Source organism: Biomphalaria glabrata, chromosome 6 (genome assembly GCF_947242115.1).
Source record: "Biomphalaria glabrata chromosome 6, xgBioGlab47.1, whole genome shotgun sequence".
Classification (NCBI taxonomy): domain Eukaryota; kingdom Metazoa; phylum Mollusca; class Gastropoda; family Planorbidae; genus Biomphalaria; species Biomphalaria glabrata.
This window is the reverse complement of record NC_074716.1, coordinates 53,932,949-53,987,880: the sequence shown is the minus strand read 5'-3', so window position 1 is coordinate 53,987,880 and position 54,932 is coordinate 53,932,949. Positions and strand designations below refer to the sequence as shown.

At 34.0% G+C, this 54,932-nt stretch overlaps 3 long non-coding RNA genes across 7 annotated transcripts; 2 read left to right on the top strand and 1 right to left on the bottom strand.

The window, feature by feature from the left end:
• Positions 1-1,469: 1,469 nt before the first annotated feature.
• Positions 1,470-28,607, top strand: LOC129926763 (uncharacterized). Of its 5 annotated transcripts, XR_008778493.1 has the most exons (11): positions 1,470-1,796; positions 1,900-1,994; positions 2,160-2,301; positions 2,396-2,490; positions 2,715-2,902; positions 4,462-4,590; positions 5,716-5,891; positions 24,181-24,219; positions 25,117-25,393; positions 26,396-26,574; positions 26,703-28,607. It is a non-coding gene; the product is annotated as an uncharacterized LOC129926763 (long non-coding RNA). The 5 variants fall into 5 exon arrangements; XR_008778491.1 differs by having other exon boundaries at positions 1,470-1,994; positions 4,462-4,574; XR_008778490.1 differs by having other exon boundaries at positions 1,470-1,994.
• A 1,830-nt stretch (positions 28,608-30,437) lies between these two features.
• On the bottom strand, positions 30,438-44,374 carry LOC129926768 (uncharacterized). The gene is made up of 4 exons (XR_008778505.1): positions 44,037-44,374; positions 36,717-36,866; positions 35,361-35,715; positions 30,438-34,995 (listed from the first exon to the last, which is right to left on the bottom strand). It is a non-coding gene; the product is annotated as an uncharacterized LOC129926768 (long non-coding RNA).
• Positions 36,862-39,948, top strand: LOC129926776 (uncharacterized). The gene is made up of 3 exons (XR_008778514.1): positions 36,862-37,365; positions 38,967-39,057; positions 39,884-39,948. It is a non-coding gene; the product is annotated as an uncharacterized LOC129926776 (long non-coding RNA).
• Positions 44,375-54,932: the final 10,558 nt, after the last annotated feature.

Sequence of the window (54,932 nt, the reverse complement as noted above, 5' to 3'; positions counted from 1 at the left end):
TTTTTTTTTTTTAATGTTTCAGTTATGTTTTTTTTTTTTTTTTTTTTTTGCATGCAATTTGAGAATATATTTTTAATGTTTATATAACATTTAAAGAATAATTTTCTGATTTTATAGAACATTTTGTAATTAAAAATATATGCATAACAATGGTTGAATTTCATAATGCTTGATGTGCATCTCGAAATAATGAATTCAAACTTTTTTTTGTTAGCAGCCAAAGTTTCAACACAAGCTTCATATCACATTAAAAATGTTCAGAACGAGATATTAAGGTGTACAGCCTTGTGAGCGAAGTGAAGGACAGTTGACAGATTGTGTGTGGTGCCCCAGCAGTTCAACAAAGGAACAGGTGAGGGTGTTGTGATGGAAAGTAGTGAAGATAAGATGATCAATTTTTTTTTTCCAAAGACATTGCTTCAAATGCTATAATTTATGTAATTTAGACTTAAGTTTCTTTTGATGCTTGCTTAATAAAGAATAGGCAGGCAGTTGGTATATATAGATATTGAGCAGCACAGTAAGTAATAGTATAGTTTTTTTGACTTTGTACTGCATGCTAATTAAACTTGTTTTTAATATTAACATAACACTTTGTATATTTTTCTGTTATCTTAGTTTTTGGAAACTAGTTTTAAATATATGCATATTAGAAAAGCCTGATTATGATTGATGTATTATTTATGAGATAGGTAAACTCAGGTTTAGCCTTACTAACTTGATAATAAAGTCAATATCTTCAAAATAAACTCTTTCTCTTTGCAGTCATAACATCCATATTCTCATATTTTATAAATTTTCAGTTCCAAATGCAGTTTACAGCCAAGTGATCTAGAAATGGGATCTAGATTATGAGAACTATGACTAAGAGACATCTGAGAAATAAAAAGCACCTATAATCAGAATTGTAGCAAGCTTGTACCATATTTCTCTTTTTAAGGCAAGTGGTTCTTTCCAATGTTACATTTAACTACTTTAATTTAATTCATTTCTTTTCATGTATGTTAAATAAGAACCAGTATCTTACTACAGACCTATCAAAGCAAGTATATTTTTTTTCTATGTATTTGTATATTTTAATTGCATTTTTTTTTTTTTTTTTTTTTTATTGCATGCTAATTGAAAATGTTTTAAATATTTTCCTAACAATTTAAGAATATTTGTTTTCTGTTATCTCTTAGCCTTATGGTAATTAGTTTCAAATGTATACATAACAACTTTAATAAATTTTCTTCACTTTAACATTTAAAGAGCTAGATCCAATTGGGGATTATCTCATTATGAAGCTTAGTCAAAATCCCAGTATCTTCACTAAGACTTTTGAATAGCAATTTTTTATTAGATGCCATTTATTTGTTTAAATGCTCAGCTACTTGATATCTGGTTGAATTCAAATGATAATAATTGCATCTTAATGTGTAATTATACAATTATTTATTTACATTGTAGTTGTTTTTTTAATCAGTTCAAGATGTTGAGTATTGATTACCAATCAACTACTAGCCTGGGAGATAAAAGCCAAAGCTGTAAACAGACAGGTCAGGTAAATATATGAATGAAGAAATTGAAACTAGAAGTAAACATCATGGGAAGTCTAATTATAGGGCAAGTATTTTTCCTTCATATCTTATTTAACATAGTCAAACCATGCAATACTTATAGGCTTAACTATTGTTTTCATAGAAATAATGTTATTTTAAATATCATGAGATAGCAACAAATATTCCTTGGTAATCTGCTATCAGATGACAGTTATCTCTTTGGCATTTTTATGAATTAAAGCTTTCAAAGCCAAAGTAAGACTTAATTTTTTCTTTTCTTTAACTGCTAATTCTAAAATAATTTATCATTGCATGTTAAAAATAACTTGTTATACATTTTTCTGTGTTTTTGGTCAAGCTTCAGATTTGCTTAGCATATTCCTGTACTACATATCAACAAATGTTTGATGGTTTGTCTGGTTCATCTCTTAACAGTATGAAGATGGCTACACTGTGAGTACAAAGTTTTAATTTCATTCAAATCACATTTTACAAAAAAGATAATGGAAATTAAATGAATTATTTTACTATTATTATATAACAATGTTATTTTAATATCATGAGATAGTGTATTTTAAGAGAGATTCTAATTCAGTATATGATGTTTCCATATTTCAGAATCTTAACAAGCAAACATTCTGTTGCCAACAGTACCAATTTGTCATCCTATCCAAGCAACTACTATTCCTTGGTAATCTGCTATCAGATGATTACAGTTTTCTCTTTGGCATTTGTATGAATTAAAGCTTTCAAAGCCAAAGTAAGACATTTTTTTTCTTCAACAGTTAATTCTGAAACAATTTATTCAAATTTTTTAAACATTATTCTGAACTATTTTCTGTGTTTTGGTCAAGCCTTAGATTTGGTTAGCATAACCCTGAACTGCATATCAACAAATGTCTAATGGTCTGTCTGGTTCATTTCTCAAGACTATGAAGATGGCTACACAGTGAGTACAAAGTTTTATTTTCATTCACCAAACAAATTTTACAAAAGAAGAAAATATTAAAAGCTATAGGTATTTATTTTGTTAGATAACTATCTTTGTTATTTGATGCATTACTTAGCCTTGGACAATGCATCATCATAACTAATATAATATTAAAAGGCATTTATTAATTTACCACATTTAGGTCAATCAAATAAGATTATGTAATCACAAACTGTTTTCAGGGTATCAGCTATCAGCAGTGCACCCCTATGATACACAAGTCTTCATTGCCAAGTCACTCTGCCAAACAGTGTGTACACCTTTCTTGCATTGGTAGTGACCCACTTTACTGTCATGAGTCTGGATATGTCAGGCCAAGGAGATCAAGTTTGTGTCCAAGGTTACTTAGTTAATTCTCTAAGAACAATAGGTGAGTTGAATTCTAGTGTACCAGTCAAATATCTTAAAGCAAAGTAAAAAAAAATAAATTTTAAAAGCATATAAAAATCTGTTATAAAAACATAAAATGTTAGTTTTAGAGTACTAGTTTTAGAGTACTCGTTTCAGACCAAGTGATCATGGGTCAGATAGTGTCAAGCTCAACTGTTTCTATGGCCATTGGTTAACCATGGGTTGTTTGGCCAGCAAATTTTCAAACATTGCTCTAGTTTTAGGTTTATAAGCTACATGTTTTCTTCTAAAGTTAACAAATTAGGACCAAAATGTGAACTTTTAATAAGGTGGTGTAGTTGCAACCACACAAGAGCTGCTTCACATTTACTGTTTGAATGGTGCATACATTTTTATAATAACTTACCTTCTGATTTGTAAGGTTGATATTTTATTAATATATATATATATATATTATATAAAGCAGAATGTTTGGCGTATGTATGTATGTATGTATGTTCCAGTATAGAAATAAAAACTTGATAAAACTTGGCAGAAATGTTCCTTGGGTACCAACTTAGACCGTAGTGTATGTATTGTGGCCCTAAAACAAACTTAAGACCATCAAAAAAAAAAAAAAAAAGACCAGCTCTATTACAGCTATAGTATTTTATGGATCTAGGCGATGTTTACAATGTTGACATGAGAAAAGATCGAAAGGATTTAGATCTAGATCTAATTTTTAGAACTAAACTTTGCACTTATTTTTTTTTTTTTTGACACATGAAAATACAAAATATAGTTTATTTCATTATTTAATAAAATTAACCTTCAAATTTGTGTTACAAAATCATTTTTACATTAGTTCGTTATAGTCTATGCCTAGGTCTAAAACTCTTATTGAACTCTAAGATGATAAAACTTTTTTTTGCAAAGATAGTTTTATGCTTTAACACATGAACATACTAATTATAGTCCATTCATTTCATATTTTAATGAAAGTAACATTTAAATTTTTTTAATACATTCGTTCGCTGTTCGCTAAAGCTGCGTAGCCGTGTTGAGATAGGCCTATATTCATTCATGAAAAAAGTTCACGCATGCGCAGCACAGAATGACTCTATAAAAGCCAATTTTTAACTCTAGATTAGTCTAGATCTAGATCTTTGTCTACCTCAAGATCTACTTTATACTTTAACACATGAACATACAAAATTAAGTCTATTCATTTCAAATTTTAATCAAATATATGTAGGCCTACAAGCAAATGTTTTAATTTGAAAAAATGGATTTAAGTAGATTAGCTATTTTGATTTGATGGCTTCATTTATACTATTTTTACATTTACACATTCGCTTTATTTATTACATTATTATTTCGTTTAAATGTTTTAAAAACACTATATCGACAGTAATAAGCAAATAAAGACCCGCGGGTCGCTGGTAAAATATATCTAGTATATATATATATATTAATACACTTGGGCAAGGGCTATTACTGTTTCTTTTTTTTTTTTTTTTTTTTTTTTTTTTTTTTAAGATTGACATTTTTCTTTCAATTTGTAAATTTGCTTCAACATTCAAGTTTTTTTTTTTAAAGACAGACTCTACATGCTACTGATCTGGAGGTTAGTGGCTCAATCATTGTGCACTGATTCTTCACTGATGCCTTGATTCCCCACTGTCAACTTTATTGTCATAAAGTTTATCTAGGTAAATAAATATCAAGGTAATAAATATTTTTTTACACTATAACCCAAGAGCTTTTGCTTTAAGATGCATTGTTTTTACAATAGGAGCCTAATTCTGATGTATTTTTTTAGGACCCTAGCAATAGTTTCTTAAACTTTCAGACAATAAGAGCTAGTTTAGAACCGAAATACAAAACTTAAGCCAGATCTGTATAGTCTTTTGTTTTTCTAAAAATATTTTAAATAAAAGTCTAGATAGGGTAGCTTATAAGGCCTACTTGTGAAATTAGATATTTTTAAAATGTGTACTTATACTTTTGATATTTGAAGTATTTTAAAACTAGCTATATTTTTCTATTTATGTAATTTATTTATTTTGTTTGTATTATTTACTTATTTATTTATTTATTTAATTATTATTTTTAAAAAAAATTAGTTACCTCCTTTTGTTTAATTGGATAGCATTTCAAAACCTAAAAGATGGAGCTGTTGGGTTAAAAACACAAATTAATGAACTCACATTAGACTGCATTACTTCCTAAAAATTTAAAATAAGCAATTTGCTTCATTCTTCGTGGCATATTTATGTATATAGCCAAATGAAAAGTTGAATGTGATTTTCTTATTTAAAAAAATGTTCCCCTTTCAGACCTTGCGATCTATAGGAAGGATGATGTAAAGGTCATGTTTTGTGGCCCACAGTTAACCAGGGTGTCATGTGGCCAGCTCAACAACCAACCGCCTTAACTTTCCCCAACTAATGTCAGGTACCCATTAGAGTTGGGTAGAATCTTGACGTACCCAAAGGTCCCAAAATTTAAAATATCAGGATTCAAACCTGGGACATCAATTTATAAGCTAAGTGTGTTACCGCTCAGCCACTATACCTCCTATCAAAGAGAGATACATAAAAAAATTGACATTAAAATACCATGAAGTCTCATAAACCTTTTCTATTTTTCCATCACACAGTGAGATAGTATGACTATTATGTGAAAACAAAATGACCATCACTAAAAAACACATTCTTTTTAAACATTAGGTCTGAGACAGAAAAAGCTCTTCTTGAATGAAAAGAAATTTTATCAATATTGCATTTAAAGGTTATGCATTTAAATGTGATGTATTTGTTAAACAGTGCATTTTTCTTATCTCACTTATAGACTAAATGGTCAATTAAACATGAGGTCAAGGAAAAAGGATGAACATTTCAAGGCTACTGAAGGAACATTAAACGTCTCTCTCACTGTGAAAAGATTCTACCGATCTACAAATGATCAACATGTTTTATCTTAAGTTCGTCTGCCATTTCTTCAAATGGAGCCATATTAAGAATAAGGTAAGAAATATTCTTATACTTCACAGCATTTATTTTTTTGTAAAGTGATGATCCTGCATTAGTTGTATGTTGTTTGTGTATGTTACTTTAAATATCCTGCATTAGTTTTATGTTGTATGTGCATGATAATTTAAATATCCTGCATTAGTTGTATATGTATGCATGGTTCCTGTATTTGTTTTGTATATTATGATGTCAGTAATTACTTCACAAACACTTCACACACAACTTGTAAGTTCACCTGTCTAGTTAAAGAAATCTGTATTGTATTTGTTTTAGTAGTGTCTAGTTATGAAAGTAAACTGAATTTTCATTTGTTAAACTTAGTGATATACCATTTTAATTTCAGTTAAAATATGTGGATGTTCCTATTAAATTTTTCAGAAAAACTGCATTGCTCTGAAATAATTCCAACTGTATAAATGTAAATATATTTCAACAAATAATGGAATTGGATTCTTTGTCATTTGGATTAATTCAATAGTAATGTATTCTAAATATGGAATTCAAACACAAAAATGAAAAGTTGTGAATCACCATCAACTTTCACTTTGCCACTTGGAGATTGGGATGATTCAAGTTACTGGAGATTGGGATGATTAAAGTTACTATTGTAGCAACTATGTGTTAATGTGCATGGTCTTAACACCCCAGTACTTAATTGGACAAAAAAAAAAGGATCTCCAATTCACAGTGATATGTACTATTGCATAAACAAGTTGACTTGACTTCAAGTAGATCTTTAACTAAATAAACTGTTACAATTCTTCAGTGTGTGATAGTGTGAAAAAAAACATTTATGGTTTCTTGTGATTATGTGCAATATAATGACATATTAAGTTGACTTGAATACTCTTAAAATGTTTCATTTCTAAGGTGTGGAAAAATGTGCATTATATTTTCATGTTGGGAGTTAATGTGAAAACAAAAATCTACTATTCCATGTGATACAATTGCATGCAAAAAATCCTAACCCTAACCCATTCAATGAACAATCAGTATGAACGTTTCCACCAAAGGAAATGTTGCCGCTCATGATGCATCTATTTATTTGGCTCCAGATATTCAACTGATGCACATTCGCAAAACAAATGTAAAAAAAAAAGATTTAATCCATTACATGTATATAATTGTGCAGGAACATTTGGGATTGTCATTTGTATCACACTCATCTCTCATTCATTGAGACTCTACACTTAATCTGGTGATCTAGATGTATTTGCAATTCACAGTGAAATCATTCTTTGAGTGCTTAAAAAAGAAATTCATACGGATGTATAACTGTGTTAGACGTCTTCATTTATATTCCAATTGAACGTTTGTAACAATAAATATAACAAAAAATGTGTGATAATTAGCAGGTCTTTGACCTCTGCACTTAATGTGGTGATCAAAATGTGTTTGCAATTCCCAGTGAAATCATTCTTTGAGTGCTTAGAAAAGGAAATTCATACGGATGTATAACTGTGTTAGACGTCTTCATTTATATTCCGATTGAACGTTTGTAAAAATCAATAATTAAGTCACACTCAAGGAACATATGAACGTGTCCATCAAAGGAAATATCGCCGCTCGTGATGCAGCGCACACTAATCAACATTTGCACTTGCAGACCAACTAAATAGTTGCGGAGAAAACACATTTAATTGATGACATTACTATGTTTAGCTTAGGACTTTTCAAAAGCGAAGACTGGACTCTTTAGCCATCTTCGTGTTTATAGGAATGATTAATGGAGGACTTTTAAAAGCGAAGACTGGACTCCTTAGCCATCTTCGTGTTCATAGGAATGATTAACTGAGGAATTTTATAAGCGAAGACTGGACTCCTTAGCCATCTTCGTTTTCATAGGAATGATTAATGGAGGAATTTTAAAAGCGAAGTCTGGACTCCTTAGCCATCTTCGTGTTCATAGGAATGATTAATGGAGGAATTTTAAAAGTGAAGACTGGGCTCTTTAGCCATCTTCATGTTTAAAGGATGTAGTTGAGGATTTTTTTTCAAAGAAGATCGGTCTCCATGACCATCTTCGTACTTATAGGAAAGGATATTGTATTCATTTTTGAAAAATGGAGGATTTTTAGCTGAGGACTAGATGTAGTAATATTGTCATCAATTGAATTGTTGATCCAAGACGAACTTGTTGGTTAAGTCTGTGCATTTGTAGACAACCCAACAGTGCACATCCTTTTTCTTGTTTTGCATTTTTTTCACGTGCTACAATGCCTTGGACAAAGCATCATCATAACTTGGAATGTTAAAAGGCATTCAAAAAAACAACAAAGAAGAATGAGTTTGTAAAATAACCGGTTATTTTGGCTCAGTTGAATAATAGTTGGGACATAATTAGTTGAGTGCAAGCTTTGACGCTGATTCAACTCACTCGACATTAGTTGAGTGCGAAGTTTGTGAGGCTGATTCAGCCCTCAAACCGGATGCTTGTAGACCACCTTCAATAGCTTGAACACGACGTCATCAAAAATATTGTTACAGTCAGTTCATCAAAATGAAGCTGTAGGTCAACAAGCTCAAAACAGGAGTCAGTGAAAAAAGCAAGCCTGAAACTTTTTATTGGGCTCCAACTATTCAACTGATGCACGTTTGCAAAACAAGAGTTAAAAAAAAAAGGATGAAAATATAAGCCATCAGATATATGATGATTGTGCAGGAACAGTTGGGATTGTCGTTTGTATCACGCTCATCTCTACCCTATCCATTGAGACACTGTGAAGTGATGTAACCAGTGAGGTTTTGTAACAACTTTATTGAATTGTAATGAGGATATCTACAAACATTTGTGTACAAATGTGTGCTAATTAGCAGGTCTTTGACCTCTGCACTTAATGTGGTGATCAAAATGTATTTGCAATTCCCAGTAAAATCATTCTTTGAGTGCTTAGAAAAGGAAATTCATACGGATGTATAACTGTGTTAGACGTCTTCATTTATATTCCGATTGAACGTTTGTAAAAATCAATAATTAAGTCACACTCAAGGAACATATGAACGTGTCCATCAAAGGAAATATCGCCGCTCGTGATGCAGCGCACACTAATCAACATTTGCACTTGCAGACCAACTAAATAGTTGCGGAGAAAATACATTTAATTGATGACATTACTATGTTTAGCTTAGGACTTTTCAAAAGCGAAGACTGGACTCTTTAGCCATCTTCGTGTTTATAGGAATGATTAATGGAGGACTTTTAAAAGCGAAGACTGGACTCCTTAGCCATCTTCGTGTTCATAGGAATGATTAATGGAGGAATTTAAAAAGCGAAGACTGGACTCCTTAGCCATCTTTGTGTTCATAGGAATGATTAATGGAGGAATTTTAAAAGCGAAGACTGGACTCCTTAGCCATCTTTGTGTTCATAGGAATGATTAATGGAGGAATTTTAAAAGTGAAGACTGGGCTCTTTAGCCATCTTCATGTTTAAAGGATGTAGTTGAGGATTTTTTTCAAAGAAGATCGGTCTCCATGACCATCTTCGTACTTATAGGACAGGATATTGTATTCATTTTTGAAAAATGGAGGATTTTTAGCTGAGGACTAGATGTAGTAATATTGTCATCAATTGAATTGTTGATCCAAGACGAAATTGTTGGTTATGTCTGTGCATTTGTAGACAACCCAACAGTGCACATCCTTTTTCTTGTTTTGCATTTTTTTCACGTGCTACAATGCCTTGGACAAAGCATCATCATAACTTGGAATGTTAAAAGGCATTCAAAAAAACAACAAAGAAGAATGAGTTTGTAAAATAACCGGTTATTTCGGCTCAGTTGAATAATAGTTGGGACATAATTAGTTGAGTGCAAGCTTTGACGCTGATTCAACTCACTCGACATTAGTTGAGTGCGAAGTTTGTGAGGCTGATTCAGCCCTCAAACCGGATGCTTGTAGACCACCTTCAATAGCTTGAACACGACGTCATCAAAAATATTGTTACAGTCAGTTCATCAAAATGAAGCTGTAGGTCAACAAGCTCAAAACAGGAGTCAGTGAAAAAAGCAAGCCTGAAACTTTTTATTGGGCTCCAACTATTCAACTGATGCACGTTTGCAAAACAAGAGTTAAAAAAAAAAGGATGAAAATATAAGCCATCAGATATATGATGATTGTGCAGGAACAGTTGGGATTGTCGTTTGTATCACGCTCATCTCTACCCTATCCATTGAGACACTGTGAAGTGATGTAACCAGTGAGGTTTTGTAACAACTTTATTGAATTGTAATGAGGATATCTACAAACATTTGTGTACAAATGTGTGCTAATTAGCAGGTCTTTGACCTCTGCACTTAATGTGGTGATCAAAATGTATTTGCAATTCCCAGTAAAATCATTCTTTGAGTGCTTAGAAAAGGAAATTCATACGGATGTATAACTGTGTTAGACGTCTTCATTTATATTCCGATTGAACGTTTGTAAAAATCAATAATTAAGTCACACTCAAGGAACATATGAACGTGTCCATCAAAGGAAATATCGCCGCTCGTGATGCAGCGCACACTAATCAACATTTGCACTTGCAGACCAACTAAATAGTTGCGGAGAAAATACATTTAATTGATGACATTACTATGTTTAGCTTAGGACTTTTCAAAAGCGAAGACTGGACTCTTTAGCCATCTTCGTGTTTATAGGAATGATTAATGGAGGACTTTTAAAAGCGAAGACTGGACTCCTTAGCCATCTTCGTGTTCATAGGAATGATTAATGGAGGAATTTAAAAAGCGAAGACTGGACTCCTTAGCCATCTTTGTGTTCATAGGAATGATTAATGGAGGAATTTTAAAAGCGAAGACTGGACTCCTTAGCCATCTTTGTGTTCATAGGAATGATTAATGGAGGAATTTTAAAAGTGAAGACTGGGCTCTTTAGCCATCTTCATGTTTAAAGGATGTAGTTGAGGATTTTTTTCAAAGAAGATCGGTCTCCATGACCATCTTCGTACTTATAGGACAGGATATTGTATTCATTTTTGAAAAATGGAGGATTTTTAGCTGAGGACTAGATGTAGTAATATTGTCATCAATTGAATTGTTGATCCAAGACGAAATTGTTGGTTATGTCTGTGCATTTGTAGACAACCCAACAGTGCACATCCTTTTTCTTGTTTTGCATTTTTTTCACGTGCTACAATGCCTTGGACAAAGCATCATCATAACTTGGAATGTTAAAAGGCATTCAAAAAAACAACAAAGAAGAATGAGTTTGTAAAATAACCGGTTATTTCGGCTCAGTTGAATAATAGTTGGGACATAATTAGTTGAGTGCAAGCTTTGACGCTGATTCAACTCACTCGACATTAGTTGAGTGCGAAGTTTGTGAGGCTGATTCAGCCCTCAAACCGGATGCTTGTAGACCACCTTCAATAGCTTGAACACGACGTCATCAAAAATATTGTTACAGTCAGTTCATCAAAATGAAGCTGTAGGTCAACAAGCTCAAAACAGGAGTCAGTGAAAAAAGCAAGCCTGAAACTTTTTATTGGGCTCCAACTATTCAACTGATGCACGTTTGCAAAACAAGAGTTAAAAAAAAAAGGATGAAAATATAAGCCATCAGATATATGATGATTGTGCAGGAACAGTTGGGATTGTCGTTTGTATCACGCTCATCTCTACCCTATCCATTGAGACACTGTGAAGTGATGTAACCAGTGAGGTTTTGTAACAACTTTATTGAATTGTAATGAGGATATCTACAAACATTTGTGTACAAATGTGTGCTAATTAGCAGGTCTTTGACCTCTGCACTTAATGTGGTGATCAAAATGTATTTGCAATTCCCAGTAAAATCATTCTTTGAGTGCTTAGAAAAGGAAATTCATACGGATGTATAACTGTGTTAGACGTCTTCATTTATATTCCGATTGAACGTTTGTAAAAATCAATAATTAAGTCACACTCAAGGAACATATGAACGTGTCCATCAAAGGAAATATCGCCGCTCGTGATGCAGCGCACACTAATCAACATTTGCACTTGCAGACCAACTAAATAGTTGCGGAGAAAATACATTTAATTGATGACATTACTATGTTTAGCTTAGGACTTTTCAAAAGCGAAGACTGGACTCTTTAGCCATCTTCGTGTTTATAGGAATGATTAATGGAGGACTTTTAAAAGCGAAGACTGGACTCCTTAGCCATCTTCGTGTTCATAGGAATGATTAATGGAGGAATTTAAAAAGCGAAGACTGGACTCCTTAGCCATCTTTGTGTTCATAGGAATGATTAATGGAGGAATTTTAAAAGCGAAGACTGGACTCCTTAGCCATCTTTGTGTTCATAGGAATGATTAATGGAGGAATTTTAAAAGTGAAGACTGGGCTCTTTAGCCATCTTCATGTTTAAAGGATGTAGTTGAGGATTTTTTTCAAAGAAGATCGGTCTCCATGACCATCTTCGTACTTATAGGACAGGATATTGTATTCATTTTTGAAAAATGGAGGATTTTTAGCTGAGGACTAGATGTAGTAATATTGTCATCAATTGAATTGTTGATCCAAGACGAAATTGTTGGTTATGTCTGTGCATTTGTAGACAACCCAACAGTGCACATCCTTTTTCTTGTTTTGCATTTTTTTCACGTGCTACAATGCCTTGGACAAAGCATCATCATAACTTGGAATGTTAAAAGGCATTCAAAAAAACAACAAAGAAGAATGAGTTTGTAAAATAACCGGTTATTTCGGCTCAGTTGAATAATAGTTGGGACATAATTAGTTGAGTGCAAGCTTTGACGCTGATTCAACTCACTCGACATTAGTTGAGTGCGAAGTTTGTGAGGCTGATTCAGCCCTCAAACCGGATGCTTGTAGACCACCTTCAATAGCTTGAACACGACGTCATCAAAAATATTGTTACAGTCAGTTCATCAAAATGAAGCTGTAGGTCAACAAGCTCAAAACAGGAGTCAGTGAAAAAAGCAAGCCTGAAACTTTTTATTGGGCTCCAACTATTCAACTGATGCACGTTTGCAAAACAAGAGTTAAAAAAAAAAGGATGAAAATATAAGCCATCAGATATATGATGATTGTGCAGGAACAGTTGGGATTGTCGTTTGTATCACGCTCATCTCTACCCTATCCATTGAGACACTGTGAAGTGATGTAACCAGTGAGGTTTTGTAACAACTTTATTGAATTGTAATGAGGATATCTACAAACATTTGTGTACAAATGTGTGCTAATTAGCAGGTCTTTGACCTCTGCACTTAATGTGGTGATCAAAATGTATTTGCAATTCCCAGTGAAATCATTCTTTGAGTGCTTAGAAAAGGAAATTCATACGGATGTATAACTGTGTTAGACGTCTTCATTTATATTCCGATTGAACGTTTGTAAAAATCAATAATTAAGTCACACTCAAGGAACATATGAACGTGTCCATCAAAGGAAATATCGCCGCTCGTGATGCAGCGCACACTAATCAACATTTGCACTTGCAGACCAACTAAATAGTTGCGGAGAAAACACATTTAATTGATGACATTACTATGTTTAGCTTAGGACTTTTCAAAAGCGAAGACTGGACTCTTTAGCCATCTTCGTGTTTATAGGAATGATTAATGGAGGACTTTTAAAAGCGAAGACTGGACTCCTTAGCCATCTTCGTGTTCATAGGAATGATTAATGGAGGAATTTTAAAAGCGAAGACTGGACTCCTTAGCCATCTTTGTGTTCATAGGAATGATTAATGGAGGAATTTTAAAAGTGAAGACTGGGCTCTTTAGCCATCTTCATGTTTAAAGGATGTAGTTGAGGATTTTTTTTCAAAGAAGATCGGTCTCCATGACCATCTTCGTACTTATAGGACAGGATATTGTATTCATTTTTGAAAAATGGAGGATTTTTAGCTGAGGACTAGATGTAGTAATATTGTCATTAATTGAATTGTTGATCCAAGACGAAATTGTTGGTTATGTCTGTGCATTTGTAGACAACCCAACAGTGCACATCCTTTTTCTTGTTTTGCATTTTTTTCACGTGCTACAATGCCTTGGACAAAGCATCATCATAACTTGGAATGTTAAAAGGCATTCAAAAAAACAACAAAGAAGAATGAGTTTGTAAAATAACCGGTTATTTCGGCTCAGTTGAATAATAGTTGGGACATAATTAGTTGAGTGCAAGCTTTGACGCTGATTCAACTCACTCGACATTAGTTGAGTGCGAAGTTTGTGAGGCTGATTCAGCCCTCAAACCGGATGCTTGTAGACCACCTTCAATAGCTTGAACACGACGTCATCAAAAATATTGTTACAGTCAGTTCATCAAAATGAAGCTGTAGGTCAACAAGCTCAAAACAGGAGTCAGTGAAAAAAGCAAGCCTGAAACTTTTTATTGGGCTCCAACTATTCAACTGATGCACGTTTGCAAAACAAGAGTTAAAAAAAAAAGGATGAAAATATAAGCCATCAGATATATGATGATTGTGCAGGAACAGTTGGGATTGTCGTTTGTATCACGCTTATCTCTTATCCATTGAGACACTGTGAAGTGATGTAACCAGTGAGGTTTTGAACTTTATTGTACAAATGTGTGCTAATTAGCAGGTCTTTGACCTCTGCACTTAATGTGGTGATCAAAATGTATTTGCAATTCCCAGTGAAATCATTCTTTGAGTGCTTAGAAAAGGAAATTCATACGGATGTATAACTGTGTTAGACGTCTTCATTTATATTCCAATTGAACGTTTGTAACAATAAATATAACAACAAATGTGTGATAATTAGCAGGTCTTTGACCTCTGCACTTAATGTGGTGATCAAAATGTGTTTGCAATTCCCAGTGAAATCATTCTTTGAGTGCCTAAAAAGAAATTCATACGGATGTATAACTGTGTTAGACGTCTTCATTTATATTCCGACTGAACGTTTGTAACAATAAATATAACAACAAATGTGTATTAATTAGCAGGTCTTTGACCTCTGCACTTAATGTGGTTATCAAAATGTGTTTGCAATTCCCAGTGAAATCATTCTTTGAGTGCTTAAAAAAGAAATTCATACGGATGTATAACTGTGTTAGATGTCTTCATCTATATTCCATTGAACGTTTGTAACAATAAATATAACAACAAATGTGTGATAATTAGCTTGTCTTTGACCTCTGCATTTAATGTGGTGATCAAAATATATTTGCAATTCCCAGTGAAATCATTCTTTGAGTGCTTAATAAAGAAATTTGTCTTATATTTACCTGTCATATTTTCTTAGTTTTACCTGTCATATTTTCTTAGTTTAACATGTCATATTTTCTTTGTTATGCCTTTCATATTTTCTTAGTTTTACTTGTCCATTTTTCTTAGTTTTTCCTGTCATTTTTTTCTTAGTTTTACCTGTCATATTTTTTTAGTTTTACCTGTCATAAGTTCTAGTTTTACCTGTCATATTTTCATAGTATTACCTGTCTTTTTTTCTTAGTTTTACATGTCATATTATCTTAGTTAAGCCTGTCATATGTTCTTAGTTATACCTGTCATAGTAGCTTGTGTAACACGTTTATCATTTGTAATGACTGTGGTATATTTCACTAGTACACCATTAACATATGTTGGAAGAAATTATAGTTCTAGTTTAATATTATACACTGTTGCTTGAACTTCATTTATATTAACATTATTACTTTGTTACCTATTCTGATTTCCGATTCCTTATCTATTTATTTCTTGGTACATTATAGTTTGGAGAATTAGATTCTTATCTTTGATGTTGATAATAAATTTCTCTTTGGTGATCTAGATTCCAATAATATTGCTTTTAACAGGATGCATTTCTTTCTTTGTTCTTCTATTAATGAGTTAATAACACTCAAAGTCTTGCCACTTAGTTTACAGATGAATATATTAGAACAAGTATCTTCATTGTAATTGCAAGTTTTACAGATAGTCTGAAAATAACTATTCATTTCATCAGTTTCATAAGGTCCCTCATTTTTTGCCTATAAATATTCTCTTTATGTTCACGCTTGGTAGTTTTTTTTGTCTCCCTTGTTTTGAATTGCAGCTTTTATTTTTCAGTTGTTTTTTTTTTTTAATTTCTGATTCTTTGTCTGGTTTTGCATCCTTTTAATTTCTTTCAGCATCTAGTTGCATTTCACTCTTCTCTTTGTGCTTTGTAAATATTCTCTATATGTTCACGCTTGGTAGTTTCTGTTTTGTCTCCCTTGTTTTGAATTGCAGCTTTTATTTTTCAGTTTTTTTTTTTATTATTTCTGATTCTTTGTCTGGTTTTGCTTCCTTTTAATTTATTTCAGCATCTAGTTGCATTTCTCTCTTCTCTTTGTGCTCTCGCCAACTCTTTCAATATCAACTTGATTTTCTTTCCTTTCCATTTATGTCAAAACATCTTTCTTTTCTTCATCTTTAAGACCAAACGATTCAGCAACTTTCTTTAGTTCAGTATATCCATCCATGTATCTATTAATACTTATCCAAAGTACAATGGCATTCTATACTTTTTTATAGATAATAATGATATCTAATATCTTTTATAGTTTACAATCACTTACAATATTATCAAGCCAATACTATTGTGATTAACATAACACACTAAATTGTCAACAATCTAATAATCAATGTCATAATCAATTATTATGTTTTTACAATATATTATTTGGTCATATAGAAAGAGAAAACAAAATTAATAAAATATTATAATGTAAAAAAAAAATGTAACAAAGTTTATACCAAAATGTTACAATTATATAAATGATGATATGATGATGACTCAGTGCACTGAAAACTTTGATTAAATTGAGGAGGATTCGAGCAACACATTGACCTCACTCTCTTACCCTAAAGCACATCCTGTTCCAAAAGCAAGATTTGGTCAATATATAAAAACAAACAAGTACAGCAGGAAATAAAGACAGAAAATTTTCAAGAAATACTACATATACTTACAAATATAAATAAAAATGACTTAAAGACCCCAAGAAATTGTGCACAATATTAATACAATGTAAACATTAAAATAAACAATAGTCTAAACACAAAAATCTACTAGTGTTAAATCTGCGACCTCTAAAACCTTATGTTCTGATCATATATATATATTTTTTTTACACATTGAAAAAAGACAAAATTTAACAAGGACACAATATCAGTGATACCAAATTTTGACAAGAACAATACTGTCAACAGCTTTCTAAATATAGAACATAAAAATTAAAAATGAAAATCAAAATTATCAGTAATATATTTCAATACTGATTATCTTCCTGTAATGTCATTGAATACTAGCACTGATATAGCTCATCACTTTGAAGAGTGCTTCTTAATCTTTTCACTGTCCAACTTCAATAGAATGTATATATAAATATATATACTTTTACTGCACAAAATTACTGACTATTACTTGAGATGTATAATATACATCAGCACAAAATTACTGCCTGTGTCCAAATTTACAATTACTGTCCAACTTCAATACAATTTTATATACTTGTACTGCACAAAATTACTATTATTTGATGAGATATATAATATACACAAATGTAATGTCTGCCTGTGTCAAAATTTACAATTACAGTTCAACTTCAATGCAATATATATATTTGTACTGCACAAAATTACTGACTATTACTTGATGAGATATATAATATACATTGGCATAAAAATATTGTCTGCCTGTGTCAAAATTTACACTGTCCAACTTCAATATACTATTTACTAATTAATTGTTGGTGCACCTGAAGTGTCTGGTCGATTTTTGGGGTACCTTTTTCATCCTTTAACTGTCTACGAGTGTTTACATACTATTTACTAATGAGATATATAATATACACAAATTTACTGTCTGCCTGTGTCAAAATTTACAATTACAGTTCAACTTCAATTCAATATATATACTTGTACTGCACAAAATTACTGACTATTACTTGATGAGATATATAATATACATTGGCATAAAAATATTGTCTGCCTGTGTCAAAATTTACACTGTCCAACTTCAATATACTATTTACTAATTAATTGTTGGTGCACCTGAAGTGTCTGGTCGATTTTTGGGGTACCTTTTTCATCCTTTAACTGTCTACGAGTGTTTACATACTATTTACTAATGAGATATATAATATACACAAATTTACTGTCTGCCTGTGTCAAAATTTACAATTACAGTTCAACTTCAATTCAATATATATACTTGTACTGCACAAAATTACTGACTATTACTTGATGTGATATATAATATACATTGGCATAAAAATATTGTCTGCCTGTGTCAAAATTTACACTGTCCAACTTCAATATACTATTTACTAATTAATTGTTGGTGCACCTGAAGTGTCTGGTCGATTTTTGGGGTACCTTTTTCATCCTTTAACTGTCTACGAGTGTTTACATACTATTTACTAATGAGATATATAATATACACAAATTTACTGTCTGCCTGTGTCAAAATTTACAATTACAGTTCAACTTCAATTCAATATATATACTTGTACTGCACAAAATTACTGACTATTACTTGATGTGATATATAATATACATTGGCATAAAAATATTGTCTGCCTGTGTCAAAATTTACACTGTCCAACTTCAATATACTATTTACTAATTAATTGTTGGTGCACCTGAAGTGTCTGGTCGATTTTTGGGGCACCTTTTTCATCCTTCAACTGTCTACGAGTGTTTACATACTATTTACTAATGAGATATATAATATACACAAATTTACTGTCTGCCTGTGTCAAAATTTACAATTACAGTTCAACTTCAATTCAATATATATACTTGTACTGCACAAAATTACTGACTATTACTTGATGAGATATATAATATACATTGGCATAAAAATATTGTCTGCCTGTGTCAAAATTTACACTGTCCAACTTCAATATACTATTTACTAATTAATTGTTGGTGCACCTGAAGTGTCTGGTCGATTTTTGGGGTACCTTTTTCATCCTTTAACTGTCTACGAGTGTTTACATACTATTTACTAATGAGATATATAATATACACAAATTTACTGTCTGCCTGTGTCAAAATTTACAATTACAGTTCAACTTCAATTCAATATATATACTTGTACTGCACAAAATTACTGACTATTACTTGATGTGATATATAATATACATTGGCATAAAAATATTGTCTGCCTGTGTCAAAATTTACACTGTCCAACTTCAATATACTATTTACTAATTAATTGTTGGTGCACCTGAAGTGTCTGGTCGATTTTTGGGGCACCTTTTTCATCCTTCAACTGTCTACGAGTGTTTACATACTATTTACTAATGAGATATATAATATACACAAATTTACTGTCTGCCTGTGTCAAAATTTACAATTACAGTTCAACTTCAATTCAATATATATACTTGTACTGCACAAAATTACTGACTATTACTTGATGAGATATATAATATACATTGGCATAAAAATATTGTCTGCCTGTGTCAAAATTTACACTGTCCAACTTCAATATACTATTTACTAATTAATTGTTGGTGCACCTGAAGTTTCTGGTCAATTTTTGGGGCACCTTTTTCATCCTTCAACTGTCTACGAGTGTTTACATACTATTTACTAATGAGATATATAATATACACAAATTTACTGTCTGCCTGTGTCAAAATTTACAATTACAAATCAACTTCAATGCAATATATATATTTGTACTGCACAAATTACTGACTATTACTTGATGAGATATGTAATATACATTGGCATAAAAATATTGTCTGCCTGTGTCAAAATTTACACTGTCCAACTTCAATATACTATTTACTAATTAATTGTTGGTGCACCTGAAGTGTCTGGTCGATTTTTGGGGCACCTTTTTCATCCTTCAACTGTCTACGAGTGTTTACCTACTATTTACTAATGAGATATAAAATATACACAAATTTACTGTCTATGGTGTCAAAATTTACAATTACTGTTCAACTTCAATGCAATATATATACTTGTACTGCACAAAATTACTGACTATTACTTGATGAGATATATAATATACATTGGCATAAAAATATTGTCTGCCTGTGTCAAAATTTACACTGTCCAACTTCAATATACTATTTACTAATTAATTGTTGGTGCACCTGAAGTGTCTGGTCGATTTTTGGGGCACCTTTTTCATCCTTCAACTGTCTACGAGTGTTTACATACTATTTACTAATGAGATATAAAATATACACAAATTTACTGTCTATGGTGTCAAAATTTTTCAATTACTGTTCAACTTCAATGCAATATATATACTTGTACTGCACAAAATTACTGACTATTACTTGATGAGATATATAATATACATTGGCATAAAAATATTGTCTGCCTGTGTCAAAATTTACACTGTCCAACTTCAATATACTATTTACTAATTAATTGTTGGTGCACCTGAAGTGTCTGGTCGATTTTTGGGGCACCTTTTTCATCCTTCAACTGTCTACGAGTGTTTACATACTATTTACTAATGAGATATATAATATACACAAATTTACTGTCTGCCTGTGTCAAAATTTACAATTACAAATCAACTTCAATGCAATATATATATTTGTACTGCACAAAATTACTGACTATTACTTGATGAGATATATAATATACATTGGCATAAAAATATTGTCTGCCTGTGTCAAAATTTACACTGTCCAACTTCAATATACTATTTACTAATTAATTGTTGGTGCACCTGAAGTGTCTGGTCGATTTTTGGGGCACCTTTTTCATCCTTCAACTGTCTACGAGTGTTTACATACTATTTACTAATGAGATATAAAATATACACAAATTTACTGTCTATGGTGTCAAAATTTACAATTACTGTTCAACTTCAATGCAATATATATACTTGTACTGCACAAAATTACTGACTATTACTTGATGAGATATATAATATACATTGGCATAAAAATATTGTCTGCCTGTGTCAAAATTTACACTGTCCAACTTCAATATACTATTTACTAATTAATTGTTGGTGCACCTGAAGTGTCTGGTCGATTTTTGGGGCACCTTTTTCATCCTTCAACTGTCTACGAGTGTTTACATACTATTTACTAATGAGATATAAAATATACACAAATTAACAGTCTATGGTGTCAAAATTTACAATTACTGTTCAACTTCAATGCAATATATATACTTGTACTGCACAAAATTACTGACTATTACTTGATGAGATATATAATATACATTGGCATAAAAATATTGTCTGCCTGTGTCAAAATTTACACTGTCCAACTTCAATATACTATTTACTAATTAATTGTTGGTGCACCTGAAGTGTCTGGTCGATTTTTGGGGCACCTTTTTCATCCTTCAACTGTCTACGAGTGTTTACATACTATTTACTAATGAGATATAAAATATACACAAATTAACAGTCTATGGTGTCAAAATTTACAATTACTGTTCAACTTCAATGCAATATATATACTTGTACTGCACAAAATTACTGACTATTACTTGATGAGATATATAATATACATTGGCATAAAAATATTGTCTGCCTGTGTCAAAATTTACACTGTCCAACTTCAATATACTATTTACTTATTAATTGTTGGTGCACCTGAAGTGTCTGGTCGATTTTTGGGGCACCTTTTTCATCCTTCAACTGTCTACGAGTGCTTACATACTATTTACTAATGAGATATATAATATACACAAATTTATTGTCTGCCTGTGTCAAAATTTACAATTACAGTTCAACTTCAATGCAATATATATACTTGTACTGCACAAAATTACTGACTATTACTTGATGAGATATGTAATATACATTGGCATAAAAATATTGTCTGCCTGTGTCAAAATTTACACTGTCCAACTTCAATATACTATTTACTAATTAATTGTTGGTGCACCTGAAGTGTCTGGTCGATTTTTGGGGCACCTTTTTCATCCTTCAACTGTCTACGAGTGTTTACATACTATTTACTAATGAGATATAAAATATACACAAATTTACTGTCTATGGTGTCAAAATTTACAATTACTGTTCAACTTCAATGCAATATATATACTTGTACTGCACAAAATTACTGACTATTACTTGATGAGATATATAATATACATTGGCATAAAAATATTGTCTGCCTGTGTCAAAATTTACACTGTCCAACTTCAATATACTATTTACTAATTAATTGTTGGTGCACCTGAAGTGTCTGGTCGATTTTTGGGGCACCTTTTTCATCCTTCAACTGTCTACGAGTGTTTACATACTATTTACTAATGAGATATAAAATATACACAAATTTACTGTCTATGGTGTCAAAATTTACAATTACTGTTCAACTTCAATGCAATATATATACTTGTACTGCACAAAATTACTGACTATTACTTGATGAGATATATAATATACATTGGCATAAAAATATTGTCTGCCTGTGTCAAAATTTACACTGTCCAACTTCAATATACTATTTACTTATTAATTGTTGGTGCACCTGAAGTGTCTGGTCGATTTTTGGGGCACCTTTTTCATCCTTCAACTGTCTACGAGTGCTTACATACTATTTACTAATGAGATATATAATATACACAAATTTATTGTCTGCCTGTGTCAAAATTTACAATTACAGTTCAACTTCAATGCAATATATATACTTGTACTGCACAAAATTACTGACTATTACTTGATGAGATATGTAATATACATTGGCATAAAAATATTGTCTGCCTGTGTCAAAATTTACACTGTCCAACTTCAATATACTATTTACTAATTAATTGTTGGTGCACCTGAAGTGTCTGGTCGATTTTTGGGGCACCTTTTTCATCCTTTAACTGTCTACGAGTGTTTGATTTGTGATAGGGCAAAGCAATTGTGAATATATAATATTAAAAATAGATTTTTATTAATTTATGTAAATGTTTACTATTTTCACCATCTGAGCTGTGAATGAATCTTGTTTTTAATGACCCAACTGTATAAAACTTAGCTCTTGAGCTATGAAGGGGGAATAACCCTTGAGAGATTATGGGCATGACATAGCCTTAATTGTGCTGATGTGCCAAAAACAAAAAATATCAATACCTTCCAACTGTTGGGCACCTATATGGTCATCAATTGTTGGAATACTTCATCCCTCATACCAACTGCTGGGCACCTCAAGTGTGTCCTGTCAGCTTTTGGGGCACCACAAGTGTCCTAACAACTGTTTGGGCACCTCAAATATCCTTTTAACTGTTGAGGCACCTTAGGTATCGTATCTATTGTTGAAGCACTTCAAATGTCCTATCATTTGTTGGGGCATCTCATTTATCCTAACAACTGTTCGGCACTTCAATAATCTTATTTTTGGGCACTCCAAGTGTTCTATCAATTGTTTGGGCACTCCCAAGTGTCCTATCAATTGTTAGGCACCTCATCGATCATACCAACTGTTGTCCACCTCAAGTTTGTCCAATCAAGTGTTGGGGCACCACAAGTGTTTCAACACTTTTTAGGCACCTCAAATGTCCTTATAACTGATGGGGCACCTCAATATCCTATCAATTGGTAGGGCACCTTAAGTATCCTAACAATTGGTAGAGCACCTCTAGTGTCCTATCAATTTGTAGGGCACCTCTTGTCCTATTGTTTGGTAGGGCACTTCAAGTATCCTATCAGTTGGTAAGGCACCTCTTTTTCCTACCAACTGTTAGATAACCACAAGTCTCCTATTAACTGTTGGGGTACCTAAAGTATCCTATCATGGGGCATCTCATTCATCCTAACAACTCAATGGTCTTATTGTTGGGGCACTCTAAGTTTCCTATCAATTGTTGGGCACCTCATCCATCATACCAACTGTTGTTCACCTCATGTTTGTCCTATCAGTTGTTGGGGCACCACAAGTGTCCTAACAACTGCTTGTCCTTTTAACTTATGTGGCACCTCAAGTGTCCTATTAACTGTTGGGGCACATCAAGTATTCATTCAACTCTCTCTATATATATATATATTATATTATATTATGTTAGTTTTGATTACCATTATAAATAAATATATATGATTATGGTTATTATATATTATATATAATCTGCAGTGTTTTTACAAATGTGTAGTCCTGCTTATTACTCCCAGAACCACTTTTTTTTTTTTTAGTTTCATTAGCAACATATGAATTTATATATTTGAAATGTTTAATCACACTTCTTTTTACTGAAGTTTAATTTTTTGTTAACAGATATCAAGCTACAAAATAAAATTCCAATTTTTTAGGTTCTCGCCTATATCTGCAATTTATATCTATATATTAAGTTTTGTTACCTTGAACTCTTTCAAGTTTTTGTTACACAACTTTATATTTCAGATTCTTTTTTGTTCTTCCTTAGGTTCAAATGTATCAGTTGTTTTTGTTGACAGATATCAAGGTACAGAAATAAGAATCTAATTTAGAGTTTTTTAAAGCTTGATTAGTCATAATATTTGCACTATTATTTCCAATATGTGCCAGAGTGTCTGCTAAATGTAACTAGTATGATTAAAAACATAGTCATTGCAAAGTCTAACATATGGACAAGTAGGATGCTTGGGGCTTGATTCAGTGAAAGAATGTTGGACAAGCAGAAGTGTTATGGAGTGTGTGTGTTTTTATGGTGACTGTGGTAAGAGGTAAGCGATTGAATGTGAATGATGCAAAAGTGGCATTGTCGTCACTGGGTCTTAGTTAGGGGAGACGACTCCAGAATGTAAGACTGAAAGGTTGTGTTATTGTAGTGAGTTAGATTGTAAGAAATTTTATTACTTAAGTCTACTACATTTATTTCATGTGATCACAAGTATTATAAATGTTCTTATTAGCTAAGATATATTATGCCTTCAACAGTTTAGTTGCCTACCAGCAGTTTGGTGCTACAAGTCAACAACAGTCATACTAAATTAAATAAAGCCATGTCTATTTCTACATGATTTTGTTGCTACTAACCTGGTGTTACTAACAACTAACTCGAAAAGGGAGAGGGGAATTATCATCTTATTCATGTACTATTTACATTAGATTTTTACCTAATTATTAAATTTTTACTACCCTTACTATTTTAACTGTGAATAGACCTTGATTTTAATGATTTAACTGTATAGAATTTAGCCCCTGTTATGTAGAGAGAGAGAGTAGTCTTTAAGGGACTGCAGGCACGACATGGCCTAAATTGTGCAGATGTGCATAAAATCAAAGAAATAAAACATTAACAAAATGTGTATTATAATTGTCACTTTTCCTCTACTTAGAATTTTTTTCTCTCCTAGATTTTCATAATTTTTTGTTGAAGTCATTTCAGTTCTCAATTATTTTGTGCACCAAGTTACAAGAAAAAATTTAAGCAAGAGAGGTCACTACACTAAGACTTTGTCTTCTCATAAGAAAGGATGGCTGCCTGGTCATGTGATATATGCACTGGACTGTGTATGGTCATCTTGATGCTCATATCTTGCCTGATGACATTTATTCTGCTGAACATTTGGTCAAGGAAGTAGATTCTCTTCAGCTCTCAAGAAACATTCAAAACATGTCAAACATTCGACAAGAATATCAAGTGCAATGTACATGTAAGTAATGTTGAAACATCTGATCTCATTTATGCATTCTTGAAGACAATCTGCAGCCACTAAACCAGTTACATCAGATCTGGATAAAGTGGTCGCTTCCTCTTCATTAAGGCTAGAACAGAAAGATTTTATAACTCTTTTACTCCATTTTCTGTCAGTGTGTTTCATGGTCATTAGTCACATCACAAAGAGGTTTAGTTTATTAACCAGTGGTTGTGTATGACTGTGTCTTTGTATGTTTTGTGTGTGAATGTTGTTCCTATTTGTATCTATATTGTCGTTGCTATAGTGGTAATCCTCCGGGTAATCATAATCAAACTAAATTTTCATTTGTTTGGATCTTATCTGGTGGGAATTTTAAACTTAGTAATTTGCTCTTAGCTTACTTTTTGATTTTTAAGTACATTCTAAAAGAAATACAATAGATAAGGATAGAAAAAGAAAAGCAAACAATAAAGAGATTTGCTGAAACAATATAAAGTGAAATAAAAATATATATATAAAAAAAAAGAATAAACCTGGAGATTTTGAAGGAAAGACTGCTGTTGCCAACTCAACAAAACCAATGAGTTTGTACTGCAAGCAAAAGAACTTAGTTGTGATTTCATTTTGCTAGAAATGCACAAACTTAATAGCATAATTTTCACTCTAAATATTAAAGCTTTCTGTATTCTGTACACCAGATACACTACATAGCTAGTTATTTATTGTTTTCTGGCATAATTGAAAATCTCCAATAAGTTCCTTAGACTTAAATGACTTAATTAACCTTAAAATTTTTAAAACTTTATTTGTTTGTTATTCTTTGCTGCTGTATTAGATGTCTTGGGTGTATTTTTTTTTTCTTAAAAGTTTATTCATAAAATACTAAGTTAAAACATAAAGTGAAACCTGCATCATCATAATAGTTTTGTTTAACATGAAAAGAAAAGCAACAAAAGAATTTTTTTTTTCCTTTTCAAGGCAAAAGTTTTTCTTATTAATTTTTAAATTCTTATTTAGACCAACATGATGAAAAGGTAGACAACATGAAGATGTAGACCAACATGATGAAGATGTAGACCAACATGAAGAGGTAGACCAGCATGATGAAGATGTAGACCAACATGATGAAGATGTAGACCAACATGAAGATGAAATGTAAACCAAAAAATGGGTCAAGAGATGTATGGAATACAATGGTAAGCAATGCTGTGTATATCTCTTTATATTTTCTTTATACTAAACCCCTGAGTAAAGCTTTGCCAAGTTTTGTGTTTCACTGACTATAAAAATGTTTTTATCAAATTTTGTTCTCTTGTATTGACAGTGAACATCTTGAGAAGTAAAACAATTCCTAGAGGCAAAGACACAGACACACCGGATCTATTAGAGATTTTCCTTTTCTACCATCATTTAGAGACTTCCTTGTGCTCTAAGGGAATATGTCATTATCTTTTGATTGCTAATTGGCATTGATGTTTTTACATTCCTACTGCGTCTGAAAGAAATTAACATTTCCCTAATGCTACTTCAAAACCAGACCTTCTCAAGACAATTTTAGTGACCAAGCTGCAATATGGGACTCAGTAGGAAACAATGAAGAATGCTCCTAACCTCAGGTTGAGTAACCATGCTCACCTACTAGAGTGGCGACAAATACTTCTACACCCACAGTTATACATCCTGAACCCTGTAACCCAACCTCACAACATGGTTACATTACCGGAAGTGGTCGCAAGGTCAGAAAACCTAACAGATACAATGGATAGAACAATGAACAGGTACAAATACTCAAGTGATGTACTTTGTGAGAACTATTTAGGTGGAATCACCATAATTGACTTGTATAAATCTTGTTCTATATTTAGGTATATCTTGACAATCAGTCCAGTCATTTGTTCATTTTTTTTTTAAATATTCCTTTTTTTCCCCTCAATCTTCTTGTTGTTTCAGTTACATGTTTTTGTATTTTGAAGGAGGAAGGTGCTTTGGTATATTATCGTTATTATTATTGTACCAGTATTAAGCAAACTTGTATATCTTTAATTATTCATGAATTCTAAAGCAGAACGTCACTTCCACCGGAAAATGTTGTAACAACTATACATGTCTTCAGTTAACATTCAATACTCTGTACAGTCACAACGCCAAAGCCTTGCTAGATTATGCTTTTAATTCAATTTGTTATCTCCCCTGCTTTAGTGTGCTATCATATAATTTTTTGTGTCACATCCCTGCACAATTTGTTCTATGCTTTTTTACAGTATAAATAGCGACTTGACATTATTTAGCTCTATTATAATATTGTTATATTATTAAATTTAAAATAAAACTGTTAACATATTCTATGCTGTTATAATATAAATGTTTTGCTGTTACCATGAATACAGTTTTGAGTTTTTGTCTGATTTCTTTGAGGAGAAATTTTTCATAAATAATAATAATAAGGCTTATCTTCAAGTCCGAAGATTAGTGAGAAGTATGCAGTATTCCCCAGCTAGGACCTACATATTTTGCTATAAATAAAGAGTATAATAATATTTACTACTTGGTATTGTCAGTCTTCACTAAAGCAATGAGTTTATCCCCTTAGTGTGTTTAAAATTTTCAAATACTAATTCACTTTGTATTATCTATTGGTGATCATGGGGTATCCACTTTGTCATCTCCATAGTCTCTGGTGTTAACACTCAGTGTCCTGTTGGAGGTTACGGCTAAGATGTTATCTCTCTTTCTGATGGAACACATGTAAAACCAACAAAACAAACATTAGACCTAGACTTTATTAACAGGTAAATTTTTATAATTGTGAACTGGCGCTCCCAAAGCTACTTTTATGTATTTTAAATTTTACTTCTGTAGGCTAGTGCTAAGCTGTATACTTGTATTTCTGCCTATTATATGGGTTAGGGTGGAGTACTTAAAATAGAGCCTATGCTGTTTCCTGTACTGTTGACCAGTGGTCTCTGTGTCAGTTTTAATTATTCTGTACCTGGGACTGCCTGTAAGTTTCAGAATTTTTCTTTTATTTTTTAAAATTTTACTATGTGTAAATCTGTTTTATATTTGAACAACTGTCAAAATAACTAGCAGTTTTTTTTTTTCTAAAGTTTGTTTTAAAAATATGGCCAAGCCCTGCCCAGTGCTGTCATGATGGCCACTTCTAATGTTTATGTACTAGATTGTAACTGCTGCCTTAGTCATTGAAATTAAAGTCTCATTTTTGAATTTCTTCTTTATGTTTCTAGATTTCTTTTAGTTCGCTAGTTTAGTTTAGTTGTCTGGTTGCTTAGATGACTCAAACCCCTTGGTCACAGAGGTGCACAGATACAACCCACCCAGTAGTGTTACAAAACTGTAACTTCTTGTTATCCCAGGCTAGACATGACCTTAGACCCCGCCAGGCTAACATATTCTCTCATTCCAGACAGCATTGTCCCTAACAATACATAATTACCTTGCTTTAGTTGTAGAATGAAAGATGAGCAAACAGTTAAAAGTTTCTATAGAATTCACTTGGAGGTGTGGTGGCTAAGCGGTAAAGTGCTTGGCTGCCAAACATAGGTCTAGGGTTTGAAGACCATTTTTTTTATAATAGTCCTAATATAAAGAAAAACAATTAGGCACCTTTCTGTCCACCCAGCTCAAATGGGTTCCTGACATTTAATGGAGAAAAGTAAAGGCGGTTGGTCATTGTGGTGGCCACCTGATACCCTCATTGACCATAAGACACAGAAACAGATGATTTTTGTATCATCTGTCTTACAGATGGCAAAGTCTGAAAAGGGAAATTTATTTGAACTTGAATATTTTCACATTTTGCCCTACATCAAAAAGCTTCTCCCATTTTTTGTCTATCATTCACTTTGTCTTTGGAATGGTTTCTTTTTGATAATGATTGAATATTGAAGTCAATTAGATTAGTTGACTATGAGTTTGTGGAGAGTAATCACTTACTAGATGTTAATAGCATTTCCTGTCATATCTTTTTTGGTAATTTCATTGCTAATTTTCTTCTTGTTCATTGAAGTAATTACTGTACATTTCAAGGTGTATTGAGACCAGCTCAATGACCTATTTTCCCTTTACCATTAACTTTCAAATACATTAATAGTTCTCTTAATATGAATTCAGTAATTTAGCACAGACCAGTTACAATTTAAAAAAAAAAATGAATGCCACTTTGATTGCAAGGTATACATATACATCAAAATGAGTCAATTAAATCAATGTATACGATATCACAATAAAACTGAAAGTGCTGCACAAATAAATATTTAGTTGTACATTGGTAGTCCTGATATTACTTTTAGTAGTAGAAATAACTTAATTCATTTAGATCAGGGGTGGGCAAATTACAAACCACGGGCCACATGCGGCCTGCCAAAGTGTTTTTTGCGGCCCGCGGAAACCTACAGAATTCAGGTGAGCCCACAGATTAAACATATAAAAATGCAAATATATTAAAAATAAATAATTTTAAATATCTTATCAATTATGATACTTAAATGGCCTAAATTGTGCCGATGTGCCTAAAATCAAATCAATCAATTATGATGAAGAAGCTAAATAAACATTCTCTAAAGTTTTAAGCAAATGAAGATTATGCTTATTGGTAATATTTTGAAACAAGACACACACTCAGACCAGTATTTATGTAGAACTGTGTTGAAAGTGTTGGGTTGGCTTGGAACAAGATGTCAAGTGTAACAACTGATGGAGCCCATGCTTTAACTGAGAAAAACAGTGAATATCAGACATATTATTGACCTAATCATCTCAGTGATCAAACTTATCAGAGCCACAGACAGTGTCAAGAAGTACCACATGGGCATGGTATTGAAAAGAATATGGGGTCTCGAGGAAAATTTTTTTTTTCCTTAATGACACTGACAGTGGCTTTCTTACTAATGTTTCTAATGAAGAGTTGCAATGGGCTACTTGCACATCATGAAATTTATGAGCATCTTTTCAAGCTTTTCCATTTCTCCAGTCAAGCAAGTGAAAACAGGTTTTATCATTTTGTAAATGTTAAACATACTATACCACTGACTCAAGTCCGTTTCAGCAGACAACATGAAGTTTATTTTACCATAATAATAATAATAGTACACTGCACTCCTTGTTAGTGCTACAAGTCAAGAAATAATAACAATCCTATCCACATAACAGCGGTATCAAAAGTATCCAATATATGTTAGTTACAAATCACGTCCGCATCTCAGCGGGTAACAATAAGAACAATTGCTACTAGTGACACTGGAGCTCCAACTATAGATATCCATTGCAATACGAATAATACTTTAATATTCAATAAGCACATGATGAAATCAACTCTCAAATATAATTAATCAACAATCATTAGTCCATCGACTTTCATGCTATATACATATATATACACCAGTCCAGGAAGCAACGTCCAACCTTCCTGGACCGGGAGCAAGACCTTACTGACTTGACTTGACTGAACTCAAAGTCAACTTTATTCATTCTACTTCCTGTTTTCTACATCAGGAATTCCACGTGTCTTTTAAACTCTTAACATGACGTGAACTTTAGATCATGCAATGTCAACTAAGACTGTGACACATTTTCCTTTGCTGAAAGTTGAAACTATTTCTAGTAAAAAGAAAAGAACAAGACTTATGGAATTTGAAAACAAATGTTAAGACGTCAAGAACTTAAACCATTTTTGAATATCCTCACTTCACCATTTAGTACAGAAGCTGATTCAGCTCCCGAGGAAATACTTCCTAGCAAATTATGACCCAAAAGAGAAGCAGTTTGAAGGGTGCATAAGCTGTATTTCCACACTTAAAAAGACTTGATGCTAAACTTTGACATTTTTGGATGCACAAGAATATTTTCTTTTGTTTGAACATATGCAACCAGAAGAACAAGTGGATGCTGACTGGCTGTAATTTAACAGCAGTCACAAAGATAAGAACTAGTAAAGCTAGTTCCAGAGTTCCGGAACATTATGCACAATTAAATACTTCACATTAAGTATAACTGGATTGTTGTGAAGAATGAATGTGATGTAAAAAGACAGTAACAAAATTTTTTTAACTATTAGTTAAATTAGTTTCAAAAATTGCTAAATCTTGTTATAATTCCTCAATTTGAATGTCTAATACAGTATACAAGTAAATTAATAGACAGTTAGCATATTTTTCTAAGTTGTAAATACAAATTATATATATGTGGCCCCCTATTCCTAAAAAAAAATTTAATGCGTCCCTCAACAGAAAAAGTTTGCCATCCCTAATTTAGATGGTTGACTTTAAAAGGGAGACAATTAAATTAGAATTTATACTACTTAGACATAAAAAAAAAAAGAAAGATACAAAGGGATAAAATAAAGTACCAGTTAAAATAAAAAAAAATGTATTTAACACATTAGCATATTCTGTTCAAAAAATATAAACTTGATCAGAATATTTATTGCTAGAGTTGTATACTCTAAACATTACTACAACAGATATATTGACATGCTGATCTATTGGTTCCCATGGGATAAAACACTGTCAGGCAGTCATCTAATGAACAATGTAGTTAACACCCAGGACTATACATAAATACTTCATGTCAACGTCATAACATTGACACTACCAACGAGGTTCAATGTACAATGAATTTACACTGAATTCTATAAATGATTATAAAAACTAAAATGCAAGTACATATTCTACATATACAAACAAAACAAACTTGATATGAATAAACCAAAATTTTTATCTCTTTAAAAAAAAATTGTTCAGTGCAGAGAGTACATTAAATAAGAGATGTTTTTAATATATAGCTATAAAAACCTTAATTATGTAATACAATAAATATGCCATTGTACAATATTTCATTTACAAAACATAGTTGAAAAAAGTCTAGTAATATAGCAGTGTTCAGTGGTAACATTTTCATAAAGAACTCTTAAAAGAAAACTACAGTTGATAATCTTATCTTATATAATACAGATGTTACTTCAAAATAGAAGATAACGCATATATTAAAAAGTAAATTAAGTTATTAGTAACAAGTAAAATACAAGCCAGTGGTTTCAAATACAAATATATCCAGTTATCATTTATTAATAGGTCTAATCACCTGTACAGGTACCATTTATTCAAAAAACATTCCACATAAAGATGATGTAATCTCAAAAATGAAATGTTTTCTTTTTAAATTTCTTTAGCATTTAAATTTTTGAATGGAATCCTGTGGTTAATTAACTGTACTTATACCTATTTAAATTTCAATGACAAATATTCTAAAATCCAAAGTAAATGAATAATAGGTACCTGGTAAATTTAAATTAATAAACATAGCAAGTTGTCTTAAAAAACAAACACCCAAATTGACCTTTGATCCCTCTTTCATGAACACTCTCAGCATCAAGAAAACTAAACCATTCATTAACAGTATTGCTTGAGCATAAAAGTGTGTTATTTGGCGACTACAAAAAGTTGTATACAATTGCATAATATATAGAACAATAAAAACAACACAAGACACAGATATTTTACAAAGAGAATTAGATGAATTACAGAAAAGGGAATCAAATTGGAGCATGTCTTTCCACCCAGAACAATTGCTATAACTTAGCCAAATAACCTCAACGAAAGGAGTATAAAATAACAAAATAGAATGTTTAATAACCAAATAGGAAACTAGATCTAGAATTACACTAATCACATCACAAGCGTCGTTTTCATCTCTAATCATCGGCCATCTTGACTTCCTCTCTTATTTCATGTCTCTGTCCTGTGTCTCATGGTGCGCAGTCTCACACCTAATGACAGCGTGCATTGTAGAGTCATAACACCAATTGTTGCAACTCTCGGCTAGGCACTCAACGAATAGGCATGCAACTCAACACAGTGTAACAGGAAATAAAGACAGGTGTTTATTCACTAGGACAAACACATAGCATCCTTCAGCTTCCTCAGAGTCTTTCTACTAATTTACCAGTCCTTTAGACAGCAACCCGAAAGTGGACCAATGACAGCCTTCCCCGCTTCGTTCCAGGTCCCTTCTACAACCTTCAGGCAGCACCAAAAGCTTGCTTCTTAGTTTCCAAACATTCAGACTCTTCACAATCCCTGATGCCCTGTTCTTCTCTCCATTCTAGTCTCTTTCTGTTTACGTTCACTAGTGCGCTAATGCGCACCTCAAGCACTGGTGCAAGGCAGGGTTACAACACTACCCCCATGTTTACACAACATTTGAATAGTAACACAACGATTATATAGGAAACTAAAAGCAGTGATAAATCTAGGAATAAAAAATACTGATAACAGTGAAAATAATTTCACAACAGTTTTACAAGTTTTAATTAATCTTTTAGACATTTAAAACAATGTTTAATGATTATAAATCTGTCTACTAAAGCAAAAAAAATTTCTTTAATTTTCAAATTAAATTATTGTGACCAAACGCTTACCAAGACAGATTGCAACTTATAGTTCGTCCATCGTGGTTCGATGATGACCACTTTGTCATCCAGGGGGCTGAGGGCTTTGCACTGGGGTTTTATGCCTCCTCATGTGGCTGGTGAGACCTATGTGAGCCCGGAATGTTCGGCCACACACTGGGCAGGTTATTCCAGCTGGAGCTAGTGTCGTGGGCCTTGCTTTTCTTTTCTGGCGTTTTTCTTCTGCCAGCATTGTTCTTTTTTCCCCAGCAACCTGTGCGCCAGTTTTCACAGCGCGACGCCATGATGCTCTGTCATGTGCCTCTGTCTCCCACGTACCTGGGTCTATGCTGAACGCCTTCAGAGAAGCATTGAGGGTGTCCCTGAAGCGCTTTCTTTGACCACCTTGCGAGCGCTTTCCTTCGCTTAGTTGGCCATACATGAGTCGTTTAGGGATGCGGTGGTCTTCCATTCTGTAGACGTGACCTGCCCATTGCAGCTGGGACTGCATCAGGATTGTGTGGATGCTTTGCAGACACACTCTGGTATTTCGTCTTGCCATTTGACATTTAGTATTTTTCTCAGACATGTCATGTGGAAGTGGTTTAGTTTCTTTGCATGTTTACTGTACACTGCCCATGTTTCTGAGGCATATAGCAATGTAGGGAGGATGACGGCTCTATAGATCCCTAGCTTGGTGTTTGTGGAGATACCACGTCTGTTCCAGACATTTGTAGACAATCTGCCGTAGGATGCACTGGCCTTGGCGATACACAGGTCGATTTCACTATCGATTTTTCCATTTCTGGAGAGTGTGCTGCCAAGATATGTGAATTTGTCCACTGCGTTTATATCCTGTCCATTTATAGTAATGCTTGGATCCATGTAGGCTTTCCCAGGAGCAGGTAGATATAAGACTTCAGTCTTGTTCGTATTGATGGTAAGGCCAAAGTCTGAGCATGCTCTTGAGAAGTCACTGACGATGCTCTGCAGATCGTTTTCAGAGCAGGCATTTAGGGCACAGTCGTCAGCAAATAGCAAGTCTCTGATTACTGCTGCGTTTGTTTTTGCTTTTGCTTTAAGCCGCCTCGGGTTGAGTAGGCCACCATTAAATCTGTATGATATATTTATCAAGACAGATTGCAACTTAGTTTCTGGATCAATGACAACAACCACTTCATGATTTTCTCATACAATGTAGACTCAGAGATTTCTGTGTAAAGAAAGGAGATTCAATTCAGAAGTTGCAAGTGAGAAATACAAAAAGCAACACAAATATGTATTTGCAAATACAGACAAAAATATACCACTCAAGGCTGAATTCATTCATAGAAATTTATGGCAGAATACATAGAACTATGAGAAGTAAATAGCTTGGCAGACAGAAACATGACCAGTAAATTACTTGATAGGGTTAATGTTATAATTGAAATTTAACAGTAGACTTCAAATAAGAAAAGAATGTTAATGTATGTTAAATTACAGGTTTCACTAGTTTAGCTAATAGCAATTTGAATATTATTTTACACTTGGTAACTACATGCTTCAACTTTACTCTGTGCAAAAGTGCAGTCCTACCTTGATTTCTATCAAGTGATCTCCAGCCTACATGTTTCAGTTCTTTACCAGCCATTAACATAAGACAATCAAAGCCATATTGTAAATCATGTGAACTATCTGAATTGTTCTTCTCTTCTACAGCAAGATGTCTTCACTCAATGCATAATTCCCCTAGAATGAAGAAGATAAGATAATCCATGCATTGTTAACAGAAAGATGTCAATTAACTGTGATGTCATCCTCTGAGCTGAGTCAGCTAGAGCTGCTCCCAATGTTTATCCCTGTCAAGAATGCCTTGCTTTGGCAAGTCTTTCAAAACCTTTTACAACTTACACCTTCAAGTGTCTTTCAATGAACAAATCATGTTGATCATCTGCCAACATAAAGAAGTATACATAGATATTAGCATTTCAAAGTCATGGGCCAAAAGCTCAGTCATTTTTCATTTCGTTTCTATATCAATATTTTGATTTTTTGTCGGCTAAAGGATTTGTGTACCTCATAGGAAAACAATGGGGTCCTGGGTTTGAACCTCCAGCCTCAATGAAGATTGGGATTTTGAATTTTTAGGGTGCCCCTCAGTCCCCCAACTCTAATGGGTAACTGATTTTAGGTGGGGAAAATTAAGGTGGTTAGTCATTGTGCTGGACACATGACGACCTGCTCATTAACCACTAGCCATAGAAACATAACCTTGACATCATTAGCTCCATAGATCGCAAGGTCTGAAAGGTAAACTTTACTTTTTGAAATAATTTTTTTAAAATTAATATCCACTGTGCATCCCATTACTTCTTACTTATGTATAATAGATTTCTCTTTTCCCTTCCTTGTGTTTCTTGAATCAAGTTCCTTTTTATAGAGCATTTTGATACCTCCACAAAGCTAATGGATTATATTATTTGTCATAATGTCCAAAAATAGAAACTAATTATTTTATAATGAGAATGTGGGTATAAGTGTTGTCTATCCAGTACCCAAAACTACACATTTCTCAAGAAAAAATCAACAAATTAAACATATTGAAAAGGTAATAAAAATTAACAAGGATTATGTGAAGGTCTTTCCAAATTTTATTAAGATTTGTGGTTAAACAGTAGAGTTCTTTTTATTTGTTTAAATAGATCATTGAGTGTAATACTTCAAGACCTATATCTAGTTACTAATCTTCAGACAGGTGATCATGGATAAAATCTGAACATTTTCATGTATGGATTCCATGGTGGAAAGGTGTTCTACAGCTTCTGCAAAGATCATGCAGTATCCACCCTAGACAAACAGTATCCACCTTAGACAAACAGTATCCATTTCTATATAAAAAAAATACATACATATAATTTTCTTTACATATTAAAAGAAAAAGAGAAAGATTACCTGAGGTGACCAGACACCATCAATAAAGCAATATTTTTTTGAGATATCAGTTACTGGTTCGGAAACTGCAGATGGATCAGTCACTGTACAAAACTTGGTCAGTAAAATTTGAAAAGTAGACAACTCCATGGTAAACAATAAAATCGCCACCTGAAAACACAAATAAACAATAAGAGGATGTAGACACACAAATTATTACAATGTATGATTTTAATTCAATGTGAGCCAAAGGAATAGTTATAACCTTATATAGCCTTAAACACATCAAACATTTGAACTAGTGGCCAATACTGCACCACATTTTAAGGATAAATGTATAAAATATACAGCTATTTTATTTGAATAAATGTGAATATTAAAGTCAATATAAACAAATATGAGACTGTGTGACAAAAGTGTAACTTAAATATTACATACTGTTTGTGTTTTTTTTTTCTCTGTGTTCTCATTATAAATTGTAGGGTTCAGATATATATATATTTATCAAAGATGAACTCCATTCTTTTCAGATCAGGCAGCTTTCCATACAATCTTTATTCTAAAGGACTGTTGGGGGCCAGTATTTTGTTTGGGCCTCATGATAAAACAAGGCCATGTGTTTCAACATTCAGAATAAGTGTTGCCTCATTATGTTGTGCCCTGTTCAAAGGTGAAAAATAATTCATTGACTGTGTCCTGATAGAATGTAACATGCATCCTTAATCCTGATGTTTGAGTGACAACTGTTATATTTTTGGTTTATACTACTCTTTTTTTCTTTTTCTATTCTCTTCTGGATATAGTGGAATTTAAGAAAAGAAAAAGTAAAGTACCCCTTTCAGACCTTGTGGTCTATAGGGCAGATGATGTAAAGGGCATCTGTTTCTGTAGCCTATGGTTAACGAGGGTGTCATGTGTCCAACCACCTCTACTTTTCCCTAACTAATGTCAGGTACCCACTAGAGCTGGGTGGATTCAAGAGGTGCCCAAAGATCCCAAAATTAAAAACCCCAGTCTTCAGCAGGATTCAAACCCTGCACCCTGGTTCAGTAGCCAAGTGCTTTACCACTTAGCCACTGCACCTCCCATGGAATTTAAGACTGCTTAGTTATTCTCCCATTTGGGCAGTGTCAGATTTTTCTTCTCCTCTATTTGAAAGTGTGCTGGGACCCATTGAAGAACAGTTTTCTTGCTATTATTGTTGAGATTTATAAGAGCTGTCCTGACCTTTTTGATAGAGGAGGCATCAGATTTTTTTAAACATTAGAAAGAAATGTTTATTCATTAGAAAGTGTGCATGAGACATCGCCAGTGGCAATTAAATTTTCTAATCTTTCTCAATTGAGCAATTTATTGAATAAGACAGCTCCTCTGTTACTGGTGGATTCTTAAGATGATTCATCTGTATAATTGACCCACTAGTTATTGGTTTATTAGATTTGTAGAAAAATATTCACCATTTTCTTGAGATCTTTCTGATTGTGATAAGATTTTTTGGTTATGTTTTCAATACTGTCTCTTACAGCAGAAAGAGAGCTTAGGTCCCAGGGGAGAGAGTCATTGCACTGTTTACCTGATTCATAAATTATATTTTATAAGTGGTGTTTCTTTGAGATTCTTGTATGAAATGAGGTCTTTTCAGTTAGTTTTGAGTGCCAGACTTGTGGGTTTAAGTTTTGAGTGGGTAGCTCTCTTAGGTTTTCATTTTAGTAAACTGATTAAGGATTATTATTTCTCTTATTTTGTCCAGAGAAACCAGGGAAAAAATGATCTCTTCCATTGCTTTGAAGGTTGTTGTTTTCATTGTTTGGAGTTAGGTTTTTGTTTTACTTTTTTACTTTGACAATTTTCTGTAGAATTGACTGCTGAATCATATGATGTAGCACTGTGTTCTAGAGTGATGTAGCTGGTACATTTCTTTTTCAAAATGTAATTTGCTTATGGAAGCTCACAGCCTGCTAGGTGGTTGGTGTTAGCCTTCCCTGGTTGTCCAAGAAGTCTACATCTGAGTTGCCAGTTACACTGATGTGATTTGGTATCCACTGCATCTAGCATGATGTAGCTGGTACTTTTCTATTTCAAAATGTTGTGACATGGTATCCACTGCATCTAACATGATGTAGCTGGTACATTTCTATTTCAAAATGTTGTGACTTGGTATCCATTGCATCTAGCATGATGTAGCTGGTACATTTCTATTTCAAAATGTTGTGATTTGCTCCCAATTAATATTTCCATTTTATATCTTTTTCAATTTTACTTTTTTTTTAGTTGACTTTAAAGACTGTCATTTTAATCATACTGCCATGTAAGATCTTTAAATTTGTTGAACCATGGATTGGGCAATCATAAATCTATAAAGGTTAGTAAGAGTGAAAGCATAAATGAGTTTGAATATAACTATACCAAACAGATTAAAAAAGTAAAGGTTCTCCTTTCAGACCTTGTGGTCTATAGGGCAGATGATGTTAAGGTCATCTGTATCTGTGGCCTATGATTTACGAGGGTGTCATGTGATGTGGCCAGCACAACGACCAATCACCTTTACTTTTCCCCAACCAATGTCAGGTACCCATTAGAGCTGGGTGGACTCAGAGGCGCCCAAACATCCAGAAATTAGAAATCCCAGTTTTCACCAGGATTCATAGCTGGGACCCCCAGCATGGAAGCCAAGAGCTTTACCACTCAGCCACCACGACTCCATCAAATTGATTAGGCTAAAAGTAGTCCTATAGTTCTTTGAGTGAAAAGAACACAAGAAAACAGTGTTTAATGAATAAAAAATGGAAGAATAAACTTTTTTTTTCCACTAAAGTAAATCAAAGTAATGTTCCCCTTTCAGACCTTACAATCTATTGGGCTGAGGATGTAAAGGTCATCTGTTTCTGTGGCCCATGGTTAATGAGGTTGTCAGCACAACAACCACCCGCCTTTACCTTCCCCATCACATCAGGTACCTTTAGCTTGGTAGACATAGTCATGTGATCATGGCACGGCACACATATTGTTGGTAAAAATCTGGTTTCTATGCACAGTCAACACACGCTTTTAGGCACTTACCATGGATAAGTCGAGCAAAGAAAGATATAGTCAGGAAATTACAGAAATAAATAATATTGATCCTTACACTTTGAAAGCAAGCCATCATAATAAAGAAAATGATTTGCTGCCCTCCTTGTGTTATCCAGATCTCTTCACTTATAATCTTGTTCTACTGAAAGTGCCTACACAATCACAAAGGATGAATTCAAGGTATTCCGAATCAATTTTATTGTTAGACCTAGATTAGATCTAGATCTACTAATCTAGACTAGATTCTAGATCTATATTCTAGCTATTTAAGTTAGCATATCTAGACATATATACAACATTCATATAGATTGTGATAGAGATCTACTCTTTACTCAAGCCTTCAAGGTCTAGTATTCTAGATCTAGATCTATGGCTATATAGATCTATTATATATTATATACCAAATCTGGATATGTCTCAGATTAGAGTGTGACTAGATCTAGAGTCTAGCCTACATAATAATAATACTTAGTAGGTCATTCTAGATCTCATCTAGACTCTATAGAATAGATCTAGATAACATCTAAAATCTACATATCTCTGTTGCTGCATATTTTAAGCATATGAGACTTAATCTTTATCCAATAGATTTAGCTAGATCTAGTCTTCACTTCTAGGTCACTTGATAAGATAAATAAATTTAGCTTTTATATAGCGCTACTTTCATGCTTATAGCATGCTCAGAGCGCTATGGTCCAATCAATCTCATTGGTGGACCGGAGAGGAGGGGTATCTGGAAGGTTTTCAGTGCTGCCTTCAGGTGCTCATTAAACACATCTCTGCACAAGTCGAATGTCGAACCACAAGCCCCCTCCATAGGTAGCCACAAGTAATCTTGAGAGACCACCAAGATAGATCTATAATATTATATATATATAAATATATATATATATATATATATATATATATATATATATATATATATATATATATATTACATATTACATATTAGTATTATAATTTATTAGATTAGAGATGTTAGAGATAACTTATAAATATATATATGAACTATGGTTACAGATAATAGTTACTTATTATTAGATACTAGTATTATCTAGATCAGATCTAACTTCTAAACCAAAGAAAACTTTACTATCCAGTTTAGATCTAAGTCTAGGGCTGAAGACTTTTTAAAGTTTATTTTAGGACTAGGCTCATCAAGACTAGTAACTTGTTGATAAATCTAATGGTCCTAGATCTGTGTTTCTTTTACAACTTTCAAATGCTCTTTAAGATTTGAAGCTAATTACACCTTAGCCCAAACCTTTTGGCTGTTGCGGCTGAAGCACTTCACTAGTCTCAATTGAATTTTTGGTGTAGACTTGGGTTTTTAATTTCTATATTTTTAGGACGCTTCGAAGTCCAACCAATGTCTTGATATGAACAGGTATTTTTTATTTTTTTTTTTTCTTTTCATTATACAAGAGCTCTACATCTATTACTAAAATGTTATTGCTATTTTTACTTTTGAAAATGTCTACAGGCTTACAAGAGTTTAGCAGCTTACAACCAGTTCCTAGATAGTTGGGTTCAAGATATTATGGCTTTTAAACCACTAGCAAAGGTAAGTAATAAATATTGTTATATTATACTAAATATCTTGATATTCATTGTATTTACATGTATATGAGACCAATGTCTTGATATGAACAGGTATTTTTAATTATTTTTTTTTCTTTTCATTAGGTTCTTCACTCTCAGTGGTTAGCAGAATAGGTACTGCAGCCCTGGATAAGTCGAGATGGTATTATTCTATCAGCCCACTGTTCTTGTACAGTTGGACTTGGAGAGTCCTGCACTCAAGTGGCAGCCACTTTATTTATGCTGGAAGCCAACACCAGACTAAAAGAGAGTAAGACAGTTACAGGCTTGTTATCTTACTGGATAAATCCATCAGAGCTTAAAAACGTTTTGCCAACTAAGGTTTCTGAGATTGACATCACCTCAATAAAAAAACAAAAAGTTAAATTTGATTCTCTTGTGAACAACATCACTTCTAAAAATAAAAATGTAAAGGCTATTAAATCCAAAGAAACTATAAAGCTTAGTCTAAATATTTTTAATTCATTTATTGAAAGTAATGAGACAACACCTTGAGGTGTTATTCCAATCAGATATTTTACTATGTTGTGCTTATAGGATGGCTGCCTGGTCGTGCGGTTTGCGCGCTGGACTGTCGTTCGGATTTATCGATGGTCGAGGGTTAAACCCTACCCGCTCCCATCCCCCGTCGTCCTGCGGGAGGTTTGGACTAGGAAGTAAACTATCTTCAACTCTGAAGGAACATCCGAAACATGTAAAACATTTTACAAATATTTTTTTACAGGAAGAATAGGTTTGTGCCTGTGCTTTAATGCTGCTAGGTCTTTCAATGAAAATTTCAAAACAGTCATTTATAACTGTCACCTTCCTGCCATAAGTACTAATAATTTCTTTGGGCCTGAGACTCTCCTTATTGGGCCAGAAAATCAAATCTCGTTGAAGACTGGTAATTTGAATTTTGGGATACCTCTAAGTCCAACCAGATTTAAATGGTATTTGACATTAGTTGGGGAAAAGTAAGGTGGTTGGTCATTGTGCTGGACAAGACATCCTCGTTAACCTAGTCCACAGAAACAGGTGACCTTTACATCATCTGCCTTATAGATCGTAAGGTCTTTAAAGTTAACTTGTTTATTAAAAAAAACATTTTATTTCTAGATCAATACCTGTTCTATGTAACTGTTTGAATAACAATGGATGCCAAGAACTAGTTGTTTTTCTTTATAAAGTATCTTAGTTATTAATTCAAATCAAGATGTCTGCCTGGTCATGCATTTTGCGCAATGGACTGTTCAGACTTACCGATGGTTCCGGGTTTAAACCCTGCCCATTCCCATCCCCTGTGGAAATCATTTCTAAAAAGTTAAATCTAAATCTAATCTAGATTGAAAGATTCTAGTCAATCTAGCTAGAGCTTGAGAGTCGAGTACTATGTCACATGCTATGTGTGGGGATCTAGTATGTATGTTTAGAGCATACTATTATGTAGAATCTATTTATATTGACTCAAGCTCTATACTAGATCTAGACCAATTACAGACTATTTATAATACTATCACGATCTAGATGTATGTTTATAATCTAGACTTGTATTAATTATTAGATCTAGCTCTAGATTCTAGATACAGTTTTAATTCCTAGATCTAGACCATGAAAAAACCTTCTAGATACGAATCTTGATTAGATTTCTAACTTACAACTTGAATTTGACCTACATGTTACTTTATTGTTGTTTTTTTAAATTACTATTTAGATCAGTAGATCTACTAAATGAAGCCTGAGAAGATTTACCTATAAATCCTATAAGTTAAGATATATAATCTAGATCTGTAGCATTTACTTTTGACTTTAGCCATAGGAGTAAGTGATACACTATTGTTGGAGCATAGTGATATGAAATCTAGTCTTTATACTAGAATATAGTATAACTAGCATTCCAGACTAAAATAGGTGGACATAGGTTTCACCAGTCACATGAGGAAGCACTAAACCCCAGTGTAAAGCCCTCAGCCATGATGGAAAAACTATTTATTGTATCATCTAGTTAATATAGATTTATCTACTTTATCTTATTATAATTAAATCCCCTAAATTGTACTGTAAAATGTTTTACATTTTGGAAGTTCCTTCGTAGTCCAAACCTCCCCAGGACAACAGCCAAGTCTTTTTGAAGTAATCTCTTCATCTTCATCCCTAGAGCCTTGCCAAGTTCTAGGCCTAGGTCATCTAGGAATGCTAAAAAATCTAATTCCTTTCTAGTTTATTGACGTATATGAGTTTTTTTTTAGCACCCTTTTATGCAGCAGTAGCTAGGCATTTTGTTTAAATTAATGCACTAAAAAGGTCAAAGTAGAGATTGTGTTTTGGAAACTTAAACCCGATTGTATTAGATCTAGATTTACTATAGTCAGTATAGCCAGAGTAAGGCTACTAATGTAAACTTACAAACAAAATGGCGGATCAGCTTAGTACGCAGAAACTGTCGCATCATATGTCTACCAACCCAAAGGGTGGAATGACCTAAAGATCTGAAATCCCAAATCCCAGCCTTTACTGGGATTCGAACCGGAGACCTTTTAAAACATTATCATTAATCATGGCTAGATAATAGATTTGAAAGAAAAATTATTTTGTTAATTATTTACCTCCATATTCATGAATTATTTATAATCTGGATTAATAGGGCTGGCTCAGTCCTTTTGCTATTAGTATTAGTAAGGGTCTTACCAGCATTCTGAGCATTGCACAGTCTGTCTCCATACTCATTATCATACTGTCTGATCTTAGACAGTTTTCTCACATACTATCACTGAGTATCAGTATATTTATATTGAGTATAATGTCTGTAGTCTAGTAGTGTAGTCTGATTGAAGTTTGAAGGCATCACTGTAAGTTAGACGTAAGTCTAGTCTAGAATTCAATTAAAAAACGTATTCTTAGAATATTATAGGTAGTCCACAACATCAGTGGCCACAACCGTGGCCCAGTAATTTGGGTAAAACTTCCCATCGAAGGCCCCTAGTTATTAGACTGTCATGGTGGATCTTAGTTTACTAACTAGACCTAGACTAATCAGTGATCTTTTTGAAAAGAGACGATTAAAGAATTATTTGGAAAGGGATCAATCATGTAAAGAAAATCGTTGAGAGGTGTAATTGTTTATAATTTAATTTTTCGCGTCAACGACAGCTGATTTTATTTATTTATTTTTATTTGTACGTATTAAATACTAAAATAAGATATATAAATTAAATTATATGCGCTGTCTAGATATAATTAGGATTAAGGTCTCATTAAATAACAATTTTATTAGAAGAAGAAAAGAAAAACTTTATGCTACTTATAAAAAGGACTTGAATAAAACGAAAAATTAAGTTATGGCGTTATGTCGACTAGATCTAAATCATATATCATATAGTTTGTCCATCGTTGTTCCATGATGACCACTTTTGTCATCCAGGGTGCTGGGGGCGTTGCAATGGGGTTTTGTGCTTCCTCATGTGGCTGTTGAAACCTATGTTAGCCCGGAATATTCAGCTGCACACTGGGCAGGTTATTCCAGATGGACTTAATATTTTTTTAGTGGAGTAAAGTAGTGCCATTAGAGAATGAAATGGGTTGCCTGAATAAGCAAGAAAACCAACGAATTAGCAGAGTTTAAGTCACTTATTAACACGTATGACTAGAATGGCACATTAAACACGTTGGACGTAGATCTTCTTCTTCGTTCTCATTGTTATGTTGGAGTGTTCAGATGAGTAGACCAATACATGAGATGAACTGCGCAGTGGTTTCCAAATCAGGGAGCTCTCCATATAGTTTCCTTTCTATTGGGGTGATTTGGGGCCAATGACTTATACGGGCCTCTTGGTAAAGAGAGCAGTTTTGGAGGACGTGGTCGGCATTTTCTGGTGATACTCCACATGGGCAGATTTCACTGGTTCCAATTTTGAGCTTCCGGACGTAGATCTAATTATCTTCTCTTTTGAAGTAACCTCTCTTTTATAGAATAATATAAGACAAACGCTAATTTATTTATTTTGTCATTTTTGTCATCATTCGTTTTATAAAAAATAAACGGGAGTTAAAATTATTTATAGTTTTTTGAAAATCAATTGCAACAATAACAATAGCTATGCACATTTCATAAGATCTCATAGATCTAATTTTACGTATATAAATGTAATATCAATATATTGACACCTTTTCAGACATTGCGATTTATGGAATATAAATGATCTAAAAGTAATCTGCTTCTATGCTGATAGCTAATTAACGAGGATGTCATGTGGCCAGCACAACAACCAACTTTAACCATCTACTTCGGATTTTACTTATCTTATATAATGCAGACCTTACTTCAAAAAAAAAAAAGAGATGATTACGTCCTACGCCCTACGCGTCATGCATTTAGTCATGATTGTTAACCAATGACTTAAATTCTACCAAGTCACTGGTTTTCCTGGCTGGCTCAGGCAACCCATTCCATGCTCTAATAGAACTAGGGAAGAATGATAATTTGAAACCTAAGAATAGATATAATTAAGTCTTTTTTTATAAAGGGATGAATCATATATATTTAAAAAAAAACGAGATTCAATCGCTTATTTTTGCCCGTGAAGCGTGCTACGAAACATCCCAAGTATATGCACATTACTGCTTATTGTCGAATGGCTACAATGGGCAGCGCATATGAACGCAACACATTCTCAAGGATGACAAAAATACAAGAGAAATTAAGGGGGATACAAGAGGTTGATCACAGAAAGCCCTAGGGAAGATGATAAAGTTAGTAACTAGAGCTAGCTAAAAACGTTACCACGTGACGTGTCAGCCTAACCCAATAGAGACTGGTGTGAGGAGAACAAGGAAGAAATTCAAGAACTGCTAAAGAAAAAGCACAACTGCTATTGTTCTGTTCTTACAAAAAATAATGACAATGCAGCCAGATCTCTCTATAAAGCTTCTTGTAACACTCCGCAGTCAAAGGTCCGGGCATAGAAGTAAATGGTGGCTTAAAGTTGAACTATCCGGGTTTATGCTAACACTGGTGACACACGCTCTTTTCACGAGTCGCTTCTATGTGCCTATAGCTCTCATCTTACCAGACTGTAACCATACTACGTCGCCGCTAAAATCTTCCGATGATTCCACTCTTTTAACCAGCAAGACGGATACACAAAATTGCTGGACAGAACACTATGGCTTGCTATTTGGTGACAAATGGTTTGTATCGGAGGGATCCGTGGTAAATATTCCAAAAAAAAAAGCTATAGGAGAGGAGCTCAATGATTCACCATTTGAGAAACTTGAAACTGCAATTCTCATATACAAAAGGAGTGACAAGTCTAACTGCTCCAACTATAGAGGCATCACACTTCAATCAGTAGCATGAAAGCTCTTTGCATGAGTTTTGCTTGACCGACTAACCCATTTTTTTTAGTGGAGAACCAATGTGACTTTAATGGATATTTGTTTTGCGACAGTTACAAGAAAATGCAGAGAGAGGAACTTAAATATATATGCTGCCTTTGTGGATCTCACCAAGGCTTTCGACACGGTTAGTTGCGATGGCTTATAATCTTCTGCTGTACTAGCAAATGGGGATTTTCACGATTAACTAAACAATAACCAGAGGCGTAGCTAGGGTGGGGCCACATGTCGGTGGCCCCTAAATGAGTGGGTTTGTTTTTTTACACTAAATATTAAATATTACTCAAAATGCAGGGGCCACCAAAGAAGTAACTCCAGGGCCCCCAAAGAACGGCAGATTCCCAGCTACGCCACTGACACTAACAATGAATTCACTGTTGCTAACAAAAGAATAAGAAAAGAAACTGAGGCAAAATTGAGCCTTGAGATTTGTAAAATGTTTGTTTGTTAAATGTTTGTTTTTAAAATGTTTGTTTCTAAAATGTTTGTTTCTAAAATGTTTGTTTGTTAAATGTTTGTTTTTAAAATGTTTGTTTCTAAAAATGTTTCTAAAATGTTTGTTTGTGAAATGCTTGTTTGTAAAATGCTTGTTTGTAAAATGTCTGTAAAATGTTTGTAAAATGTTTGTTTGTAATATGTTTGTTTGTAAAATGTTTGTTTGTAAAATGACTGTAAAGTGTTTATTTGTAAAATGTTTGTTTCTAAATTGTCTGTAATGTTTGTTTGTAAAATGTTTGTTTGTTAAATGTTTGTTTGTAAAATGTTTGTAAATTGTTTACTTGTTTTGGATGTTGAAGATGATTTACTTCCTAGTCCAAACATCCCTCAGGGCGACGGGGGATGGCAGCGAGCAGGGTTTGAACCGAAGAACATCGAGACGACCGAACGCACATACCGCACCACCAGGCAACCCTCCTTGTAACCATTTATAACAAACGAATATTCACACTTGATTAGAGTTACCCCACTAAAAAATATTACTAAATTCAGACAATTCAGGAGAACATCTATGACACAAGGTGAGAATACAGAGAAACAGAAAACTCAGAAACAAAGACAGACACATTTCTTATTTCATATTGTTATAAACCTGGTGGTGGCACAGATGGGGGTAGTGGTGTGAGTGTAGTCAGCCGACGCAAATCACCCCAGGCCAGCGCTAGACGAGCGGTCAACCGTGACGAGTTACGACAATCGGCCGAGACGAGTTAACAACATGAAGGTTCGAGTAGGATCGACGCCGTGAACAGAGCTTAGGAGCGTCACGAGGGTTGTAGTCATCTGACACCCAGAATGGTCGAGCGACGTTCTGTCCGGTTCTAGAAGGCCAGTAGGGACCCTATATAAAGAGCGGAGGTGTCGCAGTTAAGACGGTTCAGAAAGCGGGTTCACGACAGGAGTTCAGAACACGGTCGACTACAGCACAGTTCAACGGTGTGGTTCTGTACGGAGCATTACGACGGTTCAGTGCGGAGTACTGTCAAGTACAGTTGAGACGAACGGCGTCTTGATCTTGGTCTGTGATCGAGTCCGACACAACGAGCCCAAGTGTGTGAAGTCAGTCCCGAACTGTTGAACCCAGTGCAAGCCCGGAACGAGACGGAGAGGCCAGTGCAAGACTTGATACGGCGGAACGGTGTTATCGGAGAGATATTTGTTATCGCAGAGCTATTTGTACTGTTCTACGTGCTGCCAATTGTACAGTATTGGCTGTTATTTATGGACATTAAACCTTTACGTTATTTTGGAGCCCTGACTTGTCAAGTTCTTTAAGTTGGTGGTGTATGGTGCAGTTTGCAGAAAGCCTGGATAGTGAGATTCGTAACAATATGCTAGGACGAATTCGTACAAGTGCTTCGTCTTTTCGGTGCTTTTAGTGCATGTATTGGGTTGTCTAAATCAGCTAGGAAAACCAACAAAAATTTTTAGTCTTTGATTAACATACTCGGCTATTTAGACGTAATTATATTTCTTGATGGAGTAACGTCAGTAATTTATAAGATAAGTAAAAAGAATTGAGTTATAATTTTAACAATAGCTCAATGCGTGACAGTTGATCTTCGTATCAAATCTCCTTTAATACACTAGTCAGTTGCCATTTTTACAAAGCGTATATTAACTTACTTTGTCTGTCCATCTGTCTGTCTGGTAAAAAGTTTGTGCCCCTTGTTTCTCCAGTATCCATTCTCGGAACAAGTTGAAACTTTGCACGATTATTCTTTGGCAAAGACAAGACACGAATCAGCTAAAAAAAAACAACATAATCCGATTAGTCTATTAATTACTTGTAAATAATTATTTTGTTTGAAACTAACAAGAGAAATTAATTCCATCAGTAGTCACAGATACGGCTAAATATGCAGAATTTCGTCCCCTTAGATTATTGAACGTGTTATTTCTACCTCGCCCGTTCTCGAATTAAGTTGAAAATTGAAACCATTATTTATTGTAGCTAATAAAAAACAAAATTAAACAATTAGTCATTTGAATATAGGTAATTAATTATTTTGTTTGATATCGCATAAGAAAAATAATTTTTACATTAACGAGAGATATGCTTGCAAGTGTGGAATTCTTTCCCTTAGATAAGGTTTGTATTTCATAATTGGATTTAAAAAAAAAAAAAACTTTCTCCCTTATCTTATCTAATACAGACGTTACTTCAAAAAAAAAAGAAGATGATTACGTCCTACGCGTCATGCATTTAGTCATGCATATTAACCAATGACTTTAAATTCTGCCAAGTCACTGGTTTTCCTGGCTAGCTCAGGCAACCCATTCCATGCTCTAATAGCACTAGGGAAGAAGGAGTGTTTGTACAAATTTGTCCTAGCATATGGGACGAGGAATGTGCCTTTATCTTTGTGTCTTTCAGAGTATTTTATTAAATTTTGTTTTTGTATTTGAAGATTATGGTTCAGTGTTTTATGTATGATTGCTACTTTACTTTTGAGCCTTCTGTCCACTCTAATAGACTCATTTAGTGCTATCAAGGGACGAACTTCGAAAATTCAACTCTACAGTGCTACAGTGTGTAAAAAAAAAGCATTTAGGCCTAACCTTTAAATAAAACAACCGTATCAATGCTGCCTTAGTTTTTATACACCGGATACACCAAAGATAGCCGCATATAGTTGTATCGCCTTTTTATGGAAATGTCCAATGAAAGACGTAAACAAGGAGAAGAAGACTTTAACAAAAAACAAAAGCACTGAGCGTGTGTGAGTGATTCTCTTATCTTATTATTGTGTTTCGTGTTTAAACAATACGTTTCCCCTATCAGATCTTGCGATCTATGGGGCGGATGATGTTAATGTCATCTGTCTCTAACATGAGCATGGTGTCATGTGGCCAGCACAAGATCTATGGGGCGGATGATGTTAATGTCATCTGTCTCTAACATGAGCATGGTGTCATGTGGCCAGCACAAGATCTATGGGGCGGATGATGTTAATGACATCTGTCTCTAACATGAGCATGGTGTCATGTGGTCATCACAAGATCTATGGGGCGGATGATGTTAATGTCATCTGTCTCTAACTTGAGCAGGGTGTCATGTGGCCAGCACAAGATCTATGGGGCGGATGATGTTAATGTCACATCTGTCTCTAACATGAGCATGGTGTCATGTGGCCAGCACAAGATCTATGGGGCGGATGATGTTAATGTCATCTGTCTCTAACATGAGCATGGTGTCATGTGGCCAGCACAAGATCTATGGGGCGGATGTCATCTGTCTCTAACTTGAGAAGGGTGTCATGTGGCCAGCACAAGATCTATGGGGCGTATGATGTTAATGTCATCTGTCTCTAACTTGAGCATGGTGTCATGAGGCCAGCACAAGATCTATGGGGCGGATGTCATCTGTCTCTAACATGAGCATGGTGTCATGTGGCCAGCACAAGATCTATGGGGCGTATGATGTTAATGTCATCTGTCTCTAACATGAGCAGGGTGTCATGTGGCCAGCACAAGATCTATGGGGCGTATGGTGTTAATGTCATCTGTCTCTAACATGAGCATGGTGTCATGTGGCCAGCACAAGATCTATGGGGCGGATGTCATCAGTCTGTAACATGAGCATGGTGTCACGTGGCCAGCACAAGATCTATGGGGCGGATGATGTTAATGTCATCTGTCTCTAACATGAGCAGGGTGTCATGTGGCCAGCACAAGATCTATGGGGCGGATGATGTTAATGTCATCTGTCTCTAACATGAGCATGATGTCATGTGGCCAGCACAAGATCTATGGGGCGGATGATGTTAATGTCATCTGTCTCTAACATGAGCATGATGTCATGTGGCCAGCACAAGATCTATGGGGCGGATGATGTTAATGTCATCTGTCTCTAACATGAGCATGATGTCATGTGGCCAGCACAAGATCTATGGGGCCGATGATGTTAATTTTATCTGTCTCTAACATGAGCATGGTGTCATGTGGCCAGCACAAGATCTATGGGGCGGATGATGTTAATTTTATCTGTCTCTAACATGAGCATGGTGTCATGTGGCCAGCACAAGATCTATGGGGCGGATGTCATCTGTCTCTAACATGAGCATGGTGTCATGTGACCAGCACAAGATCTATGGGGCGGATGATGTTAATGTCATCTGTCTCTAACATGAGCATGGTGTCATGTGGCCAGCACAAGATCTATGGGGCGGATGTCATCTGTCTCTAACTTGAGCAGGGTGTCATGTGGCCAGCACAAGATCTATGGGGCGGATGATGTTAATGTCATCTGTCTCTAACATGAGCATGGTGTCATGTGACCAGCACAAGATCTATGGGGCGGATGATGTTAATGTCATCTGTCTCTAACATGAGCATGGTGTCACGTGGCCAGCACAAGATCTATGGGGCGGATGATGTTAATGTCATTTGTCTCTAACATGAGCATGGTGTCACGTGGCCAGCACAAGATCTATGGGGCGGATGATGTTAATGTCATCTGTCTCTAGCATGAGCATGGTGTCACGTGGCCAGCACAAGATCTATGGGGCGGATGATGTTAATGTCATCTGTCTCTAACATGAGCATGGTGTCATGTGGCCAGCACAAGATCTATGGGGCGGATGTCATCTGTCTCTAACATGAGCATGGTGTCATGTGACCAGCACAAGATCTATGGGGCGGATGATGTTAATGTCATCTGTCTCTAACATGAGCATGGTGTCATGTGGCTAGCACAATGATAAACCGTTTTTACTTTCTCCAACTACAGACAGGTACCCATTACAGTTGGATGGACAAACATCCTGAAACTGAAAATCTCTGTCTCCGAGATTGGAACTCAGAACCACACGTTCGGAAGCCAGGCGCTTAATCACTCAGCCACCGCGCCCATTCAAACAATTTTGCTATTAATGTTTGTTTCTTAATATATGAATAAATGTGTCCTCAAAAAAAAATTGTTTTGAATAAATATATTCCTAGCCATCAGTATAAATTATCAGATAATATCTGCTCTAAATACTTGTATTAGAAGCTGTCGTCATTGAGAAGTACTAAGAAGTAGAACTCATAGAGCCTGTTTTTTTTGAGTGTGTAATTCTTTCGTGAGTGAATGTTGTTTGTATTTGCATCTATATAGTTATCATTACAGTAGTTACGCTGAGGTGGTCAATTGTAGTCAAACTGAATTTCCATTTGATTGGATTAATAAACATTATCTTATCTTTAACTTTATCTATCCCTAAGTCTAATGGACCGTCGTCGACGTCTTTCTCCATTCCTCTCTATCTTTTGCCTTAGTTAGAACTTCTTTCAATGGCAGGTCCGTCCATTCTCTTATGTTGTATCGTATCTTATCTTATCTTAAATAAAGTTTACATATCAAAACATAATTTAGAAAATCTTCTTACATATTTCTCTATGCCCTTGACTGGCAAGTTTCAAGTAATCTGAGATCTGCCCACCTAGTATAGTCTCAAGATGACACCTACAGACTACTTCTCTGTTGCCTCCTGCGGAATGGACGGTGACATCCCCCCCCCTACAGCTACAGCAGCAGAAAGACGAACCCATCCAAGGCATTCTTATCTTCTTATCTTATATAATACAGACGTTACTTCAAAAAAAAAAAAGAAGATGATTATGTCCTACGCGTTATGCATTTAGTCATGCATATTAACATTACATCCACTCCTGCTGTCACGCATGGCCGTTAAGTTGGTATGACTGTTGGATAAATCCGTTAGTTCAAATTTTTGTGACAGCATAGCGTTCGATCTACCAATAAAAAGTTAGTAAATCAATTTGCTGTGGAAAAAAAAAAAGAAACTCTACATTATTCCAAGGTATAGGTTTGACATGTGTCTATTAATTCATGCACAAATAAACTAAATCTAGATCTACATATCGAGGCATGGCGACCGGATGTTAAAGCGCTTGGCTACCTAAAAGTGGGTAAGATTATATCTTGGCAAGAGCAAACATAAACAAATCTATCTATCTATCTATCTATCTATCTATCTATCTATCTATCTATCTATCTATCTATCTATCTAATCTATCTATCTATCTATCTATCTATCTATATCTATCTATCTATCTATCTATCTATCTATCTATCTATCTATCTATCTATCTATCTATCTATCTATGTTCTGTAGTCACAGATTAATAATAAATTACTGTAGACGTTACTATTTAATAATGATAATAACGAGACTGTCTTGATCAAGGTAGACATATATAACTAACTTTTATTTCCGTCCGAGTCTTTGTTTTCGCATAAAACATAAACAACAAACAATGACGTAATATCTTCTAATATTAACACATCCTTCCTTTTGAAGCTATCATCACATCCTTCCTTTTAAAGTTCTTAATACTTATATTTACAAGGAATTTTGACAACTCGACCACTTCTGGTTGTCTTGACCTGCACATCAAGTTCTCTAGATGTTGGTTTATAATTGTCTGTTTCTTTTGTTCTAACAGTTTGCTGTTCATTGTCTTCGTCGGTGTCATAGTACCCAGAGATGTCTTCTTCGTAGCTCTTGTTTAAAAACAGTTGATTACGTCTGTATGTTTTCCCATCATTTGTCTTTATGATGTAAGATCTGGGTGATGGATGTTTCTTAATGACGACTGCTTTCTGCCATGTTTGTCCTAGACGAACTCTCACCTTCTCCCCGACAGAGTAGTCTTTAGGTAACCTTGCTTTTGAATCGTATTTCACTTTGTTTTTTCTCTGTCGTTCGTTGAGTAATGTCTCTGCATTTTCAGCTACCGATGGTTTCAATAGTTTGGGATCAGTTGGAATGATGTCCCTGAGTCTTCTACTCATCAGCAGTTGTGATGGCGAATAAAGCAGTCCGCTTATCGGAGTATTTCTATACTCGAGCATAGCGAGATATGAATCTTTCCCACTTTTGTATGCTTTGTTAAATATCTGCTTTACGATATACACCTCACTTTGTCCATTTGATTGAGGGTACCTGGGACTTGATGTTGTTATCTTAAAATCCCATTCAGAAGCAAACTCTCTATATTGATAGCTATTGAATGGCATGTTGTCGCTCACTATTTCTTCTTGTATGCCCTGTCTAGCAAAAATACCTTTCATTGCCCTGATAACACATTCTGCTGTTTTGTTCTCCAGTCGTTTTATTTCAGGGTATTTAGAGAAATAGTCCACAACTAGCAAATAGTCATTGTTTCGCCATTCAAACAAATCTGTCGCAACCTTTTTCCATGGTCTGTCTGGTACAGCATGAGGTAGCAATTTTTCCTTCACATTATTTCTTTTGAACGTTGCACATGTTGCGCATTTCATTATTGTCGAAAAAATATCTTTAGACAATCCTGGCCAAAACACACTCTGTTTTGCCTTGGATCTGGTTTTCTCAAGACCAAAATGACCTATGTGCAACTTGTCGAGAATTTCATTTCTCATACTTGAAGGAATTATAATTCTGTTCTCATAAAACAATATTCCATTCTCTTCAGGAATACTGTCTTTAAATGACCAATACACTTTCACTGTTTCATGAACTTGAGTTTTTATCTTTGGCCAACCTTCTCTGACATAATTCATTACAAGTTTTAATTTAGCATCAGATTCAGTTTTCCTTCTAATTTCAATAATCTTCTGATCACTTCCCGGAAACTGTGCTGTTGCGCTATGAATTCTCATAACCATGTCATCATTTGAATTTTATTGTTCTTGACCATTGA